Source organism: Adiantum capillus-veneris, chromosome 8, assembly GCF_014529385.1.
Source record: "Adiantum capillus-veneris isolate H3 chromosome 8, ASM1452938v2, whole genome shotgun sequence".
Classification (NCBI taxonomy): Eukaryota; Viridiplantae; Streptophyta; class Polypodiopsida; order Polypodiales; family Pteridaceae; genus Adiantum; species Adiantum capillus-veneris.
In genome coordinates this window covers 20991969-21064057 of record NC_140938.1, presented here as the reverse complement: position 1 = coordinate 21064057, position 72089 = coordinate 20991969, and positions in this window count along the sequence as shown.

Genomic DNA, 72089 nt, shown 5'->3' with positions numbered 1-72089 from the left:
TCTTATAAGAAGACACGATTGTCTATCAATACAAGATGTTAAAACTAGAATTTGAGTTGGTCATGTAGGCTTTGGAGATGAATTGCTTCATTATTTTTTGACATAATTGCCTTTTTTGCAAGGTAATTTGTGACAAATTACATGCTAAGCACTCAAAATTGGATCTCAATTCTCAAAAAGGAATAAAAATTATAAATTCTTGAACAATCCAACCAAAATAGATACAAGGGTATTTTGAGAATTTTAAAAATTTGAGGGGTATTTTGGTAATTTTTTCTTTCAATATTTTTAGTGAGAAAACCTACAAAATTTAGAATATGGTCACGCAAGGCATAGTTATCCATTGGGATAACTATTTGTTACTAAACCTTCCCCCAATAATGGCGGGCAACGAAAGTCCTCAGCATGGTCACGTGGGGCATTGTCAGAGGGTGGCGAGGACCTGCAATTGGAGATTCACAATGAGGGGGAATGGGTGTTGACGAAAGGTAGTTGTAGGTTTCCGAGCCTGGCAACAGGGAGCAGAGTGCTGACAACGAGGGCCCATCTTCAGGCAGCGAGAAGTCGGATTGGCTCCGCCTTTTTGGTAAGTAGCTTTTTAAAATTTTTTATTTTTTTAAATTTCATTCATGAATGCTCCCAAGAAGTTTCCTTTGCAACTATGCCAATGTCGGCATAGTTGCAAAACATTGGGCATAGTTCTATTGTGCTGCCTCCATTTTCTTATGTGAGTCGTGAACATGACTGAGGCTTAGTTATGTGTCAAATGTACTTGAAACTAATCCTCATGTGACCCCGTCCTTAGTCAGTTTACCTCAAAAATTTCTCACATATACGTTTGCCAAATTTTTGGAAAAAAGTTTTTTCGAGCGCTGTTGCCAGTGCATGGATGGAGAGAGAGAGAGAGAGAGAGAGAGAGAGAGAGAGAGAGAGAGAGAGAGAGAGAGAGAGAGAGAGAGAGACTCTGGGCAGTGGAAGTACTTAGAGAGAAAGAGAGTGTGCTAACCAATGTTCAGGAAAAGTGTGTCTCGCCTTGCAATTGTGCCACTTGAGAACAAGAGGAAAAGGAAAAACCCCGCCTACATTTTGAGGAAATTAGTTTAAAAATGTAAAAATTAGCTCATTTCTTTGAAATCCCTTTTGGATAACTCACCAAAAGGAATTGGATAAGGTTCTGAAAATGGAATTTCAGAGCAGTGGCGAGAACGCTCCATTGTTTGTGTTTCCAAGATGGACACACACACACACACACACACACACACACACACACACACACACACACACACACACACACACACACACACACACACACACACATAGGCAAAAATCTCCAACGAGGAGCTTGCTTCCATAGGCCACTGAGAGAAATGTTGGAAGTTTTGTTTGACAATAGGCAACGAGTTGAGTTCGATGACAACCAATGGTTCTTGGCTGAAGTTGAGAAGGAACAACTTGCATCATGGTACCATCGATGCATCGAGACGATATACACAATTCCCACAGACATCCTCTTTGCGAGGTGAGCACACCTTTTTTCCCCTTCTTTGTTAACCGCATTCTTTTAGAGGTAGCTTGAAGGTTTTTACAAGAAATTTCTCTATTTGTAGGTTTTCTCGCCTTTAAACTTAGAATGTAGTGTTAAAACCTAAAACTTTTTAGTTGGGAATGCACTAAACCAGTTTTTTCAAGCAATAGTCGATACACGATCCTCCTTTCTAAGAACATGGAAAACCTACATCCGATAAATTTTAGAGGTGAATTGGCTACATTCAAAGGCACTAAATTTTTCCCGCCTTCAAATTTAAAATTTAGAGGTAGGCGGGGTTACACTAAGCCTAGGTTTTTTTGAGCACTAGATAGTACACAATTCTTTCCCTTCAAATATAAGATTTAGAGGTAACTGTCAACATGTGTAGGTGGGATTACACTGAGCCTATGTTTTTTCGAGCATTGCGATACGCAAACAAAACATTGTTAATGCATACTAAAGGCACTCCTCAAAAAATACGTGTTAAAAGGCAATGCTACTTTATAGAAATAAAACACCCCTAATGCATATCAACTGCTCGAACAAAACAGAATAAAGGTAGTGCTACTTTATAGAAATAAAACATATATAATCTCTATATACAATATAGGATGGAGATCAGAATTTTTGAGAAAGGAGAGGGCCTCCACGTGTGGAGTTCTCCAAGATTTGTACGGAATGCACCCTTGCCAACTTTTGAACCTTCCTCGCTGTTGGGTCATTGTGCCTCTTTTTTTAATTCTAGCGACTTGCACACACACACACACACACACACACACACACCACACACACACACACACACACACACACACACACACACACACACACACACACACACACACACAGAGAGAGAGAGAGAGAGGAGAGGATCCCATGTCGACTCCTGGCTACTTGGAGGTTGTCAGGCTTTGTGTGTGTGTTTGTGTGTGTGAGAGAGAGAAGCCCACATCTATTGCTTGCAGCCCCGAGGCTGGACGGCTATTTGTGTGTGATGTGTAACCTACAGATTAGAGATTCGAGGTAAATTGATTATATTGAAATATGTTTACACTAAATTCTATAAATTTTGAATTTTTTCTCACCTTCAAATATAAAATTAGTAGTATTTTGAGAAGTGCTGGGAGTAGAGAAAGAGGGGGCAAGGACCATGCACAAGGAGCAAACCAAAGGCCTGATTGGGTTGTGCCAGTATATGGGACTATGCAGGTAGCAACCGGGCAAGGTCGATAACAAACTCAAGTAGTTTGGATAGGATTAGCAACAAACCTGAGCATTTCTATTGTATCTTCAAATTCCTCGAGAGGAATTTTAACTCTTTTAATAAAGAGAACCATCTACTATGAAGCAATAAGACTTGAACCCTGTATTGAGAGTGCTACATTGCATTGTCAAAAATTTCTATCAAGCTTGGTCATTTATTTGCATCGCACCTCTTGGAATCATTCCGCAAAGAGAATCATTGATCATATTAGACGTTGACAAAGATGGCAGACATGGATTGACGGAGGCAAAGAAGATTGGCTCCAGCTTGAAGAAATGACAGAGTGGAAGTAGGCAAAGAGGTTCATTTCACATAGGTAGGGTGAGATTGATGGATATTGTACCCATCAAGAGATGGGGCATTGTTTTGGTCACCATGTACACCATCACGGAATGTAATTTTCTTGAATGCATTGTTTGTAGGAGATGTCCAGCAAGTAAAGGGTGGGAGTGCATGCGAAGAAGCAATGGGATCTTTTTGACATTTATGAAGTGCAACTTTACCCATATGGGATCACCTATTCTTACAACTAGAGGGCATGTTGCATTAAGCAAGAAGTTGACAAGGCAAATAATTCATGTTGAGATTGTTAGTTTGCAAACAAAATTTGTTCTTACTGTTGCTTCGTCTGCACCAAGGTGGGAGGAGACATGCTAATATTTGTGATGGAGGTGTATGTTGGAGCCCCATTGGTCCAACTATTGTAATGAGCCCATCTTGTAAAGCATATCAAATTCCCATTTTATGTCAAAGATGTCTTATCATTTTGATCCATTCGTCTGGGTTATGTAAAGATTAATCAGTTAGTCAGGACTCAGATTTGTTCCCACTTTGTAATAATGAGTAAGAGAACCCCATGTACATTTTTGAGCTAAGGTGACTAAAGTATAAAAGTCACCTTACAACCATTTTTGAAGAACATTTGAATATTAATCCTGTGTCGTACGAGTCTCAGAGAGAGAGAGAGAGAGAGAGAGAGAGAGAGAGAGAGAGAGAGAGAGAGAGAGAGAGAGAGAGAGAGAGAGAGAGAGAGTCTTATCCTCTTCGCTACGCGCTTCTCCCTCATTGGATTCACGACGCGACCACACCATTGCGGTAGTCTCTCCAAGAGCTACGCGCCCACGCTACGCATTCACCGTTTCGAGTTGATCGCGATCGATCCGTCCTCGAGCTTGTTTTGCTTGTAAGTAGCACAAACGGTTTCTGTTTTCAATAATCAAGTGCTTTATGGAATGAGAAAGAGATTAGCTACACATAGATACTCATAAACTTAAGTTTCGACTGCTTTTGGATTATGACCTGTTAGTCTATCGCGACTGTATTCGAGATAACTAGGGTTCAAATCTGGTGAGATTAGACTTATAGGTAAGTATATCCAAGTGAGAGGATGGTGCCTAGTAAGTTTGATGCGATTCCGAGTTCATTGGACGTGTAAACTGTGTTGTACGCGTTTAGGGATAGAGTGGGTTGCATTCTACCAGGGTTAGTGATTGATGCATCATAAAAGTGCGTATGTGTAGATTGGTCTCAGCCTGACAAGCTAACGAGATTGCCTACGTGCACCTACGGGTTATTCGTGTCATCCGATGATAAGTATGTTGTCTGTGTCGTGCTGGTGAGTATGAACAGGGGAGTAGTTTTGCCCTAAAACATTGGTGCCGCTGCCGAGGACACAAGACCTTAAGTAGGGAGATCTACGTCACTCGTGTGATGGTTATCTTACTTTAGTTTTGACTAGAGAGAGCTTAAACTTTTAGAACAAGATCGAGGATAGAGTATCCTGAGGTCTAGTGGATAGCCAGGAAGCTTGTGTCTTGCCGAGGGTCTGCGACTAGTTAGATTTAGTTAAGTAGGATAATGTGGAGTTATGGTTTTTGGTTTTGAGTGCTTGTTATACTTGTGAAGAAATAGAGTAGAAAAACGCTATAAAACCGCAAAAAAAAAAAAGAAGAAACAATACCCGTGAAAGGGGTGAAAAGAGTCGACATTGAAATTTATGATCCAACACTCGAGAAAACATAAAACCTGCGACCAAAACCAACAAAAAAAAGAAACAGGTTATTTTCATAAGGAAACACTAAGTGAACCTAAAGAGGCCAAGAAGAGATATAACCATTAGCCAAGGGTAAACTGACTGTGTCATGGGGTATGACTGATGTTCACAAGTTTAAGATGAAGTGTCATCAAATTTGCATCACTTCAAGTGCAATGGAGTTGTGAATTGTCTTAGAAAAGTGAAATTTGTGAAGTGCTTGAGTTTGAGGTCAAAATAAGTCCAAACTTCATAAAACTTGGGGAATAGACTTATATGGGCACAGGGAACAAGACTATGCAAAAACAAACAAAAAATTAAATCCCCTTTGCTCTCTGCCTGGTCTATCGTGATAGACTGATGAAGGTGGTGATTGACTAGCAACAAGCAAAAAACCTTTACACCACAGGTTAACACATAAATTCAAAGGTACTCACAAAAATTGAGTGAATTTGAACACCATTTTGACCACAAAACTTCAAAACTGGTGTTTAGAGTCTGAATTCAGAGACAAGGGCAAGAAGTCTTTGACCAAATGTCCAAACAGTTCCAAAATTGGTCAATGCACTACACAAGGGGAGGCTGAACCAACTGTGGTGAAAACTTGAGAAAAATGCTAAAATTGGAGAAAGTGCCTAGTCTATCGCGATAGACCAAGGAAATTGTTTCTGGGGAACTTTTCTTTCAAATTTTCCCTAGGGAGAGTTTTATCAGGGCCTAAATAGCAGACACACCAAAATTCAAGGCATTTAAAACACTGAAGGTCAATCTGAGGGTCAGATAGAGAATCAAGCTCTGACTGAAATACTAAAATGGGACCAAAACCCAACCCAAGTGTCCAAACTTCATAAAACTTGAGGGATAGGCTATAGAGGGTAACTAGAACTCAAGGGTAAAGTCACAATTTTGAATTGACTTGTGCTGAGCAAATTGTCAGTCTATCGCGATAGACTAAGAAAGTAGTGAATTAGACACTTTTTGCAATTTGTGACTATACTGCTAGGACATACTCTCTATATAGATCCCAGCCATCATTTCATATTTGAAATTGGGCCACCAGAAGACTGACTAAGGGGTTGCTGTATAGACTTGAAAGACCCTTGTGAACAGACTAACCATCCTTGTGTAGATCCCAGAAGGAGATCAGCACAAAGCCATACGGAAGAAGGAGTCCAGGTAAGCTTTAAGTTTGCAACCAAACTTTCATTCTTATGTATTTAAGGTCGGGAGCCTTTGTTAAGTCGGGAGCTAAAAGTGTCAAAAGTCAAATTAGCACCACGTCCACCGAAGAGAGTGTAACTCAAACGAGGCTAGACCCATTAGCACCAATCATTGAAGAGGGTAGTGATACTGACACTTCGTCGGAAAAGTCCTTCTTCATGATGGGGAGTCAACAGCCAGGAGGTTTCAACGGTGAAGGACCAATGCCAGGGGGGAGCACCTCCCTACATCCTTTAAACAAAACCCAGTTCACTATAATCTTCTTGGAAGGAACTAACTCGAGGGGAGCCTTAGTTTATTCTGACTATCGAGGACGCAAGTGTATTTGTATTGAAGAAAGACCGGCTCAGAGACTAGAGATAATTCGAGTCTATGATGATGGTGACAGATTCCGAGACGAAAAGGGGAACCACTATCTGATAGTGAGTAACCCTGAGGATTACAACAAATATGGGGATAATGTGGCAAAAGGGAAAATGATTTCAGAAACCCAAGAACCGCCTCCTAACATTGATCAACCTGGAGCGCTTTTTATGTATGATAAGAAAACAACCAGGGTCCCAACCTATAATGAGAATGTAGGGATTTACAAGCATGAAAGCGAGGGAACAGTCTCTTACTTTCGATGCAAGGAACTCTACCCAAATGAATTAAGCAAAGACAAGGTTCTTTACTTATTTTCTTATGAAACTGCTATGGGGAAGGATATTGTTTTTGTTGACAGATACGGGCGAGAATAAAAACGTATTCTCCCAGAAGAGGTTGAAAAGGCAACAGTTCCGGGAGCATCGACCTATGGCCCCGACGAAGTACCAAGAGCCACCTACACCCCTAGCAAGTCGACTAATCCCTTTTCAGAAGATTATGACGCTACCTCACATTCTATCCAACCACCGACGTCCAACTACCAGGACCAACCAGCTACTCAATCATCATTGCAGGCATGGCTTCGACAGAGTGCTACATTAGAACAAGACCGAACCCGAGAGGGTTATCAAACCGCACGAGGATTAAGGGATCTACAAGAACCACCACTCTATGCACAGTATGAAGGAGAGAGTAAGCCAAAGACTCAGGGGTCAACTGAGCTTGGAAGAACACCCCGAGAACGAGTTCGGAGAGATGAACCATCTCTCACGAGAACTGTTAGAAATTATGGATTAGGAGCACCATTGGGAGAGGAACCTGGCCACTACAGAAGACCAGAGGAGGTATATCGGCTAGGACGGGGAGATCCCATGATGAGATTTGTAGACCATCATAGAATTAGGCCTTCTCAAGTGCAAAAATGGGTAAACAAGAAATATACGAGAAGTAGGGACCCGAGAGATCATGTAGCAGCCTTTGTGCGTGTAATTAGAGCTGAAGAGGTGTTAGACTTTCCTACCCAATTTGCAGGATTCGGTTTAACCTTAGAGGATGATGCTGCTACATGGTTTGACTCGGTGGAGCGAAGAGACTTTGAGTCTATGGAGGAAGTGTTTGACGAGTTTATCAAGGAATTGTCACAAAGAGGGATAGCTCATAATACAGTCTCGCAAATCCATAAATTCAAACAGAAAGATGGAGAGTCTGTGTGAAAGGCAGCCCTCCAATTAAAAATATATGTTAAGTTCTGCCCCGTGGAAGAACTGCCAACTCTGTCCAGACTTATGCTTATATTTATCCAAGGACTAAGGAATGCAGATCTTCAAAAGGACTTACATATGAAAAGGAGCACGACGTTGAATGATTTAACCAAGGAAGCTCTATACCTTGTGGACAATTGTGCGGTCTACAACGAGGGTGAGTTCAAGGATCTTGACGATGATTCTTCCTCGCAACAAAGCGGAAGCAAGTCTGCTAAGACAACACTGAAAGGAGAAGTAGCAGTAAGCCAAGAGCAGCTTGTAGAGGAGGTGCTTAAAAAGATTAACTTGTATTCCAAACCACAAGCTAAACAACCAAAATGGTGTGCGATTGAACAAAAATGGAAAAACCATGGGATGGAGGAGTGTTATTATAACAAGGGATATGTGAGAGAAGGACCATATGCTCCGCAAGCTCAGGCGACATCTCCTCAAATCCCACCGATGCCTAGACATCAGACTGGCAATCTACCAGGACCTGGAGGTGTAGAAAGACCACAACTAGTGTTGGGACAACAACCACCCCTACCAGGATTATGACCAGTCGGCATAAGATACACACCCACATTAAGTGAGTCGGATGAGAAGGCTTTGGTACCTATGCATGCATACTACGACGATCCCAATGGATATGTGGCAAAATCTGTCTATTATCCACCGGACGAACCCTCTACACCAGAACCATGGAGCATGATAGGAAATACAGGACCACCAACTGTTGCACAGGCAGCGGGGGAAGTACGATATAGCCTGGATGAAAGAACACTGTTGTTCATAGCCAACGGAGGCATGAGCGGGCAAAGAATTGCACACCAATAAATAAGAGATTCAGGAGCACCTCAACAACCTAAAGGACCATGCTACAAGTGTGGTGGAGACCATTGGCTGAGGGACTGCCCTCATGACGAAATCATTAGGGTCAACGCATATTGCACGGAGTGTGGAATTACTCACTTGATCCCTGATTTCCCTAAAAACATGAGCAAAGGAGCAAAAACGACCTTGAATATGCTAGGAGCGCTACCTTCCAGTGGAGGGTCAGAAAACAAAACTCCGATTCCTGTTAAGGTCTTGACGAGAGCCCAAGCAAGGAAAAAATGACAATCATCCCAAGAGTAACGATGAAAATCAAGAAGAAATCAAGACTGACAAGTCTACCGTCAGTCGTGATAATCCTTGGAAAGAACGAAGAGCGAAAATGAAAGCTAGACGTGAGCGACAACAAAAAGATGTAGAAGCTGAGCTAACGATAGCTCGAGAGCAACTTAAACAGCAAAGAGAGTCCGACTCTCTAAAATCAACCGAAGGACCAAGAAGTGCAAGCTCAGGAGGGTTGGTATTGGTAGATAAGATCAATGAACCCTTAGATGCAATCTTGCAAGCATATGAAGCAAGATTGAAGAACAGACAGACTCTAGAGCAAAGATGGATGACATATCCATATCCAGAGATAGAAAAACAGAGATTAGAGATGTGCAAACAGCTGATTGAAACTGCAAAAGCTTTACTGGAGCCTCCACCTATGGAAGCAGGAGATAGAGTAATCAAACCACCAAACAATGAAACACCTCACAAAACCGAACAAAGGATACCCGACAAGATAGAAAACATTAAATCCTTACCGGATGTAGAGGATGCAAAAGACGTACCTAATAGCACTGATGAATCACTGAAAGATTTTCCACCATATTCCCCTATTGTGGAAGAAAATTGGCCTGAAGAGCTATGGGAAACGGTGCGAAAAGCTCAAGAAAAATATGAGACAAAAACAGTCGAGTCAGCACCTTTCTCGGAGCTGAACTTGAATAAGCCTCCATGGGATTTAGATGTTAAATCATTTCAAGGGGATAATGGTTCAGTTGCATCCAAAGATAGCAGACCACAATCACTCAGAAATTTGCCATCATATATGGGGGACTATGAGGCAAGGTCAGAAATTCGAAGAGTACCTTCTCAAAGAATAGGCGGGTCAAATCAATTGGACACTAAAATCCTGACAGACTCCACTCCGGTCAAGTGTACAATCACATTGGCAGAATTGTTAAAAATTAGGCCAAGCATGTGGATGGAAGTGGGCAAATGTCTTGAAAAATTTGGCATAAGGACGCCTCTTAAGTTCTTCGAAACCGAGCTTAATGACACAGAACCGAAGAAAGTCAACACTAGACCAGTGCCACTCAACAAGGTAGGAGAGTATTGTGAAGGTGAAGACAGCAACACAACCCTACCAGTTGAGTATAACGGCATAGAGACTAAGGAAATACTTGATAGTGGAGCTGGCATTGCCATTGCGACCAAAATGCTATGGAAAAAATAGGAAAAACCAGCAATACGAACAACTAGAATGAAATTGCAACTGACGGATGGGCACATAGAAAGGCCTATAGGATTTCTTGAGGCAATTGTGGTATCTTCCTGTGGCATAGAGTACGAACATACCTTTGCCATAGTAGATTTTGGCAAGAAGAATAACTATGAAATTATCCTTGGTAGGCCGTTCATGAGGCAACTCAAAATGGTGCAGGACTGGGGGTATGATTATTTGTATCTAAGACATGCTGAAACTACTACACGCGTAAACATGAAAAATCATAGCTACCATGATGTCACGAGGACCCCTGTGGAAGAATTTGACTCAGCCACCATTAGTGGATCAGAGGTTCCAGCGTGGCTTTGTAAGAAAAAGGAGATATGGATGTGCGGGGCATCTCAATGTAGTGAATTTGACCACAATGAAAGGACACCAGAGAGGGTCTTGGAAGACGATGCCTATATACGAGAACCTTTTCCTGAAGAGAAGCTCGAACCCCTAGAATGGTCTCAAATTTTGGCTACATTGGATGTATGCGTCAATGAAGTCACTCCCACCAAATTTTGTGATGAGAATGGCTATGATATCATACCATACTACATGTTGAGCAAAATTGTGGAGGAGGACGAGAACGATGGAGATACTGAAAATATGATGATCCATAAAACAGAAACGAAACTTGAGATTAAGATAGTGGGCTATGTGGACATCCCCACTAAAGAAATCAAGCAGGAGGGAGAAGAATTTTATGATTCTTCTGATCAAAGTGAAAACAAGGACAACGCGGATGACGAGAAGTCGGAAAATACGGAGGAAGACGACAATTGAGATCAAGACAATGACGTCTTCTACAATTTTCCAAACCAAAGTGAGAGACGCCAAAAAAGATACAAGAGTAAACGACACCATATCAGTCCACCAACCAGGTTGAGACCCATGCCGGAGTTTAAGGATAAGGCACATTTCCTTATGAACATTCATGCTGTTGATTGTGCTAAGGATAAAGTGTCAGGAAGATTTCTTAAGGTTGTTGACTCAGGATTTAAATCCAGACTGTTGAAACCTAAGAAAACTAGCAAACCAAAAAAAAGAGTTGCAAAAACTGAATGTCTGTGGTAGCCCAATTATGACGAAAATTGAAAGGAAAACGAGATACAATGAGTTGAAACAAAAAATTAAAAATGTATGGACAACTGAAATGGAAAGTAGCGATGGAACGAACGAGAGTGATGGGAGTAAAAAGATAGATGTACCTCCTCACTATTGTAAGTACACCATTCAGGAAAGAAGATTGGTGGTTCAGCAACCAATGAGGGAGCCTAAATCAAACGAGTCCTACGATGGGCCAGAGAACGCCAAGAAAATAGACTTAGCAGAGCCAGGAGAAAATCCGCGACCTGCTTACATTGCCACAGATCTAAGTCGAGAAGAAAAGGACTTACTGATCAAAACACTTAAGGAATTTCGAGATGTATTTGCATGGTCGTACAAAGATTTGAAGGGAGTGGATCCTAACATTTGTGAACATTCAATCCCTCTGAAGTCTGATGCAAAGCCAAGCAAACAACGTCCATATATGTATAATGAGACATTCTCCAAAAGGATAAAAGAGGAGATAGACAAACTTATGGAGGCTGAATTTATTTATGAGATAGAGCACACGGACTGGGTGTCCCCGATAGTGGTGGTACCCAAGAAAAACGGGAAATTACGAGTGTGTGTAAATCTCAAGAAGGTAAACGCAGCCACGATAAGGGACAACTACCCTCTTCCTATCACTGAACACGTCTTGGAACGAGTGGCAGGCAAGCAAGCCTATAGCTTTATGGACGGATTCTCTGGTTATAACCAATTGGGGGTCAAACTAGAAGATCAATACAAAACAGCATTTGCAACAGAATGGGGCATATATACGTTTAGGGTAGTGCCATTTGGCTTGACCAATGCTCCAGCCACATTTCAGAGATTAATGACACACACTTTCAAAGAATACTTGTGAAAATTCTTGGATATTTACATGGACAACTTGTGTGTCTATTCTCTATTGAGAGAAGACCATATAGATCATCTGAGAAAGGTATTCAAAAAATGCAGAACGTATAGGATTTGCCTCAACCCAGAAAAATGTGTATTCATGGTACGACAAGGTAAAATCTTAGGCCACATAGTGTCGGCTAATGGAATTACCATTGATGAAGACAAGGTAAAGGTGATCATAGAATTGCCAAGACCAAACACTGTACGAGAGGTACAATCATTTATGGGACATTGTGGATACTACCGACGTTTTATCTACATGTACGCTGTAATAGCAAAACCCTTGTATAGTCTAATCACGCTCTTCATTTGGACAAATGAATGTGAGGAGTCATTCCAGAAACTGAAAGATGCATTGGTATCTTCACCAATTCTAAAAGCACCAGATTGGTCAAAGATCTTCCATGTACATGTAGATGCTTCGGCATTTGCAATAGGCTGTATATTAGCACAACCAGATGAGGGTAAGACAGACTTTCCAATCAGTTATGCTAGCAGACAACTCAACAGTGCAGAAAAGAATTATACTACCACTGAAAGAGAAGGATTGGGTATGATATATGCGGTAAAGAAATTTCGGCATTACTTACTCGCGAACAAATTCACATTCTTTGTGGATCATCAGGCACTCTTGTACTTAGTAAACAAACCTTGTAACACGGGACGAATTGTAAGATGGTTCATTGTGTTACTGGAGTTTGATTTTACGGTAGTAGTTAAGAAAGGAAAAACGCATCAAAGAGTAGACCACCTTTCTCGACTACTACATGGCGAAAAAGCTACTGGGGTAGATGATGATCTCCCAGACGCATACCTGTTTAATATAGAGATGATACCGAAATGGTCAGAGCAAATTATTCCGTTGTTGATATATGGAATGAATCTTGACGACAAACACACGGTGGAAGATGGTAGACAAGCACGAAATTACACAATGCTTGTGGGAAGAATGTACCATCATGGAAACGATATGATTCTAAGGTTGTGTATAGGCCCAGAGGAGTACGAAGCGTATCTAGAGGAGGCCCACACACAAACAGGGGGATTCCATAGAGGAAATCAAATGATGTATGAACAATTAAGAAGACTTGGAGTGTATTGGCCAGGAATGGCAGGCGATGTAGCAAATTACATCAAGAAATGTGGATTATGCCACTGTGGATTATGCCACATTATACCAAGTGACAGTAGCACCCGCATGGAGTCATGCTATTGTGGAATATTTGACTAATAAGGAGCTTCCAAGAGATTGGTCTAAAGCCAGACAAAAGGCTCTACAAAACGAAGCGAATAGGTATACCCTCATTAGTGACTAATTGTATAAAAGAGGAACTGATGACCAGCTGAGGTTAGTTCCTCATGAAAATGACTACGTTCCATTATTGGAACAAGCTCATGCACGCATAGCAGGAGGTCATTTTTCAGCCGAGAGAACCGTAAAAATCATTATGGTTGCAGGTATATGGTGGCCGACCATGATTCAAGATGCAGCAGAATTCGTGAAAAGGTGTGATGAATGTCAACGCACTAAGGTACCAGTTAAAAGAGATGAAATTCCCTTAAGACCAATGATGAGTGCTCGAGTATTCGCTAAATGGGGATTGAACTTTGTTGGTCCTATCACTCCACCAGCGTATCGTTCACAAGCACAATATATCATAGTGGCCACGGACTACATGACCAAATGGGTAGAAGCAAAAGCCACAACGAAAGCAAATGCTAGAACCACGGCACAATTCTTATATGAATATGTGTTTACACGTTATGGCCTTCCAATCGAGCTGGTGAGTGATAGAGGGACACACTTTGTAAATGAAGTTATCCAACATCTCTTAAATGAGTTTATGGTAATTCATCGCAAATTTGCACCCTATCATCCACAAGCCAATGGCCAAGCGGAAGCGACCAACAAAATATTGTGCACGATTCTTACGAAACTGGTTAGTGAAACAAGAACAGATTGGGATCAAATGCTCTATTCGGCATTGTGGGCTTATCGAGTTGCATATAAAACAACACTCAATGCTACACCATTTAATATGGTATATGGGTTAAATGCAATATTGCCTATTGACTTTTTGATCCCCACACTAAGGGTAGCCAAAAAATTGGACTGGACGGGACATGAACTTTCAGAACGGTTAGAGGACCTTGAAAAATTAGATGAGTTACGACTCAATGCTGTAGCGGCCATATATGCAAAAAAAAGACAACAGAAAGAGTTTTTTGACAAACATGTCAAGAACAAGGACTTTAAAACGGGAGACTATGTCTTGGTATACACCCTTAAACAGCATGCCAAAAAGCTAAAGAAAAGGGGAATGGGGCCTTATTTGATCCAAGAAATATCGTCCAGCGGAGCAGTAAAACTGTCGACACTAGATGGAAAAGAAATGCCGAACTGGATTAGTGGGTGTCGTTTAAAAAAATATCATCTACCTTTAACACCGGAAATGTTGTTTCAACTGCATTATGGAAAAACCTATAGACAGGAACAACAAAGAATTCAGGACCAGGCACAACAAAAAGCAAAGGAACGGATTGCTAAACGAAAGCAGTTTCTCAGGACAATAAACATGGTCACCCCAATGATGAATGACGAATATCCTCTTTCAACATCCCAAACGATCGAAGCGGATATACAAAGCGACGAAATAGAAAAGACCATGACAGACCTTAGGGCTCATGACGATAGCATCCTCGACAACTTGGAAGATACATGGTGTAGTCCTTACATAAAAGCTTATGCAGGCACAAAACAAGTTGAAATCTATGCATTGCTTGACACTGGAGCAAAAATGAGTGTCATCAGCTTTTAGCTCTTTCAGAAACTTGGACCAATGAAGACGATCCCAGAGACACACCGGTTGAAAGTAGCATCGGGTGATGAGGTGACCACGTTGTGGTCTATTATAATACCAATCACAGTGCAGGCACACCCGTACACTACAAAATTCCATGTACTGCCTCCAAGTAGATCAGCAACGCCGTGTATCTTAGCAGTGTCATGGATGAAAGCTAACAGGGTATTCATTGATTTGGATACTAATGAGGCAGTGTTCAGAAAGGAAAACTTTTTAGAACCCTTCTTATCATATAACCAATTCATGTCAAGGAGGAAACAAAAGTCAATACAACCGCAAAGATCTGCCCAACAACAAACAAAGTTTACAAGTCCAGCAACGTCTTATCAAAAATCAGCAACCATGCAGGGAACCAGGCAAGTTTGGGTACGGCGTATAGAGCTGACCGAGGCCCAATTACATCAAAAGAAAAAAATACAAAGTTTGGGTAAGGCACGACAGCCTAATTCCTATAAAAAAGGAGTCAGAAGAACATACAAAACACCGAAAGCCAGCAAAACTTCAAAGAAACATAGTCAATCTGTCAAATACGCAACGGACTATATTGGTATGGCGGCCAAAATTGCCAATTCAAAACTAGCCAACAACACAAGAAGGGAAACCAAAGATGACAATCGAGCAGTTATCTACAACTGTCAAGGTCAAGCCACATCATGCAAACAACACGAGGAAACAAACAGAATCAACAACAAAAACTACAAGGATGTCTAAGACCCAAGTCATCAAGGCAGAAAGAAAGAATGTTCTACCAGATACGACAATATCGACTTCAAAGGAACCACATACGCCAATTCAAAACCAGTTGAAAACAATCAAACAAAGAGCGGCAGATCTACAACTACTCCTTGCAAAGAAAATCTGCCAGCCAACTCAAGCTACCACAAGAAGCCTCAACGACAAATGCCAATAAGCAAATCGCTTATACCTTCTTCCTGCACCGCATAAATTCTTTCTACATGCATTGACTACACATGCATATAGGGCTATATTACAAGGCCTGCATTAGCACGAGTTCAAACCCATGCACAACACATACCCTTGACGATACCTTGTCGTTCGGGAGGACTCCAACTAGGAGGGGGGGAGGCATTCCAAATGCGAACTCATGTCATATATTAGAGGGAAATGTTTGTGAGCAATTTTTCAACCATTTTTGCGTTTTATTGTGTGATTTTTGGAAAAAGAATATGCCCTCGTAATTAATCAGAATTGGGGACCAAATCATCATTCATGAGCCCCTAGGGATGTGTATAGACTATAAAGAGAGTCAAATCTGGCCAAAAAATGTCAAAAAAAAGCAAAAAATAGGCCAAGGATGACGATAATGAGCGAGTTTGTACATAGACGAGAGAAAAGTGAGCTACAAAGTGTTTTGCTTTTCATTGGTATTTTTCTAGGTTAGAATTGCTATTTTCGGGTTATTTTGGGATTTATTTGCTTTATTTTAGCCATTTTCTAGCAAAAATTATAGAAAAAAATATGTAATTCAGATGGAAACACAAAAGAAGAGACGCCTGATCAGAGCAAGGTAAAGAAGACACAGAAAAAATAGGGACTACAAAGGTGACAGGGCAAAATGACCACCGTCATGAAGGGACCTCCAACAGGAGAAATCTACAAAACTGGTAAAACTGGAGCAACCGAAGTCCAAATCAAGAAATTTGCGAGCCTAAACCGCATCTCGCAAAAAGTTATAACCATAGGTAAAAGATTGGAAAATTTGGTGTCGGAGTCTCGATTACATATAGAGAGGCTAGGCTAGAAATCCCTCATTTGAGTCATTTTCCATAGTGAGAGAGAGAGAGCTCCCTACAGCAGTTGAGACTTCCAGGAGCTCATCCATCGCGCACGGTCACCAGATCGACATCAGATATGAGAGGTATGCTCGTCAACACTGACTCTAAGTGTTGTTTACTTCAGTTAGTCGCAAAACCTCGCCGGCATCACAATCACAACCTGTGCACACATATGGTAGACCGGTTGTTAGGGAGACCTAGAGGCCACCAAATGGAACCAAAATTGAAAGGCACAATGCCTATAGCTTAGGGATCGATCCTATGACCTCGGAAAGCGTGAAGGAAGCCGCTCAGAAAACCCTAATTTCACAGGACCTGCAAAAGGGCAACTAAACCAAGGTGATCGGAAATGAGCCAAAATTCATAGACAACAAGCCAATAACCTCGACAAACCGACTGAAGGGTTAGACTATGAAAAAGTTCGTCAAAACGGAGCCTAAAGTCCCTATCTGATGAAAACCGCACAAAGCGTCACGATACTCTAAAGGGCCGACCAAGTGACAAAATGACACCAAATTCAACAAGGTGCATCCAAAAGAGGTCAACTATGAGATGGAATGTGTCCACTCGGGAAAAAAGCTCTTCCACTAGGGCAAATGCCGGCAACAGACCAGAAGGATGTCCAAATGGTCGTTCTTGGTGTTGTAAACACCAAAACAACAACTGACGGCTTGGATAGAAGGTCAAAAGGAAATAAAAGACAGCTGGAGTCATACAATGACCAAAAGGAACCGCGACCATCACCTAAGTGGTCTACTTCGACTCCATGACCAGCTAAGTGCTGCAAACAGGGAGTACACTCTGCTAAATTGATTAAAACTTGATGTGTGTGTCTAGGAGGGCCTATTAAAACCATGGTGGTCAACTAACATAAAAAAAAAACTGGTAATAATGACCAAATGCTAGTCTATCGCGATAGACTTGAATTTACACTTAGACAAGTGAAATTTTGACTTTAGCTTCATGAGGGGTGCTAACAAGGATTATTAACCACCAATATCAAGTCAAAGTGCAAGAAGGATCTTTTCTGGCCAAAAACTTAGTCTATCGCGATAGACTTGCTACACCAATTATCGGGGGAAAGACTTTTCAAAATTTTTACAAGCTAGACTTGGGGAAGCACATGAAGGCAGTACACCAAATTTAATGACAAGATGGACTCATATGGCAAGCTGAGAAAGACATGCAGACAACTCAGAGTCAGAACGGGACATCTCAAGGACAGACAGGTAAAATTCTCATGTGAGGGGTCAAGAAACCTTGCATCAACTGGGAGAAGGCAGACAGATGGTCACAGAGCCAAAAAATGACAAATTGGCACTAAGTATCAGTCTATCGCGATAGACTAAGTAGAGGGATACTGGATCATCTTATCAAAAATTTGAATTATCAGTTGTCTTCAACATGATGCAAGAGGACCACCCAGTAAGTTTGAGCCCAAAACAACACAAAATGAAGGAGATAGACCAACATCTCCTTGGCAAGAATCTGGAAAAGTGGGAGTTGATCTAAAAAGGGGTCACTTAACATTCATTTGAGGTGAAAATGAGATCAGATAACGTGCAAGGTATGGGAAACCGATTGGTGGAGGCACAACTGCAAAATAGGACCTTGGTAAAAAAAAGGTTAGTCTATCGCGATAGACTGAGAAAAAGATGCAAATGAACAGATTTTGAGCATGAGCTTATAGAGTGATCTTACATGCCTTGTGAGTATACACCACACCAAACTTCAAGGCATTTGGACTTGTTCTCCTTCACCAACAACATCAATTTGAAGCCGCCAAAGTCGCACAATGGAAGAGTTTGTCTATCTGCTAACATTTTACCTTAACTAATCTTGGGACTAAGAAGGCTCATCTAGATGCATGATTAAGTAATAATCAATTTAGGAGAGTAGTACTATGTTTGTGCATTAACTGTTAATTGTGAATACAGGATCTATGGAGGCTTCTCCGGGAAAAAGAAAAGGCAAGAACCTAGCAACGAAAGGTGCAGTACCCTATGCACTTCTACCCAATTCCTTAAAGCCAGCATCCACCTGGATACCTGCAGATGTGCAACAGGCAGCAGCCTTTCAGATCTATCAAGGTTCATATGTGGATGACAAAAGAAACTTAGTGGATACAGTGATGATTCCCAAAGAGGCAGAGAATTACTTGAAAAGATCACCGCAAAGGTCATGGCTCAAAAAAGTTGGCTTGTGGAACTTTGTATCACTACCACCAGTAGGGATAGATTTCAAGAAGGTACAACATCTAATAGAGACTATCCAAGAAGATGGAACTTGCAGAGTGACAGGCATGGATAACAAAGTGATGGAGATCCAGATCACCAAAGAGATCATCAAAGAGGCATTGAAATTGTGAGATCAAGGAGCCAACATGAGAGAAAGAAGGAAAAACCTCACAGTCTACTTGCAAAAGTCCAAACTACCTTCTTTCGAACTCATAGAAAATCCGGAAGTAAGAGAACTGACACAAATCTATAGTCAGTGTTTGTTGAGCTACAACAAAAGACCGCCAAGATACACTACACCACACGGGAGCATCTCAACCACACTGACATGGGCTATGGGAATGACCCATGAGTTCTATATAGATCATGCGTCATATCTGTTTGAAGAAATGACAAAGCTAAGGTAGGACATACCAAATTACATTGCAGGAGGAGAAGTCCTAACCAGAGTAATATACCATGCCATAGGCGCGGCAGATCAGTTGCCACCTGCCCCTCATCAGAACAACTGGCTGGTATTAAGGGAGAATATCGAAGACAGATCACAAACAAAAGTACCGGCCTCTATTAACACCATTGGAGGACGCAAACTGGAAAGTGTAACAAGTACACAAGAAAAGATGGAAGAAGAAAGAAGAACCCAAGAGGAAGATGCCCGACTAAAGAAGCGGAAAGCAGAAATGGAAAACAACACCAGGTTGCAGAAGATAGCAAAAATGGAAAGGATGCTAGAAGGATTTGCTCTAGAAAGATCTCTATGAGGCGATGTAGGCGCCACTTGGAAACCTTCTAGTAGCACTTACACACTGAGAATGAAGAATAGAAATAAGCCAGCTTTTGAGTTGGACTGGTTCGAGAGGTACATCCAAGAAAGAAATGCTAGGGATGAACCAGAATTGCTACTAGAAGAGGAGGATCTCCAAACTTTGAGAGATCAGTTGAGGCCAACTTCACGTGATCAGGAAACACCGCCGCCATCTCCAAGGCCAGATACAAGTGAGAGGCAATCTAGCCCACCTGCTGACTCTACTTCGCATTCAGAAAGTTCACATCGTGATGACAGAGTTTACACACCTCCAAGTGAAGAAGAAGAGGAGGAAGAAGAAGAAAGAACAGATGGACACCCAAACACTGGAACCATATCACAAAGTGATAAAGGCAAGCAAAAGGAGGTGGATCAGACTAAAGATAAATCTTCCTCCTCTCAAGAAATTGAGTTGGAAGCTACTATAGATGAAGATTTGCAGTCAATGGAGACAATACTAAACAGAACACGACTGCACAGTCAATGGTTAGCTGATCAGAACCGGTCCAACAAGATGAAGTTACAAAAAACCCATGAGGAAGTTCTGAGACTGCAAGAGCAAAGGGAGGACACTCTAAAGCTGATCAGCATCAGAGATGCTGAGATCTTGGGGCTCAAAGGCACAATAAATCTCCTCAAAGACAATTTACAGGAGTCGGAAGACTTCAATGCCATATGTGAGGATACAATAAACGTATTCCTTGAAGATGTCAGTGACAGAGATGAACACATCCAAAAGTTGGAAAAAGAAAAGCAAGATGCGCTGGAGACCATCAAAAGTTTGCAAGTCGTCATCGATGACTTACAAATTGAAGTCAAAGATTTGAGAGCAGTAACAGATATACAAGCAAGAGAAATCAAACGAGCTAAGAAGAAAAAAACGTCGCTACCAACACCACCGGTAGTCCACCCAGAAGAAGAAGTGGATGCACTGAAAAGGGAGCTGGAGTTGGAAAGAAAACAACGTTTAATGATTGCTGAAAGTGCGCTTAGAGCAGAAGATCAACTACAAAGACAAATTTCAGACTTACAAAGTGAACAACAACAAGGACCAGCTCCTGACAGTGAAATGGAAAGCATTGTTTCCAAATCACTCAGGGAAGAAAATGAAAACTTGCACATCATGTTAAAACAGTTAGAGGAGTCTGCCGCTCAAAAAGAAATGGAATTTCAAGCTCTACAAATCAATAGTAGAACAATGGCCGCGCAAATCGCAACTCTACAAACTGCTGGGCAACACCAAGGACAGGTACGAGTGCACCTGGAGCAAGCAACAACGAATTTGGTTGGACTCGCCGAAGTATATGGGGGTCAAGATGAGTACGAGGAAGATTCAGATGAACAGGAGGCACCAGATACACAGACTAATCAAACCGGCTCCAAAGACCAAGAGACAGAAGAAGATTCAGTCACGAAATTAGAAGAGCAGAGGCTGGCCGAGCAGATGGAAAAACAAACAGAAATGATATGGTACAAGGCAATGCAACTCGAAAAGGAGTTTCTATAAGGGCTTTCCAGATCGGGCAAAATAGCAGCAGAGCTACAGAAGGAATGGAATGCACCTATGTTACCCTATGCTATGCTGAAGTACGAAACTCTAACACATCAACGGCAGCTCGAAAAAGAAGAACAAGTGCCAGTGTTTGAAGGAGAAGTACAGGATTGGGAACAACAAAACAGAATAGTAGACAGCCAGCCAAAGTGGAGGTGTCAATGGATCTTGGATCATCCTAATAACCTGATCCACTTAGTCAATGCACCGCCTGAGCTGAGGAATGACATAACTTTTTGCCCAACTCCCCGAACATACACCTACAGCCAACATAAAGCACTACAAAGCAGAAATTCGACATGGCTAAATTATCCAGTAATGCCAGGGCCAGCAGAGGGAGAGAGAATATCCGGTTCTTACATGGTGAAAACCCTACAGGGCGCCATCGCAAAATTCGGAGGCTCTCTCGACCTATCCTGCAAGATGCTATGTAAAATAGCTCGAACATTTTTGGCCTATCTCACAGTCTTCTCAGAAAGCTGGACATCAGAGTATATGAATACTGAAAGAAGCATCTCAGAGTTGTCATATGATCTAAGTGGGCCACTGACAGAACCAATATTGTATGCCTACTTCAAACGGCTAATGTTTCTGCCAAGCTACCATCTCCAAACCTTTGAAGAAGCATTTTACACAGTCTTCTTCATGTACAAGTCAAAAAATTTTGGCCCATTAATGGCAAGCGAGTCTATGAGATATGATGCGTTTCTACATCAAATCAACCAAGAAAGACGACAACGACAATGAAGACAAAGACAATCATGTCGTGGTAGACATGAATTAGGAGGGGGGGAGTGTTGGAGCCCCATTGTTCCAACTGTTGTAATGAGCCCATCTTGTAAAGCATATCAAATTCCCATTTTATGTCAAAGACGTCTTATCATTTTGATCCATTCGTCTAGGTTATGTAAAGATTAATCAGTTAGTCAGGACTCAGATTTGTTCCCACTTTGTAATAATGAGTAAGAGAACCCCATGTACATTTTTGAGCTAAGGTGACTAAAGTATAAAAGTCACCTTAGAACCATTTTTGAAGAACATTTGAATATTAATCCTGTGTCGTACGAGTCTGAGAGAGAGGGAGAGAGAGTGAGTGAGTGTGTCTTATCCTCTTCGCTACGCGCTTCTCCCTCACCAGATTCACGACACGACCACACCATTGCGGTAGTCTCTCCGAGAGCTACGCGCCCACGCTACGCATTCACCGTTTCGAGTTGATCGTGATCGATCCGTCCTCGAGCTTGTTTTGCTTGTAAGTAGCACAAACGGTGTCTGTTTTCAATAATCAAGTGCTTTATGGAATGAGAAAGAGATTAGCTACACATAGATACTCATAAACTTAAGTTTCACCCACTTTTGGATTATGACCTGTTAGTCTATCGTGACTGTATTCGAGATAACTAGGGTTCAAATCTGGTGAGATTAGACTTATAGGTAAGTATATCCTAGTGAGAGGATGGTGCCTAGTAAGTTTGATGCGATTCCGAGTTCATTGGACGTGTAAACTGTGTTGTGAGCGTTTAGGGATAGAGTGGGTTGCATTCTACCAGGGTTAGTGATTGATGCATCATAAAAGTGCATATGTGTAGATTGGTCTCAGCCTGACAAGCTAACGAGATTGCCTACGTGCACCTACGGGTTAGTCGTGTCATCGGATGATAAGTATGTTGTCTGTGCCGTGCTCGTGAGTATGAACAAGGGAGTAGTTTTGCCCTAAAACAGTGTATAATGTATCTTTGGTTGCCTTATGTCAACATCAGTTTCATGTCTAGGATGTTGACTCTTAGATCACACTTATGACTAATCATGTTGAGGGAAAGAAGCTCTATGTTCATGGTAAAAAAATGTTGTATTTGTATACTATCAAGAATGACATCTCTTAAAATGAACACATTTCATGTAGACATGTTGAAAATCTCAAGTAGCACTTTGTCAAGAAACAATGGGTTGTTTTCAGCAAAAACAGGTTTTTTCATAGAGGCAATCACCTAGGCTTGAAACTTAAAGGCACGTTACATTGTGCAAGAAGTTGACATGGCCAGATAAATTCGTCATGATGTTGTTAATCTAGGGATCATGAAAGAAAACATCGGGTTTGGTATTGCTTTGTTTATACAAAGGTAGTAGATACATGTTGATAATTGTGAAAGTGAAGTGCAAAGTGTCTTGGAATGCTTTACTCGCATTTTCGAGGGTAATCAAGCTATAGAATGATGCAAAGTGAGGGCTCATATGCGTGCATCCTAGGTGAGCATATGCATGGTGAGATTATTACCAAGGGTAATTGTTTAATCCACATGTATGTGAGTGTGGTCCATTATTGAAAGCACAAAATCCTTGATGTGCTTCCCATCCACAATAACATCTCTTGGAATGCAATGTCTAAAATGTATGTCCAGCAAGGGCAAGGATAAAGAAGCAAGAATCTCACATGGCGAAACAAATTCTAGATGATTGCTAGTGATTATGCTTAGCATTGATTTTTCCAACATGTATGCCAAATCTCTTTTGAAAGAAATTTTGATAATCTTGTTGTCCAAGTTCTTCTCCTATCACAGTCACCTTTGCTTGCACATGTAACAACATGCAAGAAGTTGATTTCTAGCATAAAAATTGTCATAATAACTAATGTCTAATTCTCCTAAATGATTTTCTCATGTTAAATGATCATTTAATATGGAGAAGTACCAAGGAGAAAAAGCTAGAATATTGGTTAAGCTGGCAGACCGGCCATAGTAGGGATCCAAAGGAGGGAAAATAGGGATCCAAAGGGGGGGGCAGCTGCAAAAGAGCAATGTGCAACAATGGGCTTCAAAGACCCCTAAGGTTCAGCCCATCAAGGCTTCCAAAATGCTAAGGTTCCAAAATTCAAAGGTTATGTCCAATGGTCCAACCCTAGGGAAAATTGGATGCTTTTTGTAGTGTGCCAAAAAGTCTTTGCAAGCTCCTACATAGGAGGGGGTGAGCCCTTTTAGTAGGCGATGAGAGAGAAACACACACACACACACACACACACACACACACACACACACACACACACACACACACACACACACACACACACACTCACATGCTCCCTTAACACAAAGGGAATAGGGGACACATGTCAGCTCCCTAGCACAATTTCCCACAAGGTGCACTCAAATCCTATTGGATGGCCATAGAGGTGGACCAATGAGAATTAGGCTAGAGTAAATCTAGTTTAATTCATTTAAAAACACTTAATAAAAAAACCCATAAGAATTAATCTCTCTAGAAGACTATTGGACAGTCTCCCAAGGGGTCCGATGAGCATTCAACAACCCAATGGATTGCCTGATTTCTATTGGCCAGAAGAAAAAGGGATCCAATGAGAGTTTAATTGCATTAATTAATCACCTAAAGCTCTCACAAAAGGGGAAAGTGGGACACACGTCACAAGGTTATCAATTATGCTTCTCAATTTTTATTGGCTAAGCTTTGCACGGTCCAATGGGGTGCCAGCATGAGTATTTTGCAAGAGGGTTCGACCAAGAGAGAGAGGGGGACTGATTTTGGCAAGGATTATCACACACACACTCACACAATCTCATGTGTGAAGCAAGAAGACTCTCTCTCTCTCTCTCTCTCTCTCTCTCTCTCTCTCTCTCCTTCTCAAGCTTTAATGGAAAGCTCATCATCTACTCCAAGCTTGTGAGGAGGGAGGACTACACCAACAACTCTTGGCTTTGTGATGCAAATCCAACCAAGAGTCAAGCTTCAATGCATGCTCATCTCCTCTACAATGCTGATTACTAAGCTATGATAAGCTTTTATGAGTGATTATATGAGGAGATATACTTCTTTCTCGTAAGACTAATCCTTCTTCCTCTCAATCTACTCTCATACCCCACTAGCTCTCACCATCTTCGAAGGTGTGTGAGGTCTTGGATCTGAGACCGTGAGGGAATTGATGTTGTGTTTTGTAAGTGTGTGCATGGTGCTAGAAGCTTCCATCTTCATTGCACCATCAAGTTATTGAAGGAACACAAGATGTCTCCATTGATGGGGGAAACCTATAATACAAAGCCTTTTGGAGGGGGGACTGGCTCCATGTAAATCCGGTCCTCAACTATTGTCAATAGCTTGATTTCTCTCTCTTTTGAAGTATTGTTCATGCCTATCTAACTAGGTGTTATGCTTTTTGTTGCTCTCTCCATCCAAGCACTCTTGCTATGCTCATTAGGAATATGTTCTAATGAAATGCTCACTATGTCTATGTTATTTTCCACTACACACAAGTTACTAGTCCATTAAATGTTACAAAAATTCATGTTAATGTGTTTATGCAGCTTTTGTAAAAAAAAAAAAGCAGTGTTCAACTTGATCTACCAAGACAGCGGGTCACTTTAAAAGGAGTCATGCTTCGGAACTAAGGCTGCTGTCACACCAGAGCAGCGGACACAAGTGACCTAGCTGAGCTTGGGCGGCACATATATCAAGGGGGAGCCCTCTTCTACCGGAGCCCCTATCACATAGTACCAGCGGCAGCAGACAAGATGAGCTGTCAAACCTCTTCGCAAACCAATTGCAAGCTGAGAAGCTTGGGTGAGGTACGGGCATTCTTGACTCCTCGGACGAAATCCTGTTCTGGCGCCTGTGAGGTGGACCACCAACTCAGCTTCGAGTCGGAGTGGATACCGCCTTGTGTGACATGAAAAAGGCATGGCGGACCTTTTTGTTGGCCCAAGTCAGTAGCACACACGTCCGTCCAGACGTGTGTGACACAGACCCAAGGTACAAGTCGATGCAAATTGAGGAACATCCAAATGCATGGATCATATTCTAGCTTATATTGTCGTATGACAAGTGGTACATAATTTCAAAACCTCAAGATTTTATGCTTTTAATGGAGAATGCTATCTCTTGAACTACATTGATAGCAAGATATGCCCAACAAGGGCAAGATCGAGAAGCTCAAGGATATTTCTCAAGTGATTGTGGAACTTGAGCTTCTCTTCAAAGGTGATCACATAAGGTACAAGTTGATGCAAAGTGAGGAACATTCAAATGTGTGGATCACATACTAGCTTATATTGCCATATGGCAAGTGGTAGATAATTTCAAAAGCTCAAGATTTAATGCTTTTAATGGAGAATTCTATCTCTTGAACTACATTGATAGCCAGATATGTCCAACAAGGGCAAGACTAGGAAGCTCAAGGCTATTTTTCAAGTGACTTTGGAACTTGAGCTTCTCTTCAAAGGTGACCACATGTGCTTCTATTCTAAAGGGTGTGGCAACATGAAAGGCCTTGATGTGGGCAAACATTTCCATGATGTGATTTTTATTTAGTGCCTATTGAAAAAAAGGTATCATGACCAACATGCATGCCAAGTGGAGCGCACTTTTGAAAGCACCATGAGTTTTTGACAGACTCCTAATATGTAAAAGTGGCATGCCACTTTTAGGCTACATTGATTATAGGATATGTTGGACAAAATCAAGGAAGCCCTAAGATGTGTTTAGAGAATGCGAGAACAGGGGCTCTCTCCAAATACAATCACATGTGCTTGAGTGTTTGATGCACATTGCATCATGCAAGACAATGAGGTCAACAAACAAATCAATGATGGGATCGTTAGTTAGGGGATGGTGAAAAAATAAGAGCATTCATGGAAATTCTTTGGGCCAATATCTATGTTGAGTGTGGTTTGTTTAGAATGAAGATATTTGTTAATATTTCTCTTCTTCGTCCGGAGGAAGCAATTGATATGGTTGTCTTTTGAGAGTTCTGAGATATTATCTCTTCCATTCTTCTACTTAAGATGTGACTAGAATGCCAAATGGAAAAGCTTATTAGAGCTAGAAGGATCATTTTATTTGATAATGAAGCATGGATATACTTGTGACAACCTCAAGGATGCATATGTAATGTTTTAAAAAATTATTACCTCATAGGGGAGGCAATTAGAGTTGGCCTTGCTTCCTCTTGGCCCCGTAGCAACGTGGGTCACATACTAGTCTTCTATTGATAGTCAATCAGTTCTCCTATGAAAAGCTACATTTTTTTTTAATCTTTTAGAAATTGATCTCACAACCAGGGGTATTTTGGGAAATTTTGAAAATTTGAAGGACATTTTGGGAATTTATGACAAAATGTCTCACAACCAGGGGTATTTTGGGAATTTTGGAAAATTTGAATGACATTTTGGGACTTCATGACAAAATGTTGGGGGTATTAAAGTAAAAGGGAAGGGTGAGGGGGAAGAAAGGAAAAGAAGAAAGAGGGGGGGGGGGGGGGGCGGGGGGCAACTAGATATTTTCATATAAACCTAGGTTCTAGGCCCCATCCACATGCACACGCACACACACACACATAAAATTATGCATAAATATTAGAGAAGAACAAATTTTGTCCACTTTTTGCTTATTAGGTAAAATTATTTGTTAGCTTGTGTGTTAATTAGTTATGTTTTGATACTTAGTTTTCTTTTAAATTATTGTTTGTTGTTTAGCTTTGTAAATATGACTTTGTAAGTTGGTTTTTGTTAATTATGTTCTATTAAGTAGAATTTCTTACATAGTTTTGTTAATTCTTTTATTAAAGTGGTGAGCAAAATTTTCACATCTCGCTTGAAATTAAATTAAAGTATGTTGTTCAATATTATTTTAAATTTAGGCCGATGATTTAGTTTAGGCTTTGCTTAGAGCTTGAAATGAACCGGTTTAGGGCTCGTTAAGGGTGACATCACTGATTGTAGCAAAGGGTTTCTTCATCGATGCACATTGTTAGGGACACGAACGGCATGCTCTGCATGAGACTCACTATAACCATAGACTAGGTCTTTCTACACCCTAAATTAACCCTAAAAGATCTAAAATAACCTTAAACAAATCCTAAACTATGCCATAGAAGCGGTCTAGCTCGTGGCATAAAAACTAATCCCGGTCACTCAAATTCAATCTCCATGTGACCAATGATGCACTATTGAAACATTGAAATCTCAACTAGTTGTCTTCGTCAAATTTTTGATATGAATTTTTCAATTCAAAGGAAAGTCCTAACTAGCCCTTGAAAGTTCAATCTACAAACTAGCTCTCACATTACTCAGCATCAAAAACTTTGAGGGAGGATTGGATATCGAAACATAGAAATATCTCGACCGTTTCAGCCTTTACGAAATTCTTGTGTTCCCAAGAAAATATTCTTTCATGTAATTGGCTTGCTAAAGGCCTTAGGATCCATATGGGTAGATGTTGTTCAATTCTAGTTGCAACCATGTGTCCCTAAAGAGAGCTTTAAAAGTCTTGAAGAGAAAGAAATCATGTCCTTTCAAATCCTACTAGTATGTGACCCACACTTTGCTATGGCCAAAGAAACATCACCTCCATCCTCATTGAGCTATCTTCTCCTCCAAGTGGAATAGTACCAATACTCTCTTTCTAAATGTATAGTTTATTGCGTTTCTAAAAGTGATGCATCTTGAAAGATTCTAACAAACATGAATATATATAAGATGAAGTAAACCATTCTTTGATACCAAGCTTGGGAGCTTATTATGGACATTATTTTTGGACTACATAAGGAGTCCTTAGTGAAGCTTTGGAGATTGTACAACATTTGCCGTGGCATCGGGATCCAAGTGCAATATAGAGAAGTCAAGACTTATCTCCCTATCAGAGAACGACTCTTTTGACCCTGCAGTCTGGACATGAGAAATTATCTCGAAAGGGAGTGTATTTAGACACCTGGGAGCCTGTGTTGGGTGGACGTAACCCACACGCAAAGATTTCAATGGGTCCTTGAAAAAATAAGCTCAAAAATGAGAAGATGGGAGTTTGTTCTCCTCCCCTTCCAAAGCCGGATTAGAGTGATTAATTCTTTTATGATCCCGAATATTGCTTTTCTCAGCCCCATGCTCAAGATGGCTAAGTGTAACTGGAAAGAATTCTTAAAACCTCTGGAAGAACAACACAAAAACCTCCTGGCCATGGTAGTGGGCTAGATGGGAGGTAGTTGCTCGCCCGGTAGACCAAGGAGGGCTCAGCATTCTTAGCCCTGTATCCATTTATGGTTAGACAGGACCAAGCTTGGGCTATCATGACCAAGGAAATGCTTGATGCAGTAAAATTGGGATCGAAAGTGGGAAAGTGGAAGGGGGTTGTGATGCACGACAAACTTCTCGCCCCAAAGTGGTCTTATCTTATATCTGCTGGACTCTTAGGGGAACTGATGAGGAAGTGCAAAAGAGCAGCTGAGGTTTTGGAATGGGGGGACCAGATACTTTAAGAACTCCATTTTGCATTGGTCCCCTTGGCTCTCTAAAATATTGGGGCCGCCGCAAAGCCCCTATTGGATAGAAATGGCCAGGAATGTGAATAATAAGGGGCTCGTTTGACTAAAGAAATTTTGGGATGGCAACATGAAGTGCTGGAAAACTGCTGACTCTTTAGCCATCCAATTTCAAATGAATGGCTTTGAGATCTTGCTAGTCTACAGGGTGATGAAAGAGCTTGATAAGGTGGTGATGCCAATTTGTGAATCCAACTTTGCATGGACGCTTGGAAATGGCCCGGGAGTAGCCTCTTTTGGAAACCACATTCTAAAGGCATTTACCATGCATTAATGCATGAGGCTAATTGGTGTAACCCCCTCAACAAATTATGGAAGAGGCACTGGACGGAGAAACGGTGGGAGGGAGTCATGGAGAACATCTGGAAGCCAAGGTGGCCTCAATATATGAAGATATGTTTGTGGAAAGTGATGTGGGGTGCTCTGTGACGGGCGTAAAGATACAAGAAAGAGGAACCGGGTCCGATTGTTGCTCAGGGTGCATAATAGCTAGTGAAGACCTAGCCCACCTTTTCATGGGATGCCAGGAAATCATTGGCATGGCTGGGAAAATATGCAAGTGGATTCAAAGGACATGGAAAATTAAGTTCTGCAAGACTGATCTATTATTTGGTAGTAATAGGTTGGGATGTCTTGCTCTTCTTGTCTGCACTCAAATAATCAAGTACTACTTCTTTCACTAGATTTGGCAAGCAACAAATCACCACGTGTTTGAGGGGGATCTGGCTGTGGCAAGCTTTTGTGAAATCACACAAGAGAGCAGAGTGACGATCCACATGATCGGAGACAAACAAGCCTCAGAGGACTGGTCTAGAACAATACATGTTATGATGACATCTTGTAATAAGTAAAGCCTAGGAGTAGTTGTGGTTTCTCTGTTGAGGAGAAAACTTGTAATCCTTTGACCCTCAAGGCTCAGTTTGAGCTTGCGGTTGGTGTATATTTCTGATGCTTTAATACTATCCACTCACAATTGTGAGTTTTGCAAAAAAAGGAGTCCTTAGTGAAGCGTTGTATTTTTGGTGCAGTTGTGGACTATTAGATAAAGCTTGTAGATTAGTATCACATGCCAAAAAAATTTCTCTTTTAATATTTCTTCTAGGTCTTTGTGAGAGGTGTTGACATCTATGTACCTCTCTCTTTAAAGAGGGCCATTGAATATTGAGTCACACTCAATCTTTCTCATCCTCTTCCACTTTTTTTTTCTCAACTTTCTACAATGCTTCCACGTGGTTTTTCAAGAAATATTTTTGGAATATGTTGTAGTTTAAACATTTTATTGTTACACTTTTTTTCAAAAAACGTACTTTTTTTATTAAGATAACTAATGCTTAAACGAATTAGTGTCACTTCCTTGTTTTCTCTCACAAAGAAACCTTTTATTATTAAATTCTTCTCATAGCCTTATGTAGGCCATAGTGAACTTTCACCTTGTTTATGAGGTGCTAGCCCTTGTTCAAAAAACTTAGGAGCAATCTACTTCTATTGAGAGAGAGAGAGAGAGAGAGAGAGAGAGAGAGAGAGTAATAATTGTACAAGGATTGATTATACGGATTAGAAAAGTTAACATGGTGTGAAGAGATGAAAGCCGAGAGAACTCACTATAGTCATGAAACTATGTATATGTATATATCTATGTGTGTGTATGTATATCTATATGAATGTGTGTGCACACACACACAAACACATACATATATATCCACACATATATATATGCATGAATCAAAGATTTGTCACATAGATCTTGAGGCCTTTTGTTATTGTTTCAATATAATAACTATGAATTTCAGCTCCCCTTGTGTCCCCCCTTCCCCCCAAATATCTCTCTCTCTCTCTCTCTCTCTCTCTCTCTCACACACACACACACACACACACACACACACACACACACACACACACACACACATATATGTGTATGTGTGTGTGTGTATATATATATATATATATATATATATATATGAGATTTGCACCAGATGGAATAAGCTTTTCAGGTGTGTCTACTACTCATTAAGAGTTATTCTGGTCTTGGGTCGTTGACTACTAGTTGCATTGTTTTCCAATTTGACCCTTAGATCTAGAATTTCCCTGGGACCCTGTACATGTATGAACATCTCTATGATCTGCACCCTAATATCTTTCATACATTGGCATGTCAGTCTGGTGCCCAATAATAGTCGTTAAGAAATTTAGAGGTCATTTGGAGGGCCTTCTAAGAAAATACAATTTTTTGCGTTCTCTCTCTAGAAAATTGGTGTGGTAAAAGAAAAGGTGTCCTCATCAACTGTTCAAAAAGTGTACTTTCAAGTGGATTCTTTTGACAGAGTCATAACGGCCGTGATGATTGAGAGAATGTCTATTTTCAGATACATTGAATGCACCTCGTCATATTGGAGGGAGATTCTTCTTTAAACAATGTATGCACTAGGGACTAATGGCGTTCTTCTCTTTCGTATCTTGATTTTTTTGCACTGTGTATTCATGGCTTCTTCCTCCACCCCCTCAAAATTCCTCACCAAATGACATAAATATAATCTACACATTGACCTGGATCATGAATATGATCCATTACACAAGCGAAGTAAAACAAACACAATAGTAACACCCACTGAGAAATAAGACTTAGAGTAGAGGGAGAAAAACACGTAGATATATGGATAAATGGCTCACTCTATCCTTTGAATCCTATGACCAATGCCTCCCCTATATTTGCAAATCCCACTCCTTTATTGACCTTTGTAGGTGATGGAGAGAGTGGCTTCCTTGGCTATTGTAAAGCTTTGATTGGGAAATCAAAAAATCAAAAAAGCATAGTTCATCATCAAGCAAATGAGATTCTATAACTTTCTAACTTGCATTGTGAGAACCAAAAAACCATTTTGCAACGCACACAAGAAGTACAGGTATTGCAAGAAAAGGTGCGGATCTTACAAATGAAAGATACAAGCTTAGGTGCTCGTGTGCAAAAGAAGAAGCTACGGAATCTTGAAACCTTGAAGGTTGGCTCTAGCGGTCTTAAGACAATAATCCAAGCATTGAGATGAGGATTGTGAACCTTCTAATTTATTTCAACTATACATGGTTTTTTTCTTATGGTAGTTATGCTTTCTTTGTAGACATGCTATATATCTAGACAAAGAAAACATAGATCTGAAGGCAATGTAGGAAAGAAATTGAAGCCTTTGATAACTAGTGAACTTGCAAAGGATATAATCCATGACAAAAAGTTTAAGGTTTTGTAGTGGGATGTTGTTGACTATTTTATATCTAAGAATGCAGTGCCTACCAATGAAATATAGGGCATACTTTCCCTTGGCACGAGTAAGAGAGGGTACTCATCTATTTAGTAGTCTATCTCCTGCATGTTTGTAAAGAAGGGAATAGAGTATAAACTTTTACCAGCAACAACAAGTGTTTGGAAAGAGAGACTTCAACTCAACCATGCACATAAAAACTTCATTGGATGTCCATTTCATATTGATGGTATTTATATATCTCAAGGAACAACTATAACCTATGATGAGTACAACAATATCTTCATGCACCTCACTTCGTTGCAAACTAGAATGATTTTCTATAGTGTAACATTTGAAGGGATAGGTGGCATTTTGCATTTTGTTTTGAAGCTAGATGAGTGATATTCTTAAAGAGAAAAATCTAGAGCGAGTCACAATAAAATTTATGAAGAGAGCTCTTTCAAAATTCCTTATTGATGATCCTTCATACTTCAGTGTTCAATCAGAAACAAACATATGGTGGCTTGGTGCTTTTGAGGTAACCCATTTCCATCTATTCTTTAGCTTGCTAATGTCCATATTCGTTTGTCCACATTTGTACATTGCATTCTCTTTGCCCCCTTTTGATTTAATTTTAGATGTAATTTCACATCTCATAAGGATTTAATCTTGCAAGTAAAGAAAGAAGTGACTTAATTTCACATCTCATAAGGATTTAATCTTGCAAGTAAAGAAAGAATACCGTGACATTTTATATTGGGTGTTCCATCAAACCCCTATTTGTGATATAATTGATAGACAAATGAATCAAGGAGAGGTGCTAGTTGTAGATGAAAAGGGAGAATTTCATGTCCAAGAAGTGTATGCATAATTGTGTAATGGGTGCCATGGAAAAATCTCCATGCTTGTATTGCATTAAGCCTGCAAAGATGATGGACCCAAAGTGATGGAGAAAGGCTCCTACTTGTCACAATGAAGATCCTAGTTTCCGCCCAGTTCTGGATATTCCACTTTTCAATGTCCACATTTCTACAATGCATTCTCTTTGCAAAATTGTGGAGAAGTTGGTGTATCTATACATTGGGTTTTCTTGGGAAATCAAGAAGTCAATTGAATGGGAGGTCACTGTAGAGGCCCTTGAACTAGTTTTGTCAGATATGGGGTATCCATGAGGCAATGTGAAAATCCAGCATGATGAGAAAAATTCAACCAATGATAAAGATGTACCATGAAAACCATCCATTGGTGGGATCAAGGCACACCATTTCCTCCTAAACCAACAAGCTTGAAAGATAAGAAGCTACCCGAGCATGGAAGGATATATCAATCCACCTATGTTAACAAAATTGAGTTTTAGCGATGAAAAAATTTTCATATGGCAGTGAAGGACCAAGGACCAACAACTCACATTTCCAAGGGTGATGTGTGCCGATCACTCAATACGCTATCTCAGATGTGTGAGAAAGATGATTGGTCACAAAATGATCTCAACAAGTTTAAGGAGAACCTTCACCTACTGAGAAGAAAGCACTTAAGACAGCATGGACTGAAACTCAAATTACTCATTAGATGGTATTGTTAAAGTACTCTTTTAAATAAAAAGGACTATGAGGATGTTTAAAATGCTTGACAACTTGTTTTATTTGCAACACATCATTTTCAATCACTTACCATACTTCATTCAAAAGTATGGAGACCCAAGGCTTGGAAAAGTCTCATTACATGGTAAAAAATGAATATCTTAGACACACACAACATTGTGGCTCTTGAGATAAGGCAAACAATTTGAAAGAGTTTCTTCAATGGTTTTATCGCAGACTCCTTCATCCTCTAAAGCAAAAACATGTATTGGACAATTTAGCAACAACACAAGCAATTAGGCATTTACAACAAAAGAAAAGGAAATGAGCATAGGCATTTAACAAATCAAGTGCTCGTGAAGGCCAAAGAAAGTGGAGAGGGACAATGTAATATGCTAACACCAAGAGAATTTGATTTTAGGTCACAACATGTACAAGAGATGACTAATGATTTAACAGATCATGTACAAGTCACATGTCTCTCAACTTGATGAAGGTTTAAGGATATCTTTTGGCACATCACCCTTGTATCAGAGCATTAAATGTTTTCCATAATCCATAAGTTAATTTGGATTTTGTTTCCCTAAAGAGAGTGCCATTGTTGTGTATGTGTAATAATAAGTTGCACGACCACCTGTATACCTGGACAATATCCAAAACATTCTCTCATAAAACCTTTGTCAACAACAAGGATAACTTTGTCTGCATTTTGTGGCAGCATTGGACCGCCTAGGAAGTGTGAGAGCGTCTTGAAGGTGAATGTTGTAGTATTCCCCTCTTGGGACATTCCGTTGTGAAAGAATAGTACAGATGCCTCACAGAGTCTGGCAAGATATTGTCCTAGTGTTGCATCCCTTCACGATACTTTCTCATTCGACGACAAAGAAAGTCATCCTTTTTAATAATCCTTGATTGTACACACAAGGATGATTTGGGGGGGGGGGGGGGGGGGGGGGGGGGGGGGGTCCTTACCATGAAGGCCTTATCTTGCATGTATAAGTCATCCTTCCATAGGTCCATCGACCTCGTCAACCCTTGTGTTGGACACGCGTACCAATCCTCTTCTTCTTGATTACTAGTTGATGGCCTAAGGTTGTTTCTAACAGCTTGGAAGGTAGACTCATCTGGGAGTGTCTCTCTATACTTTTCTACCTTGTCAAAGCAAAGTTTTAGGCACTCTATTGGTTTATTGGAGGTTTCTATTTCCTCGTTGTCACTATCATCATTAGATACAAATCCACTCCTCTCCTCTTGAAATTTGGAGATGGTGGCAAGTGCAAATTCCTCCCTTAAATAAAATACACTTTGAATGTCACGGAGGAAAATGTATGATCTCTCACCAAATTTGAACTTTGGCAGTCTAGATAGCATCAATGTGGCTTGCTTCTCAATGAAGCCAAACACATCTAAAGGTAGCTTGCTTTCAGATGTTTTAACTAGAGGGTTTTTCTTTGTTTCACCTCTTTAGCCTTTGCCTCAATATTAATAGCCTCCTCAATCTTGGGCCCTCATTGAACTCCATGTACTCCTCCTCCTCCTCCTCATTGGGTGGTAGATCCTCTTATTGCATGACCTTTGAAGGCTCCTTAATGAGACTAGCAAATAGAGAATTTAAGAATAGAAGGAAGCCAAAGTATTTTTGTATTAGCTTGCACTCTCGTTTGTGCATGGGACACCATGAGGGTCTATAAAAGAGAGGAAACGGATGGTTCTTCTTATATGAACATCTTTTGGGATCACAATCTTTCAAGTGCACCACCACCATATCAGCAAGAATCACCCTGCCCTTCTAGACCTCAAGCTCAAACCCGTCTCTTTCAAACTTGAAGAAATCATTATGCCGAGCTATAAGGTCATCAAGGAATGAATGGGGCATCAAAGATAGAAGAGACCTTGTCAAACATATCACCAAATCTTGCAAAATAATACTGCAAAGTCAAACAGTCTTCTTCATTTTCTTATGCTTCTGAGTCATTGGGAGGTTTGTCAGTCCCCATAAGTTGATCAAATCATCAAAAAATCAGATGCTAGCCAAAACCGCAGGACAAACACAATTTTTTTTCTTTTGATTTGACAAAAATTTTTCCAAATCCAAAAATAAGTGGTGGAGTAAACTATTTAAACTGCAAGTTATCATCAAGCCAAATTTGGGGTCCAGATTTGATGGAACATGGATTGCGATCCATGTATCTTTTTTGATTTTTTTGATAGAGGCCATACATACTTGTAGCAATGACCAAGACAAACAACGTATCCAAAATCAAGGTTACCAAAAAACTTCAAAAAGTGGGTCAAAAGAGGGCAAAATTACTTTAAGTCAAAAAACCACCATATAGACCTAGGGTTTGACTTTGGGTGACCTAAATTATAGCAAAGATGAGAGGACTAAGGGGAAGATGTGCATCAAGTTTCAATAACATTTGACATAAAAGTACATGGATCGTGATCCATGTATCCCTATCACGATTGACCCCCAACACACATAGACCAATAATCTCTAAAACGAGGCCAAAAACTGCAAGATCAAGTCCAACAAGAACTAGAGTGGAAGACTCATTTAGTTGATCACAATTTTCTATGACTAGGATGATGGCAACCTTGATTTCCAAAGGGTTCCAATGACCATGCATCAGGGCAGTAAAGCTCCAGACATGATTCACACTACAAGGGATCTAGATACATGGACTGAAGTGAGAGATGCAAGACTTGAAGAGAGGGTAAGTGACCAAACTCCTCTAGACCACCTACCAATGGGTATGAGGCAAGAGATGTAGTAGTCAAGTAGCGTATTGAATGATGATAATGGTAGCGGAAACGCAAAGAATGCAACCATCTATTGGGGGGCCATTGTAGCATCGGCCTAATTTCAACCCACAACACAATTATCAGTCCATGGATTGGCAACCCAGCTAGCGCTTGGAGATAGGAGCGTCATCCGATACACCAAAATAGAGAATTCAAGCGAATTCTTCTCCAATTCAAATAGAGATTAGTAATGAATCAACTAACTCTAATCACACACTAATAATCAAGAACCTCTTGACAAGCACACACTAATTGCATTGCAGTTGGAATCCCCAATCACCACATGCCAACCAAGGTACTTGATCAAAAGCTCCACACACAAGGGTGAATAGTACTTGAATCTCACTAAATCTACCCACATATGAGCACACAATAAGGCACTCACTCCAATCACAAGATCAAGAGTACACACACACTTCACTAATCAACCTAATTAGAGATGCTAAATATCACAAATTGAGTACCCATAGAATGTTAGGATTCATTCATCAAAGCAAGAAATCATTACCACACCCAAATCTAGAATAATGAAAAGGTAACACAAATTCATGACATTAATGTAATGTAGAAAAAAAAAAGATTAATGAGGAAAGTAGAGATTAGATTAGTTAAAAAAGAGCTTCTCTAAGTACAAAGGATTAGCCCTAGCCTTCTAAGCAAGGACACATTGAGCTTAAGGCTAGACCATCCAAAAGTGATACTCAAGAATGGGCTCTCAAGAATAGGTCCTCTTTGTGCTTCTTATAAAGGCATGTACTTCAAGCCTTTATCTATATTACAATTAAATTAGGCTTACCTCCATAAAATATACAAATGTAAGCCTAAAACTATACAAGACAAATGAGAAAAATTATAGCATGTCCTCCTATGATTGGTGCATCCATGGTCCATGTATTGGCTGCTGCTAACATTCCCCCCCTCCTAATTTGGTGCACGTCCTCATGTGCCACTGAAACATAACACGGTGATATGGTAGGAAGTACATCCTTGGAGGACTATTGAGCTATCAAGACATAAAGAAAGTCATAAGTTTAAAAGGCCAATAAATATGAATAGAACATGAAGTGCAATTATCAATCTTGCAAAGTGATTTTTACTTCCCAAAGATGGGTCCCATCATAGCCAAAAACTAAACAGCTTAAAGCAAAAAGCACATAAATTATTATAAAGATTAAACCACTAAAAATTTAAGAATTATATATTTAACATAAGCAATCAATTATGACCCTAATCTAATGCAATTTCATAAGCCTACTAGCCTAAAAACCATCTGATCAATCTTAATAAAACAACCAAGTCTATGCATGTCTATGGGTCACAAAGAAGCTAAAAAATCCATCCGTACACTGTCACTTAGCATTTAATAAAGTTCATGAAAGATTTGTTTTTAAGCTTTGCATAGAAAAAAAATAAAACACATCACAGGGCAACCACCCCAAGGAGAAAAAACTTGAAAAAAAAAGGGTTGAAAATACCTCCACATGATACTCTGGCAAATGAAAACATGGAGACTACACAACTTGAGAAATCAAAAGCGAAGCCTGTACTAGTGAATAAGGTGGGAGACTATTGCAAAGGAGAAAAAGGAAACACCACCTTACCGCTTGAGTACAAGAGGGTAAAATAAATAGACATACTTGATAGTGGGGCTGGGGTAGCAATCGCTACAAAGGAAATCAGGAGAAGTGGGGAAGACCAACTTTGAAGAAAACACGAATGAAGTTGCAACTAGCAAACGCATTTGTAGAGAGACCCTTGGGAATGCTTGAAAAAATTATTGTATCCTGTTGTGGAATTCAGTACGAGCATACTTTTGTTGTATTAGACTTTGGAAAAAGCAACAACTTTGAGGTTATTTTGGGACAGTCATTCATGTGTCAACTCAAAATGGTTTAAGATTGGGGCCATGATTAACCTCTACTCAAGACACAAGGGCATCACAATGAGAGTCAGCACAAAGGATCATAGTTACAAAGACGTAAATCGCATCCGAGTGGAAAAATTTGATGTAGCTATGGATTTTGGAATACAACTGCCTGCTTGGTTGATGAAGCAAGTGCATGTTTGGATGTGCAGAGCCTCTAACTATGGAAGCTTGAAAAGGAAAGATTGCATCTTAGAGTACTCGGTAGAAGATAAATACTATATAAAAGAGTTGTTTCTAGAGGATTTATTTGAACTCTCTAGATATGAACAGATACCAGCACCTCTACATGTTTGCATAAATGAGATAACTCTTACAACATTTTGTGATAAGGATGGTTATGACATAGTGCCCTTTCAGATGGTAAATGCTATCTTGGAACTAGAAGAGCAGCCTAGACGACAAAAACTAACAAAATGATTGATTGTAAACAAATAGCTGATGAGGTTTCTATTCAAGATCTTAGTGACAATGACAAGGAAAAGTTTTATGATTCATGGAGTGAGTGACAACTTAGGGAACGATGTTGAAGATGAACTCTTGAGTGGATCAGGAAATGAAGACATAGCAAAACATGATGAGCCAATATTCTGCGAGTTTCGTAACCAAAAATTGAAGAGACAAAAGAGATATCAAATGAGACAAGCGAGAAACAACGAAATCAATTTGGGAAAACAATGCCTAGAAAAATGACCAAAACATAGTATCTCATGCTTGTGGGAGCAGAAGACTGTGTCCGAGACAAAATCACCAAAAAATTACCAAAAAACCTTTGAAATTAATGAGTTTTTGAGCAAAACAAAAAGAAACCCAAGGACATAGCCAAAACATGAACAAAAATGTCCCAAACTTAACAAAAATACAAATACCAAAAGCTGAAATGGACACTATAAGAAGTTTTGAGAATTGAGATGGGAAGTGAGGAGGACTCCAATACAGAGAGATTTGACATACCCCCTCACTATAAAAAGCGCACCATTTGGGACAGAAAGACTTTGTGATTCAAGAACCAATGAGGGAACTTAAAGAACTAGGTATGTAATACGATGGGCCTAAGAATTCTAAGAAAATTAACCTAGCTAAATCGCAAGAAGAGCTGAGACCGGTGACGGGAACAAAGCGAACCCCGAACCCCGACGGCCTCTAAAACACCGGGGACCGAATGGCGCGCCTCGAGCCTCTCATGGTAAAGCAAACAGGGGGCACCACCTAGCTTCAGCGGCTAGGACGCAAACAACACACCACCATAACAAAGTTTTCATCCAAGAGAGATGGATGCTTGGGAGTAATGATGAAAAGGAAAGGGAATGAGATCAAGTGAGAGAGAGAGAGAGAGAGAGAGTGAGGGAGGGGGTTATAGCGGCTTAGTACTTAGGCATCACAAAAGGATGGCGAATCCGCACACCCTTCACACGTACACAAGCTCACTCCAAAACACAAGACTAGGTGGCGATTCCGCACACCTCACATGGGCAAAACATTGCAAGAAAACATACTCACAAAACCTCAAGCTTTATTTAGAGAATTAGGCGATGAAATGGGGAGCATAGGGTAGGGGAATGAGAAGGGAGAGAGTGGTAGAGCACATGGCGGATAGGTGGGAGTTGATGGCGAAGACTCGCACGAGGATTATGGCCATCATCCTTCATTTAGTTGCCCTTCATCTTCCATAGCCAAGGGTGTAGAGATCATGCTCAAGACAAGCATGGTGATTGCGGTGATGGTGATGGTGTGGGTGTGTGTGTGTGCACTAGGCACACATAGTGCATAGTGTGTTCTTTGGTGATGTTGTGTGTGTCCTTAGTGTGATGGTGACCCCTCTTTATATAGGGGAGGAGGGGGGAGAAATTCTAGAATTTAGAAATGAAGAAATCATTATCTACATAGGCCATGTGACTGTGGGCCCCACTTGTCTGGCTGTGTGTATATGTGCCAGAACAGCACTCTCATGAGAGAGAGACTAAGAGAGAGAGATGGGTTGATGAAAAAAAGTGAGAGGTGACATGGATAATAAAGTAATTACAAGAGGGGAGAGAGGGGAGTGTGTTCAGAGGTGAATCTGTGTGCAGATGTGTGTGAACACAAGAAAAATCAGGTAACCACCGGGTGGGGATGGGTCTGTGGGCACCTTTTTGAGTGAAACTGAGTGTGTGTGAGTGTGGGGGAGGTTATTTAGCTACAAGACAAGAGACATGGTGCCCTTTAGAGAGAGAGGGGGGTATTTGGGTCATAGGATATGATAGGAGAGAGAAAGAGGGGGTGGGGTATACTATTTTGGAAGATAGGGTAAGTTGCATGTGAGTTAGGGTGCATTATTGGTGAGTTATAATGCATTATTGGTGAGAGGTGGGGTAGCTTGAGGGGAGAGATAAAGGAGAAAGGACAAGGGGAAGAGAGAGGGGGTTGACCTTTTCAGTGGAGGAGAGGAAAAGGGACACCTGGCGGGGCAACAGTGAAGAAAAAGGAGGCAAGGTGGGGATGGGCTACCCCGCAGGCATGAGGTGGCCTATTTTACCTTTCTTATATATTTACATAATCATACTTTATTTTTTTTCTTACTTTTTCCAATGATTTTTTATCACTCCCTCCCTAAGAGGGGGTTTTCATGGGGTGGGGACGAGAGAAGAGGGGTATGGAAGCTTGACTTGTGAAAAGCCCCCATCATTAGCCCTCCCCTTTTGGCTAGAGGCATTCATGTCTCTAGCTCATCTGTTTGATCATTATCATCGGAGGTGGTGGCTGATGGTGTGTTCTCATCTGGAATGTCAATTGGTGGATCCTGGTCAAATCGAAGAAAATAAGGTTTAAGTCGCCAACCATTTACCCTGGTTTTATGAAGTTTTCCATCAGCCTCCATAAGCTGGTAGCTTCCATTGGCATACTTTTTCCTGATGATGAAAGGGCCTTCCCATCGGAGTAGGAGTTTCTTATCCTTGCGCGTGTCGAAGCGATTGTGGTAGCGGAGCACCAACATTCCTTTCTTCAATTCTTTTTTTCGGAGATGCTCGTTAAAGCTAAGCCGTCTATGCTCTGCTTGTGCTGCATAATAATTTATTGCTTCTTCTTTGTCTAGCTGCAGTCTTTCCAAGTTGATGATGTGATCTCTCAAATGCATGTTGGGCTGTTGAAGCTGGCTTGCCATTACTCTGAGACTTTGTAGTTGTACTTCAATGGGCAAGATTGCTTCCTTACCAAATACTAGATGATACGGTGTGAATCCCAAGGATGTACAAAATGAAGTTCTGTAGGCCCATAAAGCTGGTAGTAGATACTTATCCCAGTCTCTAGGATGATTATTTACCTGCTTGGTAATAATTTTAGAAACCATTCCATTTACCTTTTCAACTAGGCCATTACATTGAGGGTAATAGGGTGAAGAGTGCCTCCTTGTAATGCCCAGTTTCTGCATTAATTCTCCTACCAAGTCTGCTCTGTAACCTGGCCCTCTATCAGAGATGATCTCTAAAGGTGTGCCAAACCTACAGCATATGTGCTCGTAGATAAATTTAGCTACCTCTACCGCTGTGATTCTAGTGGTGGCTGTAGCCTCTGCCCATCTAGTCATGTAGTCGACCCCCATGATAATGTAGAATTTTCCTGAGTTGGCCCTAGGTAATGGCCCAATGGCATCGATACCCCATTTTTCAAATGGGCCATATGAGAGAATAGGTGTCTGTGGTTCAGGCATAAGTGACCTAGTGCCAGCCTTTTGACACAACTTACACGTTTTGCACCAATGGTGTACATCACGGTTGAGGCTGGGCCATATGAAGCCTACCTGCAAGATTTTCCTACTTGTTATGTCTAGGGCAAAGTGACCACCACAAACCCCGTCGTGACAGCTAGCAATTAATACCGTGATTTCGTGAGAGAGAGGGACCTTCCCGAGTATTTGGTCCTTACCCTTACAGTACAAACCATCATTGATGAGTCGATACCTTGTGGCCTTCCGCGTCAGCCATTGCTTCTGTCCCTTTGTTAAATCTGATGGGCATTCCCCTGTTTCCAAAAAATGCATGATGTCAGGCAAGGCATCACTTCCTTGAAATAGAGGGAGCTTTAGTTTTATTGCTCCAACCACCACTTCCTGTAGTCTTTCACTTGCTAGGGCATCTGCTTCTTGGTTTTGAGCCCTTGGGATATGGTGTATTTGAACTTCTTCAAACTTACCCAACAAGGTTTTTACACCACTTAAGTGAGTCCTTAAACTAGGATTCTTGCATGTCCATGCTCCATTTACTTGCCTTACCAGAAGTAGAGCATCCCCAAATACATTAAGGCGTTGTACACCTTGCAAAACGCACCATTGTAGACCCTTGGTTAGTGCTGCATACTCAGCTTCATTGTTAGAATGTGAATCTAACAATTGGCCCAACGAAAATACCTTTGTCCCTTTGTCATCAAAGACCACTATGCCTGCAGCTGCTTTGTCGGACGCTCGCTTGTAGGCCCCATCAAAGTAGAGAGAGTATGCTCCTTCTACCATCGGTGGTACTGGAGGTAATCGGACTTCTCCTTCCTTAGATTGCTTCTCCTTCCTTTCAAAGACTTGGTAGGTCATGAGTCCCCCCAAACTTGCCCTTGTCGTGCTTTCTACCTGTATCGTGTAGTCAAACTCTTGCAGACGAACTAGCCATTTAGTAATTCTAGCAGACACATCCATTTGTTGTACAACATAGGGAAATATTTCATCCGTGGTTAGAATCACAAATTGCTTAGGCAGAAAATATGACCTAAACTTTGTAGTTGCAAATCTAAGAGCTAGGACTAAGTGTTCCACATGGGTGAAACCTTTCTCTCCTTCTGTCATCATTCGACTAGAGAAGTAGATTGGCCTCATGAAAGATGTCGTTGTATCCTTTTGGAGTAGCACAACCCCCAATGAGTCATCACCAACACTTGAGGTGACATAGAATTTTTCATCCCACTTAGGTGGTGAGATAGTTGGCAGAGTGGCTAAGACCTCCTTTACCTTGTTGTGGTGATGTTCGCTTTCCTCGTCCCAAGTGAAAGTTGATCTTTGAGTGAGTTGTTGCAGTGGTAGAACAAGTTGTGATAGTAGTAGATGTATGAATCTACTTAAGTACCTCACCTTCTGTAGAAAAGAGACCAGTTGGCGTGCGGTCGTTGGTGAAGGTAGGGCTATGAGTGCGGACACCTTACTTGGGTCGGCATTGATACCTTTTACTGAAATTTCATGGCCTAGTAGAATGACTTTACTCTCCCCAATGTGGCATTTATCCACATTTAATTGCCCACCTAGGCTCTGCAACCTGGCCAAACCTTCAGTTACCTTTTCTAAATGTGAAATACAGGAGCTATATATACAAAAATCGTCAATGAACACTCTTATGGATGTTCCAAAGAACGGTTGAAAAACATATGTGACATATCTTTGGAATGTGGCAGGTGCATTTGTGAGACCAAATGGCATAACCCTGTATGCAAAACAACCCCATGGCGTGATAAAAGTGGTTTTTAGCTGATCTTCCAAGGCTATGCGTATTTGAAAGTATCCAGAATAACCATCATAGACGGTATAGCATTCAAAACCCGCTACTTCATTCAGAATTTCATCCAAGAAAGGGAGAGGAAAGTGGTCTCTCTTTGTAGCTGCATTTAGTGGTTTGTAGTCAACACAGACCCTCCACTTACCATTCTTTTTAGGCGTCACCACTACGGGTGACACCCATTCTGAGTTTTCTATAGGATAGATGAATCCCACCTCCAGCAGTTTCCTTACCTCGGCCAAGAGTGCCTTTTCTTGTATGACCCCCAATCGTCGTAGCTTTTGCACAGTTGGTTTTACCCCTTCCTTCAGCTTAATATGATGTTCCACCACTATAATGCCTGTGATTCTTTCATAGTTGTCAATGAACAGGTTAGGAAATCCCATCAACATTTGCAAAAAACTATCTTTCTCCTCAAGTGTTAATTCCGTAGACAACATACCCTTCAACCTACTTCCTCCTAGGCCAGGTGATTTGCTCTCCTCTTCATTGGGTTGCCCTTTTGGTGATGGATCACCAGTTGTGCTTACCCTTTGTGGATCCTTCATAATGATATCCATCACATCAATGGAACTGTCACTTTCGTCGGTGGATGTGGTCTCCTCCTCAGAACTGGAAGATTCGCTAGTGGTTTCATCTGCCGATGTTTCTAGATTCATTTGCTTCTGCTTGCCAATCCTCATGTCGTAGTAGATTGTCTCCCCTTTCTTACCGGTCATGCGTAGAAGGCCAGTACCCCAGTCCTATTTTGCTTTCATGGCCATCAACCATGGCCTTCCCAAAATTAGTGGATAGCCCTCCCCCTTAGTAGGCATTACAAAAACATCTACCTCTACCTCAGTGTTGAAAGCTTTGATTTTCATGGCACTTACCACACCCACACACTTTACTTTTGCGTTGTTTGCCATCTTTGCCTTGCATGGAGAAGGCCTGTCAACCTCGAGCCCTAATCGAAGCATCATAGCTTCGCTCATTACATAGATTTGTGCACCTCCATCAATGTAGGTGTTTCCAACCCTCTTTCCTTTTATGTTTACGTCGACAATTGGAAGGATGTCATCCATGTTGCATCCCGAAATTGCTCCGGCTACCTTTGTTTTGGAGCGTCTTGTACTTACAATTTTAGACCATTGTCGCCTTACTTTTGGTGCAAGATATAGCAGCTGTGGCCATGTAATCTTCGGTCCTTGCTCTGCCACATCCAATGTTAGATCATAGGGCTTAGAACTTTCCCCTAGCTGGAAGTCGGTGATGCCCAATTTCCGTCGTGGCCTGGATGGCCTCTTGCTAGTTTCTCCTCTCATGCTTCTCTCATCATCTGATTGTGTAGCTTTCTCCCTCCTAGCTCTTTTCACAGTCATGGCTTCAAGTGGTTCTAAAAAGGTTACCTTCTCCTTCTTCTTCTTGTCCCTCTCCTTTGCTTTGGGTGGATCCACTACTATGGATTTTCCTTTCTCTTCTAGCCTTATGATGTTTACAGGGCGATCAGGTGGTGGGGCTAGTGGAAGAGGTGGGATGGATGCTTGTAGTGGTGTCTGGGGTGGACGTAGAATTTGTGTTGGTGGGGGTGGTGCTCGGGGTGGGGGTGTTCTTTCTCTAGGGGGTGACAATTGGTTCCTCCTACCTCCTCTATTATAGTTTTGTCGTGTTTTGGGACAGTAGTACATACCGTGACCGTCTTCTCCGCAGTTGTAGCAATGATACTCCCTGTTTTGTCGTTGTGCTCTTCCAGGGTCTTGATCTCTTTCTTGACTCCTCCCTTGCTGTATTAAGTGGACAGACAAATTCTGCAGTTGGTCAGTAATATGGGCCAACATATCTTGTTGGTCATCTCTTACCCCAAGAGCCGGTGGTGGTGGTATGGTGGTTGTCGTAGTTTCTAGTCGACGCGATGTTCCTGCTTCTGTTGACTCGGTTTCTTTGGCTTTCATTCGCAGCTTCTTGTCCTTAAGGCGAGCAATCTCAACGGCTAACTCGTACGTAGCCGGGAATCTACCTTTCACCTTCTCCTTGAGAAGCGGCCATAAGCCATGTGTGAACCGATCTTTTTTTAGGAAATCGGGTGCAGCTTCCCCCCTAGCCAGTGACTCAACCCACCGTTCCCACAAATCCACAAATTTGGACTCATAGGTGGCATATTCTAAAAGACCCTCCTGCTTCAAGTCTCTCAACTTGTCCCACAACTTTTCTGAAGTGGTACCTCCCCCAAAGCGCCTCTTAAAAGAGGTTTTTAAGGGTTCCCAGTCATCCTTGGTTGCTTGTGGAAGTGCATTGTACCATGATCTAGCTTCTAGCTTCATGAGATGCTTAAAGATTCCAACCCAGGATTCATCCGTATCTTTGTTTCTCACTACACATGCTACTTCAAAGTCATCTAGGAAGTCTGTTACCAAATCCTCCCCCTTCTTTCCTTTAGATGTTGGAAATGCTACACTTGCCACGATTACTGAGAGAGAGTTAGAAAGACACACTGCTTAACTTGCAAAAGTTTTTTTTCTTCTTTACAAGGAGGCGTGTATACCCTCTTATACTAGGACATAGATTAAAACATCAAACGGTACATTGCCTTGTACCAAAGGTAGGACAAATGGTTGATCTGATGCCAGAACCTCAAAAAATCGCTCCCCACCCAGCATGGTGTCAATGACGTGCTGGTAGTGAGCCTTCAAATCCAGTATTACCTTGATTGAGCGTACACGTGTTGGTATGTGTGATCTGTCTTGAGGTAGGTTGTACTGATTCATGTGAAGCTTAGAGGTGCTTAGTCACTGTCCAAGCTTGTGGGAGAGGGTGGTGTTCTTTCCTGAAACAAACTCAGTAGATCCCTAGTTTCTCTAGTGAGAGTGTGAGCCAATGATTCTGTTATCTGTGCTGTAGCATCAAGTGCGACTTGAAAACTGAATGTGATAATTACCTCGGTGACTTGAGTTACCCGATTCTCAAAGTAGAATAGTGTTGATTCTCTATTGTGTAGAGCTCCTTCCATTTTGTTGTGTGGGTTGGTTGTAGGTTGCGGACATGGTTTTGACCTTCTCCTTCTTCTTCTTGGCACTTGGCCTATGTATATCCACTGGGTTTGGCGTGTTGGTTGACTCTCCCACTGCAAATCGATTACCATTACGCCTGGCACTCGAGCTTCGATGGAGATGCGGAGTTCATCTAGTTGTGCTTGGAGCTCTTCTTCTTCTGTCGTCCAATTAGCAAATCTTGCTAGCCATTCATCCATTCACAATAGTTTAGGGGTTTCAGTCTTGTAAACTGAAGGGTTTCATGAAAAGATCCTCAGTGGGGGCACCAAATGACGAGAGCAAAGCGAACACCGAACCCCGACGGCCTCTAAAACACCGGGGACCGAATGGCGCGCCTCGAGCCTGTCATGGTAAAGCAAACAGGGGGCACCACCTAGCTTCAACGGCTAGGACGCAAACAACACACCACCATAACAAAGTTTTCATCCAAGAGAGATGGATGCTTGGGAGTAATGATGAAAAGGAAAGGGAATGAGATCAAGTGAGAGAGAGAGAGAGAGAGAGAGAGAGAGAGAGTGAGGGAGGGGGTATAGCGGCTTAGTACTTAGGCATCACAAAAGGATGGCGAATCCGCACACCCTTCACACATACACAAGCTCACTCCAAAACACAAAACTAGGTGGCGATTCCGCACACCTCACATGGGCAAAACATTGCAAGAAAACATACTCACAAAACCTCAAGCTATTTAGAGAATTAGGCGATGAAATGGGGAGCATAGGGTAGGGGAATGAGAAGGGAGAGAGTGGCAGAGCACATGGCGGATAGGTGGGAGTTGATGGCGAAGACTCGCACGAGGATTATGGCCATCATCCTTCATTTAGTTGCCCTTCATCTTCCATAGCCAAGGGTGTAGAGATCATGCTCAAGACAAGCATGGTGATTGCGGTGATGGTGATGGTGTGGGTGTGTGTGTGTGCACTAGGCACACACACACACTAGTGCACTGTGTGTGCACTAGGCACACACAGTGCATAATGTGTTCTTTGGTGATGTTGTGTGTGTCCTTAGTGTGATGGTGACCCCTCTTTATATAGGGGAGGAGGGGGGAGAAATTCTAGAATTTAGAAATGAAGAAATCATTATCTACATAGGCCATGTGACTGTGGGCCCCACTTGTCTGGCTGTGTGTATATGTGCGAGAACAACAGTCTCATGAGAGAGAGACTAAGAGAGAGAGATGGGTTGATGAAAAAAAGTGAGAGGTAACATGGAGAATAAAGTAATTACAAGAGGGGAGAGAGGGGAGTGTGTTCAGAGGTGAATCTGTGTGCAGATGTGTGTGAAAACAAGAAAAATCAGGTAACCACAGGGTGGGGATGGATCTGTGGGCACCTTTTTCAGTGAAACTGAGTGTGTGTGAGTGTGGGGGAGGTTATTTAGCTACAAGACAAGAGACATGGCGCCCTTTAGAGAGAGAGGGGGGTATTTGGCTCATAGGATATGATAGGAGAGAGAAAGAGGGGGTGGGGTATACTATTTTGGAAGATAGGGTAAGTTGCATGTGAGTTAGGGTGCATTATTGGTGAGTTATAATGCATTATTGGTGAGAGGTGGGGTAGCTTGAGGGGAGAGAGAAAGGAGAAAGGACAAGGGGAAGAGAGAGGGAGTTGACCTTTTGAGTGGAGGAGAGGAAAAGGGACACCCGGCGGGGCAACAGTGAAGAAAAAGGAGGCAAGGTGGGGATGGGCTACCCCGCAGGCATGAGGTGGCCTATTTAACCTTTCTTATATATTTACATAATCATACTTTATTTTTTTTCTTACTTTTTCCAATGCTTTTTTATCACTCCCTCCCTAAGAGGGGGTTTTCATGGGGTGGGGACGAGAGAAGAGGGGTATGGGAGCTTGGCTTGTGAAAAGCCCCCATCACCGGCTTACAAAGCCACGAATCTCACAAAAGAGGAAGAGCAACTTTTGATAGCTACTCTCAAACAATATAGAGATGGGGTTTCTTGGTCATAGAAAGATCTTATGGGAGTAAACATGAACACATGTCAACATACAATACCCCTTCAAAGTGATACTTAGCAACACAGACAATGTCCCAATACTTACAATGAAATGTTTTCAAAGAAAATCAAAGAGGAGATAGACAAGCCTAGGGAAGCAGAGTTTTATATATGAGATCAAGCACACAGAGTGGGTACTGCCAATCATGGTAGTGTCCAAAAAGAATGTTAAATTGTGAGTGTGTGAAAATCTTAAGCAGATAGACACTACCACAATAAGAGACAACTATCCCTTATCTATCATAGATCATGTGATTGAGAGAGTTGTGAGCAAGGAACCTTACAAATTTCTTGATGGATTTTTGGGCTATAATCAGCTCACAATAAAGCCAGAGGATCAACACGAAGTGTCCTTGCAATTGAATGGGACATATTTGCTTATAGGGTGATGGAATTTGGTTTAATCAATGCACCTGCCACATTTTGGGGGAGGCTAATGCGTCACACATTCAAGGAATATGATCTAGCACAATTTTTGGAAATCTATATGGACGACCTATGTGTGCATTCTCTAGTGAGAAACAAACATGTTGAGCACTTAAAGAAGATCTTTGATAAGTGCAGAACTTATCATATCGGCTTAAACCCTGAAAAATGTGTCTTCATGGTAAGACAATGTAAAATTTTAGGACACATTGTGTCTAAAAATGACATTTCCACATATCTTGAGAAGATACAAATTATTGCACCCCTACTACCAAAGGTTTATCTATATGTATGCAGTCATTGCAAAACTGCTCAACGCTCTCATCATAAAATTTGAGTGGACTAAGGTTGGGAATGATCTATGGCATCAAAAAGTTTAGACATGATCTTGTCGCAAACAAATTTGTATTCTTTGTGGATCACCATACACTATTGTACTTAGTGAACAAACCTGCAATACTAGCCGAATAGTTTGATGGTTCTAGAGTTTGACTTCATAGTAGCAGTCAAGAAAGGGACTACTCATCAAAGGGGGTGGATCATCTATCTCGATCGATCCATGGGGAAGCACCTCTTGGATTGAAGATGACTTGCAAGATTCATATCTCTTCAACATACAGATGGTACCAAGGTCAAGGGAACATGTGATTCCATTTCTCACCCCACTGGTTCTCTACAAATTGAGAGACATCCATCAGTCATTGAGAAAACATGCTCACTTGTGTGTATAGTAGGACGGCTATATAAGCAAGAAAAGGACAAAATACTCTGAGATATGCATAGAGTATCTGAGAAAGAACTATACTTGAGGAAAGCTCACATACAAACAAAAGAGATACATAATTAAAAAACTTAGACATTATAGAGACTGATGCGACTTGAGGTGTAATGGCCTCACATGCAGGGAAGTGTCCATGACTATGTTAGTTCATATGATACTTGTGCAATTCAAAAGCCAATTGAACATGCTACACTATTCAAAGAAGCAAAAGCACCCAAATGGGGGAAATACATTGCAGATTACCTTGAAAAATAAGTCTTTCTAGAAAACATGAGCAGATCTAGACTACGTTCAATCCATGTCAAGAGATAGAGAAGGAAAGAGCTTGAACTCTTGCAAGCGTGCGTGCGTGCACACACACACACACCCACACACACACATACACACAAAGATGGAGGCAAAATAAGAATGTACTTCTTTTTCACAAACTCAAGATAAGAGGTCTACAAAACATAAGGGAAAATACAACATAAAAGGGGAACTTATACATTAGTCTAGTATGAACTGCTAGTGAGGTGAGTAGATTAGTGTGCCATCACTCCAATAGGTAGACCAACTCACTGTAGTCCATCTATAGTATTTGTAACCTACTCATCCGTTGCCATGTACTCCAAGTAGATGTCACTTGTTAAGACCCTCTCTCTCTCTCTCTCTCTCTCTCTCTCTCTCTCCGATGAAGTGGTAGTGCACCTCAATGTGCTTCATCTTGGCATGAAACAGGGGTTTCATGCCAAATGTATGATGCTAAGATTGTCACGATAAATGAAAACCGGTCTCTGTACTCGTACTCAAATGTCATGAGGTAAAAATCCTAGCCATTCTACCTCACATGCCAAATGTATGATGCTAATATTGTCACGATAAATGAAAACCGGTCTCTGTACTCGTACTCAAATGTCATGAGGTAACAATCCTAGCCATTCTACCTCACATGCTGCCACTGCAGCACCCTTGTACTCTTCCAATGTACTTGAAAGAGCAACCATAGGTTGTGAGAGATACCCCTCCCTGGGGGTCTATGCACAAAATATACAATTTATAATTTTATACAATTTTTAATATACATCAAAGTTGCGGAAGTATTTGCATAGGAGAGGAGTACATAGCGCCCGACATATCCCCTACAATCAATCAGGGTCCCCACACATATGACCCTTAAGACATGATTCTTTCATGCATATAAAAATTCCGACCAACAACTAATCATGATATAAAAATCCAATTTTGACAAGATGCAACCATGCAAAGTTGATGCATCACATCTGCACTTCACCTCCCGAGCACATAGAGCTATTTTTGACCTAGAAAGGTGGAAAGTAATCATAACCATGCATATGAGGCATCCACATAAATCGATGAGTTTCCATACATCTATGATAACATTCCATCACCATAAACATGATGCAAAATAGCTCCGACCTTTAGGTAAACCATAAACCATAACTTCAAACACAAACAAATTTTTGGCATTTTCGGGAGTATGAAAAACATGCAAATAAAACTATTTGACCTCAAACCAATACATCAAGATCAGCTCAATAATATAGACTAGCACTCTATCACATCACTTCACCCATATGGTACTCACACAACAAACGGTAACCCAAAAAGAAAGCCACTTTAATCATATATGCCTATGCGGTTCGGGATATCTAACCATATACCTTCACATAATTTTATAGCCATATAATAACTAAAATCAACTCACCAAAACAAACCATAAATCATACATAAATGGCTTGGTTAACTCACGACGCCATATGGTACCCCCCCTTAGTAGCACCCCTATACGTGTAGATAAAACCGGTTATGGAACGATTAATAACTCGCATTCCGGAGGTGATAACAGAGACTTAAATACATTTATCATCAAGTTTCATCAACCTTTTCAATTGGTTAAGTGGGGTTGCCTATCCGATGAATCTATGTAGTGGTTCTCCAAGGAGCCTGGAGTCAAATAATTTGGTTGTGCAGTGGGCAACAAGGTGTTTTTTGACCATATCTCTTAGCTCATGCGTGTTTTTCATATGACACTAAAGAGAGAAAATGTTCTAAATGGTATGTTTTTTCTTTGGTATAAAGGGTTCGGGCTGATTCATAATGGTTTGTGATTTATGACCAAAACAGTGTTTCTACCGCCTCTATGACGTGAAATAAAAAAGCGCTTTTTATGCACGCAGGTGATCATAAACGCATCATGTGCATAAATTAGTGTGTTTAACATGATGAAATAATAATGGAAAGACTTCATAGATACTCGGTTAATCCATACATGCACTTATATAGGAAAAACAATCACCGAGAGGGTGACTACGACATAGAGAGAGAGAGAGAGAGAGAGAGAGAGAGAGAGAGAGAGAGAGAGAGAGAGAGAGAGAGAGAGAGAGAGAGAGAGAGATATGATGGATATGGAGTTTGGAGCTTCTCACCGTGATTTAGAATTGATTAGGGGTTGTCAAAAGGCTTCTTGCTTTGCCGCAAGAGAGCGGTGATGAGAGCTACGTAGAGGTATCCACCACGAAAGCTTTTGGAGAGCGCGTACACCGTGAAACGAGAGAGAAGATAAGAAGAAAGTAGAGAGAGAGTATCCTTCTTATTCTTCTCCTTCTTCTTGTCGAGACAAGAGCTTATGGAGATGGTGATGAAAAGCTTACACCACTCCGTATAATAGATACGTATAGCCTTGCGGTAGTAGATGCTACAGACGGCACTAAAAACTGAGCACTCTATGTCAATTTATAGGTTCTACAACTGCTTGGAGTGTGTCTCAAGCTGAAGGTAGCGCTATCTCTTCTGCCTGGAATAGTTGCACAGCTTTTGGGACTTTTCTTAAAACAAGACTTTGCTTTTGGTGGTCAACTCTCCCACTTACCATTCAATTTTTACAGCAAAATTGGCCAATTGAACAATATCTGGCCAACTATAGAAACCGTAGCTAGAGTATGTCGCACCGTAATTTCTCGACATAATTATGACTTTCCCGTACTGCCCCGACGTATTTAAGATACCGCTTTTTATAAAAATAATTCTCGTAAAAATTTCGTTAGGTCCCGTTTTTGCTCCGAGTGATCATTTTTAAATCCGATGGAGACCAAAATTGATATTTTTATGTTTAGTTCATCATAAAAAGCACGGGTTCCCCTCGTCCACTGGAATAAGAAAGTAGACTCGCTTGTCACAAAAAAGGATTAAAAATCATGAAAAGCTAAAAATAGTGTGAAAAGCACTTAAAAAGCAGATTTTTACAAAATCGAACCATAGCTTCCCTGGAACACGTAGATTAAGGATCCGACCTTTCTTTTTGGCAAAAAGCACCTAAGAGCATAAAAAACATGAAAAAGCTAAAAATAGCGGATTTTTCCAAAACTAAACCAAACGTCCGTCTAACCTACTGAAACATGGAAACGACCTTGCTTTTTACTTTAGAACCTTACAATAATGTTAATCAAGCATCTCAAGTCAAAAATTGACAAAATAGATATTGAAAGCTGTTTTTCTTATTTTTAAAAGAGACCCAAAAATTGGGGATCTTACATCTTCCCACACTTGAAACATTCGAGGTGTCCTCATCTCGATATGAAACCTGGATAATTTAGTCTCATTACATCATCACGTTTCCAAGTGGCATCTTCCTAAGGATACGTTGACCATTTGACAAGGTGTTCAATAATGGTCTGATTACGTAGAGGCTTGGTTCTTCTTTGAAGTATTACGTTGGAATATACTTCAAAAGTTCCATGAGTAGATGTAGATAATAGAGAATCATCAAGAATATGTTGCGGATCAGGTACATACTTCTCGAGTAAGATGACATGAAAAACATCATGTACCTTTATGTGTGGTGGTAACAAGAGTCTGTAAGCTTGATCATTAATCCACTCTGTGATTACAAAAGGTCCACAATATTTGGCACTTATCTTCTTACACTTACCGATTGATAAAGAGCTATGTTTGGGTTTCACCCTAAATCATCCTCTTCAAAAAGTTTGACGGATCGTCTTGTGTCAGCATAACTCTTATGTCTATCTTGAGCAGTCTTAATATCCTGTCGTATAAATCCATTTGTAGTTGCATTTCATCCAACATTTCTTTGGATGCTGGAACTTGTATGAGAGGTTCTGTCCATTTGAGTGGAATAAGACACTCTTGTCCGTATAATGCTTGAAAAGGAGACATTCCAATTGATCGTTGGAATGATGAATTATACGCAAATTCAACCAAATACAAATATCTAGTCCATTTACTCTGCTCATGCATATAATAAGCTCTCAACATATCTTCAAGGATTTGATTTTTTCTTTCTGTCTGCCCATCAGTTTGAGGATGATAAGCAGTACTAAAGGCTAACTGGGTTCCTGTAGTAGCTGAGAATAAGGCTTTCCTAAAATTAGAGGTGAATTTCGTATCACAACCAGAAATTATCCGGCGAGGTAAACCATGATGCATGAAAACACCTTTCATGAAGATTTGAGGTATTAGTTGTAAACGTTGTCTTGACTCGAAATAAATGGGTCATTTTTGTAAGCATATCAACAACCACAAAAATAGAGTCATATCCCAGAGATGTAGGAAGTTCTATAATAAAATCCATGGATATGCATTCCCATTTCATTTGTGGAGCATCAATAGGTTGAAGATTACCGGGGTATCAAATTCGTTCAGCTTTAATACGTTGACATGTTAAACATCTTGTAACATAGTTCAATACATTACGCTTTAGTCCTGGCCAAAAGAAACTCTTTCTCATAGTAGAGTAAGTTTTAATGTATTGTGGATGTCATGCTATAGGTATATCATGTGCTTTCTGTAACATTTGAAGTTTGATTTGATTTGGAATACAAAGACGATTACCAAAGTAAAGGTCATCTCCTTCAACGTAAAAGTCTTTGATTTGCATTTCCTACTTCTCTGTGCGATTGTTTAAGTTCATCAAGTACTGGATTCTTAAGTAATATGGGTTATTAGTCATACCTTCTCAAATAAGGTTAATTAAAGAAGTAGGAGAGGTGGTGACAGCCACTACAGTACTCTTCCTGCTTAAAGCATTGGCCACAAGATTTTCCTTCCCAGGTTTATATTCAATTCCAAAATCATATTCGCATAGCAACTCTATCCATCTCCGTTGTCGCATATTAAGCTCAGGTTGGGTGTATATCCACTTCAAGATTTTATGGTCGGTATTTAGTTCAAATCTCCTTTCAAGAAGATAATGTCGCCATACTTTAAGAGCATGCACAACGGCCAATAATTCCAAGTCATGTATATGATACTTTAGCTCATTTATATGTAACTTACGAGACTCATAAGCTACTTGTTTTCCTTCTTGAGATAGAACGCCACCAATTGCTTATCCACTTGTATCAGTGAGCACAATGAATGTCTTGAGAAGTCTGGAAGCTGTAGTATTGGAGCATTCACCAAAGCTTCTTTGAGTTTCTTAAAACTAGCTTGAGCACGTTCATTCCAAGTAAACACTTTAGCTTTCTTAAGCGTATTAGTCAATGGAGATGCAATCTTAGCATATCCTTCAATAAATGTACGATACCATCCTATCAAACCAAGAAAGCCACGTACTTCTCGTACTAATTTCGGTGTAGGACAAGCTATAACAGCTTCAATCTTACTTGTATTAGTAAAAAAACCATCCTTGGATACAATAAATCCCAAATATTCCACCTTGTCACAGAAGAAGGTGCATTTTCTACGTTTGGCATAAAGTTGATTTTGACGGAGAAGTTCAAGTAATTGTTGCTCATGTTGTTCATGTTCTTCTGTATTTCTTGAGTAACCAAGATATCATCAAAGAAGACAATAACAAAATCATCAAGATGCTCTTGAAACATGTCGGTCATGTGACGATTAAAAGTTGCAGGAGCATTAGTGAGTCTAAAAGGCATAACTGTAAATTCATAATGTCCAAAATGAGTATTAAATATTGTCTTTGGTATGTCCTTCTCCTTGATTTGGATTTGGTAATACCTTGACTTAAGATCAATCTTTGTGAAGATAGAAGCTCCATGTAATTGTTCAAGTAGTTTATCAATCCTTGGTATTGCATACTTATTCTTGACTGTTACCTGGTTCAATCCACGATAATCAATACAAAAATGTAGAGTACTATCCTTCTTTCGATTAAAGAGAACAGGAGTATCCCATGGAGAAACGCTGGGTTGAATGAAGCCTTGTTCAAGAAGTTAAGTTAATTGCTCCTTGAGTTCCACAAATTCAAGTACTGATATTTTGTAAGGTCTACGAGCAATTGGTTGAGCTCTTGGAGTGGTAACTATTAAAGTTCTTCAAAAAATACATCATCAATTTTGTTATCCATTTGGGTCCAGGTGAATCTATCTTCTTCTCCTTAGGGTTAAGCTTTACTGCCTATATTATTTAATTTTGCCTATGACTCTTCATAAGTTTGGTAAAGTTCATTAGTCCGAGCTTAGGATTCCCCTTTTCCCAGTAATTGTAACTCTAGAGTTTTGATCATTTTTGAAAGTCAATGAAGCATCTTTACACTGTATGTGAGCATCATTGGATTTAAGCCAATCCATTCCTAGAACTCCATCATAGCTTCCTATGGGTAAGACTCTAAAGTTTGCAGAAGTATTATGACCATCCAAAACAAAATTCAAGTTACCCATTGAAGTAGAAGATCTAACCTTCCTGTCCATAGCTAATTTTATTGTAAGGTCTGTATCAAGGTGTTCAGGCAAAATGAGGTTTTTGATGCACTTAGAAGATATGAAAGAATGTGTACTCCCTGAATCAATCAGTAAGTTAAAATGGTTACCTTGATACTCCACTGGGGTTATTATTGAAAATTATTCATTCACTCACTGATGTTCAATCATAGCATGAACATATGCGTTTGCCTGGTTTCCTTCGCCGCTAGCCCCTTGAGCTCTATTAACTTGAGGTCTTCCTTGAGGTCTTTGATTTCCCCCTCCTCCTGGACAAGGGTGACGGTCGACATTTCCATTATTGTTAATAGGTGGTCCATTCCGAACAAATGGTGGATTGCTTTGTCTGAAACTCCCTTGGTTTTGAGGTTGTCTCTGGTTTTGGTTAAAGTTTTGCTGATTGAAGTTCCTCTGAAATGCCGATGGTCTGGGCCTAGAGTTTCCAAAATTCTGATTTGGATTGAAGTTTCTATATTCATAATTGTCCACCAATCCTCTGAAGCTTGAATTGTTAAATAGACAATCCTTGGATTGATGACTAGGATCAAGATAAGTATAGCACAAATGATCTTGTCTAGCTTTCATACATAATAAGTTCTCTCTTCTTTGCTGTGGATTTTAGACCTTTGTTCCTCCTCTGGACGAGGCTTCCCAATTTTACGAACAGGAACATGTTCTATTTTCCTCTTTCCGTAGTAGACAACTCTATTTCAATAGGTTTTTTTGCATCAAGGATGTCTGCAAAATTGGTAAGATGAAGACTCTGGAGTCTAGTTTTCATAGGATTGTGTAACCCTGACACGAATAAATCTACTTTGACCTCTTGATTCATTCCTACTAGAGCATACTTGACAAAGGTTAAGAAATGTTGATAGTATGATTCCAGGTCTATAGTTCCTTGAGTATAGTCAAGAAATGCATTCATACAGTTTGAATGATAAACTTTGTTCTGATAGTTCTTCTTGAACTGGGTCTTAAGATAATCCCAAGTTGCAGCATTAGGATCAACATTGTTTTCTGTGCAATGGTCTCTCCACCAATGTTTGGTTGTTTTCTCTAGTTTGAACTTAGTGATGATAGCTTTGTTTACTGTTGACGAATGAGCCAAATCAAAGTAGTCATCCATGCGCTCAATCCAATCTTCAAGAACTTTGCCTACATCTTTGCCTTCCTCGCTAAAATTTCCAGGTTGAGACTTGTTAAGCATAGCATCAATGTCTCTATTGATGATGGTGTTGTTGAGGAGCAATAGGTGCATTTGTGTTAGCAACAACCGTATTTCCTCTAGGAGGTAACTTATGGCACCATATCAACCAAGGTCATACTTAGCAAAATATTATAATCCGCTCGAAGTCCTCAAATCAAATAGAATAGACGTTGAAGATAAGATGAGAGAGAAATAGGAGAAAGAGTATGAATAAATTAATCCAATTTCTACATCGTAAAACTTTGGGTTTTTGATAAGTCTACAAATTGTCTTGAAAGTTTTTAATAAATCCTAACGGCTCTGACATAATGCACTTGATAATATACATTGTGACATCCTTCCACCAATGGAGTATAGTTGTCCCATCCTTGAGTATGTCGGATGGGTGATTCCAATAAACCTTTGTGATGTTTAAATGGAACATCTCTTTGTTGGCATGTGAGTCATACCATTCTTGAGTAAGAGATTTGTTTGTTACAGGTATCCCCATTTTGGTGTGAACAATTGCCTTCTTGTACCCGAAGTAGTCATTGAAGTAGGCAGATTCTTTTGGAAACAAATCTGGTGTGTCCCATCCAACTGACTTGTGTATATTTGCACAATGTGCAAGGCACTGCGGTCTGTTGTAGGCATTGTATAAAATTTTTACATTGCAAGGATTGTAGATTAGTGACTTTCCAAATAATTCAAAGAGAAACTTCCAAGGTACCGAACTAAAGGAATTTTGGTCGTTGTTTTTGCATTGTCGGCCCCATACATTAAACATAACAATGTCAAAGCATCTCGTAGCCATTGCTAAAGGAATTATGTTTCTGGCCATTCATGTTTCCTTTGTCGATCTTAGGGTAAGTTCATAAGCATTTATGTATGATATTTGATTAGTGACTACAATCTCTGTTCTAACTTGGATTGTATCCACTCGATACTCCCAACAGGCAAGGGTTTATACTTAGGTGGTCTAAACTTGGGTTCCCTGCAGCATACTGATACCAAGCTCGAAAAGTATTAGGTACAATGAAATCCGTAGACATCAACCTTAAATTATCTCCCCCGTTATGCGTGGTAGTGACAAACCTTTGCACTTCCATTCCAGTTTGGAAATGCTCTTCCACCATAAGGCGGGAGAGTATATCCATTCATATTCCTTGAAGTAAGACGTCAGTCATCTACACACACAGCCCATCACTCAAGTTAGTTAGAATGATAAAACCAAGATTCAAACTCAAATATTATATCCTCAAAACAATATGTGTTATATCAAAATCAAATTTTTATAACCGCAGAAGGCTAAAAAGATAAATAGCATTTCTAGGGAGATACATAACTATGAAAGGGTCCAATGAACCAATTCTTGGTTCCTACAACCGAGGTTCTACCCCTATATTTGTTCACATCTCAGGTGTCAATGTTTAGCACTTCAACTTGTGCACTAAAAATCCTCCGGGGGATGCACCTTGTAGCATGTTAATATATAACGTGAGTTTGAAAGGAGGGATTTTATAATTCCTTACATTAACATAAATGCATTAAAAGAAGGGGTTTTTATAATGCACTTGAGAAAATTAATAGGAGGGGTTTAAATCAAGAAATTTTCAAAATTTTCCTAATACTTTGCATTTGTGAGAAAAACCCTATATATAAGAAATTTAGGATTCAACCATATGTGCAACAATTTGGGGCACACATTGAAGTTGCATAGTTTGAGCTAGGCGAAATATTTTTTCAGACCAATTGTAGGAAGGGTAAAGCAAGAACAGACAATTACTTATTTGTAACTACCATTTTGAAACAATAAGCTATGAGATGATATCTGCAACTTTACGCTTATACAACTTGCTATACAAAGTACACTTGCAAGATGGAGCTAATTGAATGAAAGAAAAGAGATAGGTAAATCAAAACCATAATGAGACCATAATGCGCATATCAACCTCTATTAGGAATAGAAGAATTATGCATGGTTAGTTTTGTCCATGAAAAGAAAACAGACATCATAGCACTCACACTATTTTCTATGCATCTCTCTCTCTCTCTCTCTCTCTCTCTCTCTCTCTCTCTCTCTCTCTCTCTCTCTCTCTCTCTCTCTCTCTCTCTCTCTCTCTCCCCTTAACAATTTTGGCTAAAAAACTAAGTGGAGAGTTAAAAAAATAAGTCTTTAAAAAAAATCACTTGCAAATAGACAAGGCAATAAGCAGAGAACATGATTGAAGAAAAAAATAGCCCATGCAAGTAGATTGGGAAAACCAAGGAGGTTGACCCTATTCTAAGGTGTGCATTTGTCTTGAGGGGGTTTGACCTGCCCTTATAATTTCAATAAGTGCAATCAACGAGGATCTACCCACTCACTTTGATCATTCATCTCCAACAAAGAGCTTACAATCAAAGCATATTGAGTGCCTATATTTGCAATCACTCCAAGCAAACCAATCACAAAAAAATCCCTTAGATTAGAAGGCTACACCATCTTTACAAGGGGTCTTACCCTTGTAGACCAAGGTTAGGAAAATACAACCCTTTATAGGAAATTTGAAAAAATAGTTGTATGCAATAAGAAAAGGGGAGTTTCTTTAAGGCGTTCAAAATGTAAAGTAAAGCACTTCAAATTTGAGGCTGCACACCAACACAACCCATAAGCATATGACATCCTAGGGTAGAGGAGCCAGTTTATAGGCACCCAACTTGGGTGATCAATTCCGAGTGATCCAGTACTTCAATTCAAGATCTGAAGAGCGCATTTCAAATCCTTGTGCAGCACGTATCTCCAGCAGTGGCGTCGTCGCGTTATGTTGCCAGACAATGGAGATAAACGACAAGCAAAAATTCCTTTGTAAAAAATTGGGCACGAGAGGGAAGACTATTGGGGGGGAGTTTAGAGCAATGTTCAGGAAAAATGTGTCAGCTTAATATTGTGTCCTTAAATGCCGGTGAAAGAAGGGGAAAAGGAGAAATTTCACCCCAAAATAGAGAAAAATAGTGTAAAACCTTGAAAAATAGTGTAAAACCTTGAAAATAACCCTAACTTTTTTTAATTTCCTCTTGGAAACTTAAGAAAAGGAATTTTGTATGTTTGAAAAACAATTTAGAGTGATTTTTCTACTGAGGCTTGAAGAAGGAATCTGAACACTGACTGCACAACCTCTCACCCAGTAATGTCCCACTACTGGTCCTTTCAAGTCTCAAATGGTCCTCTACCCTGTAATTGTGCGCGATAAGTCGTCAAGGCTCAATAGTACAAAGCTACCCACTCTTCGGATTCTGTATATTAGAAGCATTCACTATCTATTGCTCATCATCAAAGGTAGCCAGCTCTTGTACTACAACCACTTCAAGTGTCGCTCAACTAGCAAATCAGACGCAACATCACACACACTTCATGGTAAATTCATGTTACTTGTTGGAATCTCTCAAGATTTGATCACTTTAAATGGGATTTGTTAGCTGTATTGTCACCTGCACAAGCTCAGTTTCTAGCATCCTTGGCAAATCTGGCAGGCTGGTGGGTTTGGTCAGCTCATCACCTTTGGAAACATCTCAGGCTCGATAACCAGCCCTTCATGTATAGGCACCATCAAATTCGTGAAGCAAGAGATTGCGTGATTAGTGTACTCCAAGTTCTTGGCACCCAATATAAAGTTTATTATCAATCTCAACCAGTTTGATTGCACGGCATCAATTCTTGGGAGGATAAAAAATCTGAATTTTTTTTGGATTTTCTCGGCTTCTTTGCACATCATATATATAGATCCCTCATAATCCCTCACTTCAAGAGGTGATAGATAATTAGCTCATGGGCTTGAGGAAGTACATCTAATCTGAAACTAATATATATGATTCATAAGGTATTGAATACAAATCTCTTAGGCTTTTCTCTAAGCTATGCATGAGAAAGTTGATGATGTAATGTTTTTTGCAGATCAATGTAGTGTTTGGATCATATAGCATCATTTGGATTTCACAAGTCTAGTTATGTACGAGGCTCGCGCATAAATTGAAGTGTTGTCAGGTAAGAAACTCATTTGTGGATTTGGAGATTGTAGGTGTAGAACAAGGGTAATGCAAATATTCAAGTTTTGTGAGGTATTGATAAATTACTTTTTTTAAGATAAAGAGAGCCTATCTCATGTTCTAAAGTACATGTGTGTTTGTCAAATACTTATCACCTCTTTTATGTTTTGACATGATCACAGGAAAGAGTAATATGACATCAAAAGCTTGTATCAAGGTTTTTGAATATGGACTCAGTGAAAAGAAGCTTTTGGGTTATGTTAGAGCAGAAGTTGATTGTACTTATAGCATCATTCGTAAGGAGATTTTGCAAGATGGCATTTTAAGTGAAGAATTTGACTTTTTCATCAAAGTTGAAGATGAACAGGATATTTGCACATTGAATTCAACACAAGAGGAGCGTTGGCGAGTAGAAAGCAAGAAATATGTTGGTATCAAGCGGTCATTAAGCATGGTTGGTGAGAGTGAACCATCTAAGCGTGTTTGTAGAAGTTCGAATGAAATCATGGAGAGTAGTGCCATGGATGCAACAAAGGAAGTTTGTCAACATCCAAAAAATGTTAATGGAAAAGAAGTTCATGGAAACAACATTCTCAAAAGTATTTTGGTGTCAAAATCAGCCCTTGAGGTTTGGGAGGTGCAATGTGAGAAAACCCATAAGAAGTTGAGGGAGTGAAATCCACCTAGAGATGATAAGTTTGAGTTTGCTACAGAAGATATCCATGATAGGCCTATGATTCGCGTGTGGTGTCATGAATGTGAGAGTGCTTATGGAATCGGAATAGTTGGAGGAAAGCAATTGGCATACTCATGCTTGTCCAATTTCTTGAGGTATCACATTTTAGAAAGTAAAGTGCATCAAAGAAGATACTCACTCAATAGAGGGCTGAAGATGGAAGATTTGTTGACTTCTACAAAAAGCACCAAGAATGAAGAAGATCATTGTGCAGGTGCACTCATAATTTTGGCGGCTATCGAGGAGATGAGTAAGTTTAAGAGTACTCGTGAAGGTACAATTTTGTTTCATTTTTTTGAGGTCAAACAATGTCTTTGTTTTGTAGATGATTGTAAATAATTTCTAACAAGGTTGTAAATTTAGAGCTCTTCTCAATGGATTCTTTACCCTTTTCTTGTGTTTTCTTGTAGAGGCTAATTTTCAACTGGTTGAGGACACCTTGAATGCATATAAAGAAAAATCTATTGTCAAAGTTGAATATAATTATGATGGAAAGTGGTTACACTTGTGTTCTCAAGGTAGTGATTTGAAAACCCTCTTTACACAGCATATCCAAGCAAAATCTCATATCATAGCATGGTCGAAGAAGCCTGTTGATCACTTGTCTCCAATGTTGACTGGGATGCGTGGATGACCCAAAAAGATTCATGATAAAGATGCACGTCAACAATCTTTATCTTCATTTCTTAAGGAACGCAAAGAGCCGGAGACAAATCCTTCACACGAGTCAGGTGATTCAAGCTTTCTTTCATCCAATTTGATGTTGTTATGTTGGGGACTATGGAAACACAAATTGAAAGCTAATGGTCATGACAGTGATATAAGACCTTTCTACATGATCAACTAATGGACATGTGTGGTTTTGTGAGCCATATACCGCAACCACATTGTATGATGGAGCTTTGACATTGGTAGTAGATGGATGTTTTAGACACATCCATTGTTCACAAATTTCAACAACAGGGGTCCCTTTTGAATATTTTACATGTGAGCATTGCAAAAGAATTCCAAGTTGTGATGATTTTTGCATGAGGCTTTATAAAGAGAGTATGGCCATTGAAAAAAGAGAGGAGATAGGCAAACTGGGAAAGGAAGGAGATTGGATTATCTGTCCGTCAAGGAGTTGAGATAGGTAGGAATCGAGGCAAAGAGGAGATTAAAAGAATCAAAGAGAAATATATGGTGGTTGAAGGTAAGAATTATCATGATTTTGGTGAGAGTTCAAACCTTGAAAGAAGCAAATAATGAGTCTTTAACATAGTTGAGGCTCATAGACAAGGAAAATTTGGAGGAAAATTGACTTTATGGGACTTTTCCCAAGATGTTGCAAATAGTGCATTAAGAACAAAAAGGGGACAAAGATTTGCGGAGTCGACAAAGACTATCTTTGAAATTGTGAAGCTATGGGGTGGGCCTCGCTTGCACGATTTTTTCAGCGAAAATCTTGCAGGGCCATCCATGTCAACCACTAAGCACCAAGGAAAAAGAGCAACTCAATTTCAATCAGGGGAGCATGAGTACATCTTTGATGCCATTGGGAAGATACTACTAGATTCAAAGAACAAACATGGAATAGCATCAAGGGTCCCAATTATCATCGTAGAGGATGAGACAAGATCAAGCGTAGAATAAGGTAACACATTTGAATGGTTTACTTTCTGGATTTTTCAGATAAAATTATCTTTTTTTTAAAGTGATTGGTTGAAATGAAAACATTAATCTATACCTATGATTGTGTAGGTGGAATGCAAAGGATGACACTCTCATAGGATTTTGATGGAAGAAAGGGAGAGAATCACCAATGTTTCTCAAATGATGTGATCATGGTTGGAAATGGGTCACAAGGATATGAGACAATAGTGCATGCCTTTCAAAACCACGTGATGGGAAATTATGTTCAACTTCTTATTGTGTCCCCTCTTCATGAGAGTCTTCCACATCTTGCACTAGTTGCCCATTGCACTTGTAATTGATTTGACAATAATTTCATTAGAGATTTATGGAATCACATCGAGAGGATTTTTGATTTGAAGCTAAAAGACATATAGGACCAATAAATTATAATTGGACATGCTTCAGATGGTGACAATAGATGACGTAAGCTCATGGTTGAGGACTATAGAGGAAAGAGTGATCAACAATTCTACATCAATTGGTGTGGATGGAAGCTCAAAATTAGAGTGATAGATGGACATGTATGTGATTTACATGATCAAGATTTTGCTCATAATGGAAAGAAGCTTATAAGTCCACTTGATAATTCCACTCGACAACTTGCAATAGGGCAAGTTTGGATTAATCATGTTGCTGTGGTGTACAACTCTTTCTCTATTTATGAGCATAGGCTAAGAGATGGATATATACAACGAAATGACCATCAAAATTGGGGGGCAGCCCAAAGGATTGCAAGTAGACAAGTTCAAAAATGTATGAGGGAAAGAACGAAGTATGCAAGGGATAGAGACATACTTGCAAATTGTTGGTGATTATGTTGACATTTTCTTGTCACTATATTTAGACTTAAGAGAGCGGATTGTACTTGCATTCAAAGTGGTATTCTTCTTCAAGCTTTGGAGATTATGGCTTCATCAATATCCCATATACACCTTGAAAAGGAACTTCATCAGCAAAGAGTCTTAAATTGATGTTCAACTTTCTTGTCATTTTTTAGTGCTACTCATAAAGCTGTTTCATGACTTCTATACAAATCTCAAGTGTCCGTTACATCTTACAGGATCAGATGCAACTGAAATTTATTTTAGCAAAATTGGAGGTATGGTTGGGCAAGAGAGAGCTTTTGATTTTGGAAATATTTTGCATAATGGTAGCCTAAACAACATTTCCATGCATGAATGTAGCTCTAATGAGTTACTTTTGCAAGAGCTCACAAAAAACAAGAACACATTTGGAGAGATCTGAATAAGTGTGAAGGTCGTCCTCTGGTGGATCTTGGAAACTATGAAGTTGTATCTTTTGATGCAAAGATAATAGACTCATTAAGACAGGGCTTGCAACAAGCAAGGAGATTATGTGAGTCATTGGGTCTAAAGCCCAACAAGGTTGCCGAGACGAAGTGGTGGCTCAAGCCTTGGGAAGATGGAGACTCAACATGGTCAAAACTAGAGGTCGAAATGGGTGTTGCTGATGAGTATGATGATTTTGGAGCACCTGCATCTAGGGATGACCAGACTCTATTTGATAGTGATGGAGATGATGACACCATAGCTCTAAGTGAAATTCGGCATGAGATCGATGGGCTTTTAGATGAAGAAAGTTTCAAATTGAAAAGAACAATATCAGCCAATAGTGGAAGTTGATGGGAAGTTCATCTTCAAGTCTACATTAGTAAGCCAACTTAATGGAAAATCGAGTTTCTTGAAGGACAAGTTGACAAGGGTGAAGCAGGGAATTTATTTTAGCAATGAGTACAAGATCACCACCAGCAAGCAATGTGAACTTGTTTGGAATAGGCTCCGATTGTGCTGTTTATTTTCTTGATGATACAAATACCGTAGAAGGTCAAAATTCAAAGAGAACCAGAATAGCAACAAGCATGAAGAAGACCAACACAACTCACAACACATAGTATCTTGGGAGAGCATAGAGGATACAAAAGAAGATAGGCACTAGATATGTAGACTACAAGCGAGGATTGGACTTGACGACTCGACCTCAAGGTGTTGAAGTTCAGATTGGGTGGTATCAAAAGGTGAAAGGGACTCGAATGTTCACATATGACTTGACAGACTTGAATCTAACTCCTATCGAATCAGTTATGGCATTGACAAATATAGCATACAATGCAACTGATAGGTATGAACTCAATGCAAATGACTATAAGCTCTTTAATCATTTTATTAAGGGAGTTGATTAATGTGTATGCATTCCATGTAAGCAATCATGAAACCTCATTGTATATTTTATACACTTTTTTGTGGTTCCAAACATGGTATAACTGATGCATTTTTGTCTTGCTTATAGGCAAGATATAATCAAAGTATTGTGTTTTATACTTTTGGAGTTGCAAAAGCAAAACAATATATGAGCAGCAACGTTCAAGCTAGCATTTGTATGCCGATACTTATGCCAAGAGACCATCATATATTAACTCATACAATTAGCTAGATTGCTATTCGGTTTTGGCTAGAGTGGTTTGTCATCTTCAAAGGGAGGCTACATCGACAAGTTATGCCTAATGCTGCTTAGTCTTGCTTTATTATACATGCCTCAAGTAAGTTTCACCCTTTCTCCACCATACTTTAGTCATACTTCTAGAACATATGCTACTTTACATGGTTTGATGATAATTTAACAATATGCACTATGGATTTGTTTTTGTTGGAATTCAGACCTTTTTTTGTGGATTTTTGAGTTCTCAAAGCCAAGTTATTGGGCTATCTTAATTATTTTTGGAGTTGGAGTTGCCCAAGCCAAAACGTATCGGAGCAGCAAGGTTCAAGTGAAAGGTAGCATTTTGTAAAATTTCAGATACTTATGGTGAGAGACCAGCATGTATTAACTTAAGCAAGAAGCTGCATTCCTTTTTGGAATTTTCTAGAGTGTTTTGATATCTTCAAAAGGAGGCTTCATCGACAAGTTATGCCTAGCCCTACTTAGTCTCGCTTTACTATACATGCCTCAAATAAGTTTTGGCCCTTTCTCACCATCCTTTCATCGCATTTGTAAAGTATAAGCTTCTTCACATAATTTTCATGAGTGATGATCTAAAAAGGTGCAATGTGGGTTTGTTTTTGTTGAATTTCAGGCCGGTGTTTTGTGGATTTTGGAGTTCTCCAAAAAAAACCTTGGTGGGAACAGCAGAGTTTTTGCAAAAGAAATTGTTTTTTCAGCTTGGTTATTAGACACGTTGTATAGTTGTCAGATATGTTTCATAGTTGCCTAAGCATGCATCAACAGGGAACTAATAAACTAGTGAACTTTGATTGTTTTAGTGTACCTTGATGGCTGTTCTTTTCTTTTTTGTTTTGTTTCGCAACTAATTTTATTGAAGACAACTTGACCTTTTCTCAGCATGAAAGTACATTTTTGGTTGTAATGTTCTTGTGTCCATAAGAAAGCTTAGGGTTGTTTTTAGTAGATCCCCTAATGAGTGCACCTATCCCTTGAAGCGCGTTGATTGCATGATATACCCAACATAGGTTTACGAAATGTCCAAATCCCCATACCGTGTTTCAAACGTGAGTATCTGTGAAAAGGAATGGCAATTCATGTCTGTTTTCCACCCCCATTCCACCTTCCAATTTTCCATTCTTGGTAACCATGATGCTTGACAAGGCTGTGAAGCTTATGGCTATTTTCAAGAGATGTGAAGTGAAGGCATTTCTCTTGATGCAATCACCTATGTGTGCACCTTGAAGGCCATGGCATTGCATGGGTAGAGAATTTCGTTGATGAGATTACTAGTTAGAGAATTTTTCAAAAATGTATCTTGCTTGGTGGTGCATCCGTGACATGTATGCCAAAGGTGGCGTCCTCACAAAAGCACAAAAAATTCTTGAAAAGCTGCTTGTGTGGGATGTTGTCTCTTGGAGTACAATGATTGCAGAGTATGCCCAACATGGTTGTGCTCAAGGTTGTTTTTGATAGAATGCAAAGTAGCGAGCACCTTTCCCTGGATGCAATTACCTATGAGTTCACTTGTCTCTAAAGCGCATTGATTGCATAATATGCCCACTATGCCTATGAAGCTCATGGCTGTCTTCCGGATGAACACCTAATGATCGTTGGAAGTGCAATGATTGCATGATATACACGACATAGTTATAGAGAATAGCTAGTTTTAAGAATTTTGTTTCTTGTTCCCAACCCAAGTTCCTCTTCCAAATCCCCATTCCATGTTTTAGACATGAGTATCTGTAATCATTTCCGTTCCCCGTTTTGCTGTCTAATTTTCCATTCTCGATAACCATGATGCCTAACATGGTTGTAAAGCTTATGGCTATTTTTAGGAGATGCAAAGAGAAGGCATTTCTCTAGGTGTAATCACCTATGCATGCACCTTGAAGGCCATGTGGCATTTTGCAAGACATCGGCAGAGGTGACATAATTTTGGTGATGAGATTGCTGGTTAGGGTTTGTTTCAAAAACATGTCTTTCTTGTTGGTGCTTTGGTTGACATATATGCAAAATCTGGCATTGTAAGGTGCATCAAAAGGGAATGTTGAACTTTGCTCAAGATGCATTGGACTTACCGATGACGATGTTGATGAAAATGATGAAGATGACAAGGACGGGCTGAAATCTGAAAATGCTAGGGCTGAAATCTACAAAACACTAACTTCTGCTGAATTTTGACAATGTGTCGGTGAGGACGGCGATGGCGACAACGTGACGCCGATGTGCTGAAAATGCAAATGCAAAATGAAGGCAATCCTCCAGGTGTAATCACCTTCCACAAAACATGGGCATGGGGTAGAGAATTTTGATGAGATTGCTTGTTGGTGCTTTGGTTGATATGTATACCAAAGGAGGATACACATCCAAGGGGTGCTTGCTTGCTTTGGCTCATTGAACACTTCGATGCAGGTGAGCAGCATTCAACAGATTTTGTATAACATAGCACATGACAAATCTGGTAGACTTTTAAAGAATGACATGGTGCCCTTTAGGATTTTCACCATGTATTCTTCAGTCGGCTGTCCCTTTTCTGGAGCAGGCAATCTAGGGTGATTCAGCCAAGTTGGCCGCTTCTTTAGTAGTGTCTCATGTGCTATCCAAGTCCTTACTCTTGGTACATGACAGAAGGTAGGATCCTTTTGCAGGGCCACAGGTGCTCTTGTGAACAGAATCAAGTACCTAGGATTCTTGTTCAGCCAGCTCAACCTCCACTTTGGATGGTCTTTATCTGCACCCTCGAATTGCATGTCGGTGTAAAGCCTTTCTTTTACTTGCAGCAACTCAACTTTAATCAGAGGGTAGGGCAAGGATTGTTGGTTCCATTGCACATTTATTTGATTGGGAGTGAGTTGTGTGACATTGACGGAACGAAGTAATCTCAGCTCCCAATCCATTGCTACTTTCCACTGCTCATCTACCCCTTGTGTAACTTTTTCCTTCAGTGCATCTTCTTCAGCCTTCGAGAGTTGGACCATTGGCACTGTGTTTGCTTTGGTAATGGGTACTTGAAATTCCTCCTTGCTACTCAGTTCTACTATGGACTGTGTCTCCATCTCAACAAATGATAGTGAGGGGATTTCTATCTGAGGTTTCTCCGAAGTGCTTGCTGTCCTTTCCTCTCTCAGTAGTTGGTTGACTTGTTTGAGTTCAGTTATCTCCTTTAGTAGCTCATCTTTTCTTTGGACCCGCATCAAGGCTAGGGCTTTGTGCTGAGACTCCTCTAATTTCAGCTCCAGTTTTTGAGGTATTTATTTTTATTTCTAGCACCTTGTAGACCTTGTCTATTCCCTTGATCAAGGTGACGGCTGGATTGTCTCGTATTTTCCATAAGAATATTGCCTGATCATTGATTCTTTATTCTGAGTACAGTAGGCAAGCATTGGCTACATCTAAGTGTACCTGGATCTTTTGAGCTGATAGAGTTGTAGATAGAAGCTCATTTGTAACTTCCATTAGTTGATCATCCTTCACTTTGCATGCATCTACAGTTTTGTGAGCAACTCACCCAGTTCCTCAAGGTCTTTCTGTTGCTTATCTCTTGCGAGCTGATGTTGTTCAGCTTCTGCTCTTAACTCCTACACTTGCCTCTATAGATCGGTGATGACATTGAGTCTATCGTCCAGCTCCCCTTGGAGTGTGTCAATCACCATCTCTAACTCTTTGGCCCCTGTGTTACGGCCAAGTGCTGTTGAGCGAAGTCTCTGTCATCAAAGCTTCTGTTAAGTTTACTACATCTCTCATTTGTTTTACTTGTGCTCTTAATTCTATTGGAGTTTCTTTTAAAGTCTGAAGTTGATGATTTTCTTGTTTTAGAGATGCTATTTGGTTTTCAATCTAAAATTCTTGTTGCATTAAAAAAAAAAAGTAGTTTTGAATTGAATTTAATGTGTATGATCAATGCATGAATGAGATAGCCTAGAACTATATCCTAGTAAGCCATCAACCCCATCTCCAACAAATCCTAGATAGCCTAGAACTATATCCTAGTAAGCCATCAACCCCATCTCCAACAAATCTCATCAAATCATGAGGTGTGTGAAAAGATGGAAGCCTTCCAGTGCTGGGATCTGGTGGATACAAGCTCCCATCTTTCTATAGGTCAATGTGTTTCTTCCCCTCTTTGTGCAGTTATTGTTTTTCATTTTTTGTAGCTGTAACTGTTCTTTGATAGTAGACACTCCACATAGTAGAATATTTTTGGCTTAGCTTAATGTCCAAGTGAAACTTGCGATTATCACTAATGAAAGATGTATTACTCAATGTAAGTAATGAAGAGCACACACAAAAATTATAATGGAGATAACGTAGTAGCAGAGCTTTCAACATCAAAAAAAAGAAGAGAGAAGCTCGTGAAAGGTCAAAGAGAAAAGAGAGATTGAATGATTCAAAAGTGGAAACAACTATTTGCCACCAAGTGAAGTAAATGAGAACAAATTTTG